Genomic DNA, 72,089 nt, shown 5'->3' with positions numbered 1-72,089 from the left:
TAATTACAGAGATTAGGGTGTTGCTTTACTTATTTGAAAAGAACTGGGGTAGTCAGATACCTCTGAATTCTACTTTGTAGTCAGATTGATCTTTTCCATAACTCAAGTCATCGGTCCACTGTTGTGGGATGTCCTGTGTATTGTGAATAAATAAAACTCTAATTGGCCAGTAGCCAGGCAGGAAGGATAGGGTAGGTGGGACAAGGAGGCGAAGAATTCTGGGAGGTGGAAGGCTGAGGCAGAGAGACTCTGCCAGCCATGAAAAACAAGATGTAAGGTACCGGTAAACCACAAGCCATGTGACAACCTATAGACTAATAGATATGGGTTAATTTAAGATAAAAGAACTAGATAACAAGAAGCCTGCCATGGCCATAGTCTATAAACAATATGTCTCTGTGTGTTTCCTTGGTTGGGTCTGAGCGGCTGTGGGACTGGCAGGTGAGAGAGATTTGTCCTGACCGTGGGGCAGGCAGGAAAACTCTAGCTACACTACAGTCCACTGTGATCTGTGGAACACACTTGCCCTTCCTAGTGTCAATGCAGTTCTGCACATAATTGTCCTCTGAGAGGCAGTGAGCCCTGTAGCAGGTACATGGAGACCATATGATGATGGGTGCAGATGAAATGAACAGCAGCTGACAGCAGCCCAGAAGCACACTTGTATAACAAGGGACATGTCACATTACCAGAGAGCCTCATTTACTACAGATGAGTAACTTGGTATAAAACTAACAGCCCCAAATAGCATTGTTTTCCCTGCTATCCAATGTAGCAATCCATTGGAAGCATTTGCTCTGCTCTGCCTAACATAATGGTGTCATGGTGAGTTTCCCAGGATTTTATTGGCACTGATGTGAAATAGCTGTTTGTTTTTTTCTTCCCCTCTGCAACATTATAATTTTCTGTGTTCTGATCCTGCAATCATAGCACCATTTGGGTTAACTCAATTTCTTTGTCGCTTTGGTAAAGACAGCCCACACATAATGGCAATTTAAAAAACTCATGCAATTTTAATAATTGAGTGACTAAGACCCAAAGTGTCTGATACAGGAAGCTCATAATATTTTGTAATACGATTTTGAAAAGATAATAGAGGAGAGAGAAATGAGTATGACATGGAAATGACAACACTTCCTTAAAGTGCTGCTATTAAGGAGCATGACAAGCCCAGCTGGTTACCTGTGACACTTAGCAGAAAATCAGGGCCCTTCTCAGCTGCTCCCAGGAGCAGTTTACAAGCAGGGGGATGGGAGGATGCAGCCGGGAATTGGAGTTCTTTTGGAATTCTCTCAGCTTTCTTCCTAAGGATCCTTTACACTGGGATCCTGCACTGCTCCTCTATTCCACTATAGCTTTAGGGCTGATGTAGATCCTGCTACCTTCTTACGCTCCTGGTAGAAGCAGTGGTTTTCAAATCATTTTATTCTCCTGCAAAACACTAGAACCCTTTCTTCAAGAGACATATTTTGTGGATATGTACAGTATAATGCATATAAAAGGAGAACACAGTGATAGAAGTATGAGAGATGCAGAATTCTTCTTCAAGAGAAATGGTCTGCTGGAAGAATCAGAGGCCTTGGCTTTGCCTTTTCTCCCAAACTAGGGACATAGAGGAGATGTTTGAAACTCATTGGCTCAGCATTTGCTGAAGAAGCTTGAAAATATGTTCTCAAGAACTGCTTCAAGCCAAGGTTGTGGAATTGTGTTTCTGCAGACTTTATGTTTTGAGTATGGCCCTGTGGGTATAGCTCAGAGGGCCTTGTTTGGATTAAGAGACATTCCATTGGCAGATTCTTTGCTTGTTCAGTAAATTACAGAGATGTTCTAGCATTGGAAAAGTTCCCTCCAATGATCTTTAATATTCCAATTTATTTAATACAATATCCTGAGGATTTAAGAAGTGGGTGTAAAAAATACAAGCACTTGCTTTTCTCTATTATTGGTTTCTTTTCCTAGGTGGTTTATATTAGATTGTTTCTATTTTTGTTTGATGATACAAGGATTTCAAGAGACTGATGTTTTTTAGCTGTCTTTCCTCAAGGCATGCATTGGGGAATCTTCTCTTAAGTAACTAAGAAAGGGAAAATGACACCGAGGTCATATAGCCTCAAGTCTTCATCTGTAATCTTCAGATGAGGCAACGGAAACTCCAAAAGACCAACTACTTTTCTAAAGGTCTATAATATCGTTTTTTTAATGTTGCAAAATTAAAGTATACTTAAGCCTCCAAAGGAACTTAAAAAGAAATGGTCTCAATTTTGACACAGAAGTCATGTCAGTTGAAATTGATCCCATGTTATCACTCATCAGGTAGACAACATGATTTATCTGATGTCAAAATCACCGTCAGTTTTCCCTTTATTTCTGTTGTACTCACAGGATAGTTTGGCATTGCATGGATAGCTTGCCTAAAGTCTCCTTGGAAATAGCAGCTCACTATAAAAATTAGAGAAAATTGCTGTAATTTATTCTCAATCCCAGGATTAAACTCAGACAGTAACTTTAAGGCAATCTCAACCCTTCAGGGGTTCAGTTGCTCTCCAAGGGGAAACTCACTTCAGATGTATAGCTTGCTTTAGAGAAAGAAGGGTGCTAATAAAAGAATTGCCTTTCTTACTTCAATGCTATAGACAGTGAGTGGCCAATTTATACAGACCTGAGGGCTCTGAGCTTAGACAGGTGGCTTTCAATGCCCAGCTCAGCTCAAAGTCCCGAGAGTAGATCAGAGACTAGATGGTGGTGGCTACTGTCACTATCTCAATTGTGTAGATACTATTGCCAGACATTTAGGCACACAGTAGGGGAGGAGGAATTTCCTATTCTTTTGCAAGCCTGAGTCAGTCTTTCTTTTCTCTAATCCTTTTATTCAACTACCTCTCACTTAAACAAACTGTCAGATCAGCCTCCACATGTTTCCAAAGTACGATTCTTTCCTGAATCCCTTAACATTCTGTGTAGACTTCAAATTATACTGTCCAAAAGTACACCAGTTACATTTAATGGAGACTGAAATCAAGTTATTTCCTGTATTCAGAGCATCCTCCAGTCCATATGTCTAAACCTTCTTATAACAGAATTCCCATGAAAGAATTCTGTCTCCCTAATCCACTGAAATAGCACTTGTTTTGACTGACAAAGTGTCCATGGGGTGAGTGAGCTTTGGTTGTTCTGAGCTCAGGTCTCCTATAGCTCAGGCTGAGCCTCAAATTTAACTCTGTAGCCTAGCTTAGTGTGGAATTCCAGATTCCCGTGCCTCTGCTGCTCAAGTGCTGGGATTACACGTGAATCAATGTTCTTGAAGCTGCTTCTGAGTAGCCTTAAGAGGCATTGAATAATTCTGTCACAATTCTTCATCATCTGCTACAAGATAGGTTCACATTGGACATAGTCTGTTGATCTAGTTCAGAATAAAAATGAGTGCAGTTGAACCAGGGTGGACAAAGAGGAAAATAAAATTTTATTAAGATTGTTTGTTACTCTGAAATAGCCTAACATGAACAGACTTACATACTTGTTCATATTTCAAGACCAGGTTCAACATAATCTCTTCCACATCTTATTCCTCTACTATGGCATACCTGGATTTGAATTCTAAACTTTGTCACAATATATGGTGTTGGAAAATTATTTCATTTTTGCTAAGTTACTTTAATCATAAAAATGGAAAAAAGATAAATATCTTGCAAGGGCTATGACAAATTTAACACAGCTTATATAACGTTCTTAGCACTATTGAGTAACAATATTTATTTTAGATTTACTTATATATATTTTATATGCATATAAATCTATAAATATATTTTTATTTTTATATTTATTTTTATAAGTTTTACAAGTGCATTTCTCATTCTTTTTAAGTGGTATACTTGCTTATACTTAGGAAACTCTTCAGGACTGTTAAACAAATAAATGCTTATTAACATTTTGCTTTCTTAATCTTTTTGCTTATTAATCTTTTGTTTTCTTTTTATGTTTTTGGTAAGGAGACCATCATTAATCTCCTAGAAAGCCTACCTTGCAATTTAACCTAAGACCAGACTGCTCTAGAAGAGTAAGCATAGTCTTAATTTTCAGGTCACTGGGATTTCTTGAGGAGTCAGAGAAGTCTAAAAAGGATTTTCTCATCTCCTTTCTGGAAATGAATATTTAACATTCTCGTCTGTGTTCAATGAGGCATAAACTTGTGTGGTTTTGCTCATGACTGCTATAGCTCTTCGACAGGAAATCCTACGTGAATGAATGAGGTAAATAATGGCTATAGATCACATTCTTGTTATGATCAAAGATGAAGGAGGATTGTAAAGTAATAAAATGTAAGCACAGATTTTTATTGCTCCCTAAATCCTTTTGTAGGATGTTCTGATTTCATATAAGGAACACTCATGCTGTTTTTTTTACACTTACCCTTTAGGGCAATTTCCTTTTTCTACTCGGAATTAATCCTGTGTTTTTATGGCTCCCCAAAGCCTTCTTTTTCTAATAGTTGCTCACCTGTCTGTGCATTTGTATGCCATCCTGTGATTCTTGTTTCTAAGCAGAGAAAAAATTTATTTCCAGTGATATCAACTGTAGAATAGACAATATAAGTCAAGTTCTTAGTGACTATCTTCTGAGCAGTAGTGTTGTGGATGACACAGTTCAGGAGATAAAAAGGAAATATGAAAGAGATTTGTAATTAAGAATTCAGTTACCAAAGACAAGAGCGGTGCTGTTTCCTCCACTGTGTTCTTGAAGACTTCCTTTGTATGCCTCAGAGAACTGAGCTAGAAGGAGGAAAATCATTCTGGCAATTATTTGTTGATTTGCTGAGAACAATTTTGCCCAAGTGACAAGGCTGAATCCTGTAATAATACTATCAAGAAGTAAGTGCAAGGCCAAGAGCTAAATTCCATGACCTGGAATAGGAGTTCAGCGGAAAGGGATGGACTTAAAAACAGCTAATTAATACAATAACTGTTGTCATGACAGATATTCAATGTTTCTTTTCATTTTATTTTATCTACATATATAGTTTTGAGACAGGTACTCATGTAGCACAGGCTGCTTCTGAGCACACAATGGAGCTGAAACTGGTCCTAATTGTCTTGCATCTACTTCTCAAGTGCTAAGACTATAGGCATGAACTATATTACATGGCTTAGGGATCATTTTTATGTTTCAAGATCTTGGGAATCCTTATAAAAATCACAGATGGCTCCACATAAGAGGTCTGTTTAACCTGAGACAGGAAGTAATACCCAGTGAGGAGCAGAACAATTCAGAAGAAGAAACCTTACAGATGGCATGAGATGTAAAACAATAAAATATGTGTTTGGAATATTTGCTCTCTTAGGATGTTGCATGTCAGAGAATTAAACCGAGAGAGGAAAGGACAAAGCTCCTGTGGCCTACTACATTTTGTTATTTCTATAGTTGCCATTTTGGTTGACTAAGATATATTGTTGGAGGATCAGGATGAATGGATGGGGCTACTCTTTCTGTAGCATGAGTGTAAAGACTCATCTTGGGGGGCTTGAGTGGTTCCCTGCAGATCAAACACAAGCCTATCTGTCCTAATTTAACCTCAGCCACCAATGAATGCATACATATTTGAAAGCTCCTTGAGGACAGCCCAGTCATTTACACAGACTGAGTTAATCTCCAGGCATTCTATGTGCTTAGGCTCATGTTCAGGGATGATAAAGTAAAGAAAGGGATTTGATATGTCTTTTACATTTGTTTAGTTTTATTAATTTGATGTTATCTATCAGATATTTTTGCCAAATTTCTCCCCTCATACTTTGATGTATGTTGAGAATAACCAACATTCATATTGTGCAAGTTACGGAGAAGGCTTTGTCCATGATGTTCTTCATGTAGCACCCCTATAAAGCAGCCCTATAAAGGAACTGGTGAGGGCTGTACATGAATACCCTCCTAATATCTCACGGGAGAGGTAGTAAAGATGTAAATCTGTAAGAACATTATATAACTTTCTCACCTGGAGGGACTGAGGCAGAATCCAGATAATCTTGGTTATATTCTCAGCCTCAGAACCCTATGACTTGCCCCTTTCTAAAGGCAGCAAATGTATTTGCTTATGAGACCAATCTTGAAAGTCTTAATGTGCAATTTGCTTCATAATAACTCTTCTATTTCTGTGGCTGGTGACAACATGTTGTATCATTTCAGAAGGGACATGACTAAATGGAAAGAAAACCTATTATGGCATCACCCATACTACTTGTGTAGCCTTTATTTAGATATGTAAGTCCTTAGCTACTTTTCCATGATTCTTGTAAATGGAAATGGAAATTTACACATTGCAGTGTGTGTCTGATGAGTAATCCAGGTAACACTTCCTGGCATATAGTGAGTTCTTGATAAACATTAGCCATTAGAATTAGTTGTTCTTGCAAATGTGACGGCCACCTGCTTCTCTTACATCCTCAGTTTGGGTACTGTTGAGAACAGATTAAGTGCTAAATAAAGGATGGCTGAATGGGTGACTGATATTTTTTGCCTTGCTTGGGGGAAGATATCCCAGAACAATATGTTACTATTAGTCATTTTCTCCTAATTTTTACACAGTCTCTTTAATAACAATTTGCACTTTCACAGCACTTTCTATTAACCAGTGTCAGTGTTGCCACTATTAACAAGGCTTGCAAATACCTGTGTCATGGCTGCATATTCTGTTACTGTATTGTTTGGGTTTAAAAATGTTAGTCCTTTAACAACAACAAACCCAAAGCAACAAGACTAGAATGCCCACAGTAACTGGCTGTCTTTGTGTAGGGCTCTCCAAATTGGAACTTACAGTCCTTCTCCCTTTTTATGATGGTTTCCAGCCTAAGCTCATGGCTAAAAGCAAAGCCATTGATTTTTGTGCAAATTATTTCTGTGTTCATTATATTGCCATTTTCTCAGACTAAGTTGATGCTCTGCATTAGCTTGTTATTTGCCTACTTAAAATAGTCCAGACCTAACAGGTAACAGAGGGCAAGAAATTAAGCCCCCAACAGTACAACTTTAAATAAACTGTTGCCCAAAGCATCTTGCACTGTTGACATTAACTAAAGGCCTACTCTATCATGATACAAAAACAACTACCAATATTTGTTAACATAATAGCTAGCTCTTTTGCATGCCAGTATTTTATTTTACAACCTAAACACACATAATTTTGGTTCCAAAGAGAAAAAGGGATCTATTTATATAACATGAGCATTTAAAAAAAAAAAAAAAACAAAAAAACAACAACAACTCAAGCAGCAGATAATGAGACAGTCACTAATCTCATGTGGAAATCCTACTCACAGTGTACTTTTTCTCCTCTTGCAGCCAATCTGGTATTTGTTATTGTATTTGTTATTTAGTATTCTTTTTAAAAACATAGGTAAAGACCTCCTAGCCTTTTGGTCTTTGAGGAAGAAAAATGTTATGTTTCACATTGCTCCTTGTGATCTCTATATGCACAACAGATTATGCAAAGCTGTCTTGCTTACTCTCCTCATTATCTCTCTCTCTATCACACAGCATAGGTGGTTCCCTGGAGGCTCTCCCACCAGCTATATAAGTGCATTTTCTTTTGCTAGTTACTTTCCATCTTTGACTTTCGGTTTTAATCATCTATGATATGAGAGAGAAGCTAGGAATAGCATCTTTAAATTTTTTTCCTAGCTGAAATGATATACATTCTGTCACAATGCACTAGGTTGTTAACAATTCAATTTTTCTCAGTGAGTATTTCTTGAGCAGAAGTCTTAAAGATGTTTTGAATTTCTACGGGGAAAGCCATGATCTAGTTGTGTTAGTTTCCTGGTGGTGCTCCAGCAAGTTTACTACAAACTTAGAGACTTAAACAATGCAGATTTGTTATCTTAGAACTCCTTAGATTGCTATAGCTTGTCTTATAGTTTTACAGTTTGCAGTGGAGTACAATAAAGCTCTTTGCTCCTGCTGGGGATTCTAGGTGAGAATCCATCTTTTTGGCTTTCTAGCTTCAAGAAGCTGTTTTCATCCCTGGTTCATATTCTTCTATCCTCAGAACCAGCAACATTGAATCTCTCTGTGACTTTTTCCTTAGTCATGTTTTCTTCTAATTGATTAATTTACCTCCTCCTACACTCCTCCTTCTTCTTTGAAAATCTTATGATTAAATAGAGCAAATAATCCAGAATAATCTTATTTCAAGATTAACTAATAACCAACCTTAATTTTATCTGCAAAATGTATGCCACATTGTCAGGTTTTACAATCTATTTACAGGTCTCAGGGATTAGGCCATAACTGTGGTGGGTATTGTGTTCCCTGAAATATTGTGTGTTCCCCGAAATAAACATATCTGGGGTCAGAGAACAGACAGCCACTAGAACAGAGCCAGAAATGGTGGCTAGAAAATGGGAAGAGTAAGCCATAACAGAAGTTGGGCAGTGGTGGTACACACCTTTAATCCCAGCACTTGGGAGACAGAGCTAGCCAGATCTCTGAGTTCAAGGCCACTTTAGAAACAGCTAAGCAGGTTGACCCACGCCTTTAATCCCAGGGAGTGGGGGCAGAAAGAAAAAGGTATATAAGGAAGGCATGAGGACCAGGAACTAAGGAGGAAAAAGCATGTAGTTAGTTTAAGGTTTGGAGCAACACAGTTCAGCTGAGATTCTTGTGGAGGAGGACTCAGAAGCTTCCAGCCTGAGGAAACAAGATCACCTGAGGAACTAGCAAGGTGAGAAAGCTGTGGCTTGTTCTGCTTCTCTGATCTTCCAGCATTCACCCCAATAACTGGCCTCAGGTTTGAGTTTTATTAATAAGACTCTTTAAGATTCATGTTACACATAACCATCTTGAAAATATAATGTATTTTTTTCTGACAATTAAATATACATTTATTTACTGGTTAATATTTGACAGTCATGATGTGTCAGATATACTGCTAGGCACTGAAGATATATTAGACAGCAAAAATGAATGCGGCTTGTCACATCTTGGAATTTTCAGAAAAGTGATATATATGCATATATATATATATAATATACATATATATACATGATGATATATATATGTATATATCATCAATTAGGTGATTATAGAAGTGATACTATAGAATCTCTAAAAAGAGTGTTTTAGGGATATTGCTTAGTTAGTGAAGTGCTCAGAACCCACATAAAAATACTGGACATGTTAACACTGCCTTGTAATACCAGCAATGGGGGAAGTGGAGACTGAAGGATTCCCTAAGGCTCCCAGACAAGCCAGCCTATCTTAGTTGGTAAGATTCAAGTCAATGAGATCCTGTCTCCAAGTACATGTACACTATTCTTGAGAGGGATACCTACAGTCATCCTCCCACTTCAACATGTGTGCCCACTACTACATATACCCCTTCATACACATATATACTGAAACGTAAGTGTGTGCATACATATTTGCATGCATACATATGCATAAAATGTTATTTGAGGTTAATCTAAGATGAGGCCGTTATGGCTTGAGGTCCAACAGGAAGTAGCCATGATGTTCAATAAGATGGAACCAACGATGTGGGAGAGGATGGATTATGCTGTGCTTAGGCACTAGTCACCGTTTACACTAACAACATCTGAAAACCATATGGTAATTTAAATACTGCAGTGACCTCATGAGCTACTCAAAAGCTGATTTTGAGGATAGAAAAATCAGACACTGTGTTTATAAGCATTTAGTCTGATCAACAGAAGTCATAATTATTATGTTAATATATAATTAATAATTCACAATGCATTAATTTTCACTGCTTTAATTATTATCGTGTATTTTCATGCACTTAGTGGCTTAAATATTTGCACTTTACCTTGTGGTGATCCTGGAGGTCATAAATCAGGAATACCAGATCTGTGTCCTCACTGTAGGGTCCCCAAGTCCATAATCTAAGTGAGAGTTTAAGAAGAAAAATCACCTGTCAGTTTCATTGAGGTTGTTGGGAATTCAATTTTTTGTGGTCATAGGTCTAACGTGTTTGTTTCTGACATACAGCTTGTGCATATGTAAGACACTAAGAGGATATCTCCTCCATACTCAGAGCCTCTCCACAGTCTTTTCCTACCTTTCTCTTGTGCTTTTGTGTTCTCTTGGATTGTGCTAGATCCACCCTTATAATGTTGAATTTTCAAGTGAAACATTTAACCTGAGTTACATTTGAAAATTTGCTTTGGCCTGTTAAAGAAACAGCATTTGCAACAAATAAGAAATAATGCAGGGAGTATTCTTGGAGGCTGTAGTTCTCCTTGTCACAGATATAGAACTAAGCATAATGGAGAATATTGGATCTGCTGTTGAAAAATCTTACATGGTAGCTGAAGAGGTAACCTTCAGAAAAATAATAACTATTGCTGTTTTCGTCTGTGTGTACATGTGTGCTTGGTATCATTTTCATAAATGCTCAATAGAACCAGGAATACAAAACTGTGCTGAACAAAACATAGAGGCAGTTTTTGATACACTGCAAAGAACATGGCGGGCAAAATATATTAATAATTCAGTATGTTTCTTTAAAGTGTGACAATCAAACAAAATATATTTGTAGATAAAATCTGTCCAACAAACTGCCATATACAATCATTAGAATACTTTCTTTATAAAGTGATAAAACTATTGTGAAATGTCAAATTTAACCACTCAGACCTAGAAATTATCTCTGGCAATCACTAGTATTTTCTAAAATTAATCCCTCCATCCTTTGACACATGTTCTTCAGGGAATCACTGTTGCTGGTTGCTTTTACTCATATTTACTCTTTATTCTTTGCTCTTTTGGGGGTGTCCTACCACCCAACTCTCAAGCAAATCATAGACAGAGAGACTTGTTCCTTCTTAAAAATGCCTGGCTTTATCTTGGGTTATTTATAGCCAGCTTTTCTTAACTTAAATTATCCAATCTTTTGCCTCTGGGCTTTTCTCTTTCTCTATTACTGTATATCTTTCTTTACTTCTTTCTCAGTGACTTGCTGTGTGGCTGGGTGGTTCAGTGGCTGGCCCCTGGAGTCCTTCCCCTTCTCTCCCTCCTAGATATTGTTGCTTCAACTCTCCTCCCAGATTTCTCCTCCTATTTATTCTCTCTGCCCACCAGCCCCACCTGTCCTTTCTCTTACTTTTCTATTGGCCATTCAGCTTGTTATTAGACCTATCAGGTGTTTTAGACAGGCAAAGTAACACAGCTTCACAGAGTTAAACAAATGCAACAAAAAAGAATGCAACGTATTTTTGCATCATTACAACCAATGTTGTACAATATAACCAAATGCATCACTTCTTAAATTAATAGCCGACAACAAACCACTCTGTTCTCATTCTCTGCCCATTTCGGTCTTCTTTGTTCTTACTCTTCCCTAACACTGTGGTTGCTAGGTTGCCCCAGGACCTGGTCCTCTGACACTCTTCACTCCCATTCATTCTAGATTTTCTTATTTAACTATTGCTATAAATACTACATCTAGGGTAATGGCTTCCAATGCTGTTTTCCATCCTGACTTCTACTCTGAACTCCTGTCAGTTCTATCTCACTGCCTGTTGGACATCCCCATATTCACCTCTAATATCCAACTCTTAAATGTGTCTGAAATGGAAATTTTTCTTCTGTCAAAGTCAACAGATCTCTGAATATTCTCTATCTCAGTAAGTGACTACCTCATCCTTTCGGGTTCTCAGGCCCCAAGCTTTGGAATATTCCATAATTTTCATCTTCTTTCAAGACTCACACCTATCAACATATTATTTCAAGACTAGGTCTTTGAAATGTATCCACGATCAGTTGATTTCTTACTAATAGCAGGTCCAACAAACCTACATCATCTTTCTACTTATCTACACCCCTAATTTGATACTACCTCTTGCCCCCACACTGCAGTCAAACCTATATCAGTTCACACCTGCCATTGACTTCCCATATAATCCCAAATGCTTCCCAATGGTCTGTCTTTTGTTCATTATTTAGCTCTGCCTCAATACCCAACATTGCCTCTAATTCTCTTCCTTTCTCTCACTCTTTTTCTTTGTTTTTATGCATATGTATGTGTGGATGGTGTTTATGCATGTGTGTATCCATGTTTGCATGTGTGTGGGTATGCATGTGCCCATGTGCACGTGGAGGCTCAAGATTATTGTTAGGAATTGTCCTCTCTTGGAATTGCTTTTTCACTTTATTTTTTTGAGGTAAGGTCTCACAATCAAGCCCAGAACTCACTAATGAGGCTAGTCTTGCTAGCTAGATTGCTGAAGGGTGAGAATTTTATAAATGGCTGTGGGACCTTGGTGCCAGGTGAGCACATGAAAACTTCCAACTACAGAAGGGATGCCCTGTTCTTGCCTGAGGCTGTGATTACAACTGGACTGCTATGCTTTCCTGGCATTTAGGTGGTTTTTGGTTATCTGAACTCTTTGTCCTTTTGATTGTGTGCCAACAGCTTTAACCTCTGATCTGTGTTCCCAGCCCTAAGCTTTCTTTTTCATACACTTCAATCACTTTACACAATTTACTGTTCCACGAACAAAGCACCCTTCATTATCTTGCTCTCCATCTCTTTCAACCCATTGCTTCTTTTAATTGTCTACTCAACATTGCATATAAGGACATTTAATTTGAATGCATTACACAAATTGAGTTCTCATGTAGGCACTCCTAACCTTGTTTAACTTTTAACTCACATGTACTCTGACACATTATCATTTTTATGTGTTTATTGGTCTAGTGACTCTCTTTTCTCACTATGATGTAAGATTGATGAAAGCAAGTACTTGTCATGTTTGTTATTGACATGCTAAAACTAGAGCAGGAAAAATATATGCATCAAAAGATGTAATAAATGAGAGTTTTGGCAGGGATTCTTTCCTAAATAATAATAAATTAGTGAGTCTTAAACTAGGCTTTGAAAGAGGAGAGGAGCTTCAATTGAGTATGGATTTTGAAAAATAAGACATTCTTGAAAGGGGCTATAATGACAACTGGAAGCATATACTTATCTAGTGCTTCTTGAGGATTCCACAGTCATGTTATGATTTATTGTTGTAATTGCACCAATGCTACTTAATAGATAATTTGTATCTGATATTTACCATTAATATGGTTTTGTCCGACTGCTTGTTTAAAGTAAAAACACTCTTTCATACACACTCCACACCCCCAGATGCAGTAATGTTACAGACAATTTGTCTTTCAAGCACAGATCAGAGTATTTAGTAAGAAATGACTGATATGATACTTATACAAAGTTCTGTGTAGCTATTATGGGTTATATATGGAATCAGTCACTGTTATATGAGCTTTGTAAGGAAAAAGGTTGTGCCAGACCATTCTTCGTTCACATAAAAGAAAAACCAGGCATGGGAAACACACTCTACTGCTGTTTCTCATACACACATATATACTTTTTCTTCTAAAGGAAATTTTTTTTGTCTGCTCAAGAATTTAGACAAGTAATTGGTTGAGTTCCCAGAGCTCTGAACCTTAAACCATAGCTCATTATTTTCATCTGTAAAGAAAAAAGAAAGAAAGAAATGAGAAAAAATTCTCAGGGCACAAGCTTTGGAGCCTTGTAGATATAGGTGCTAAACTTGGTTCGGCCATTTATATAAAACCTAGACTCATGGCAGTTCCCTCATAGAATCCTCAGCTTCCTCACCTCCAGGATCCCTGGCTAAGCCAATCACACTGTCAGAGAGGACATGAAAGATTATTGCTATTTTCCTATGAAATTAGATGCTTTCCGCTGCTTTGTCTGTCTTAGGCAAAGGCTGGTCCTGTCACCTTTCTTTTCCTCCTCCCACAATCATGCTAGAGCTACCAATTGCATACCTGACACAGCCCCTGAGCTCTGTCTCTCTTTTATGTCTTAGGCACACTGCTAGTGTGAGCCTCACCTCTTCCCTGGTTTCCATACTGGTCTATGAAGGAGAATTCATCCCACTTGCGTTTTTTCAATCTTCTTCCACACTGAAGTACTGGCAAAGTTCTCACAATGGAAATCTGACCAGGCACACCTATGCTCTCAACTTCAAACCTTTCATACATTTCTCTTTGATCATAGACACAGCATACACAAATCTGTACTGCATCCCACTGTATGAATGTGGCTCTCATCTCATCATGTGTTCTCTCCCAACCATTCTCCTTCAACTTTCCAACTCTGACTTTTTTCAGTTTTTATGGCCTGGGAGTGTGTGTGTGTGTGTGTGTGTGTGTGTGTGTGTGTGTGTGTGTGTGTTTCCTTTGATCAGCATGGCTTTACCTCTGACCACTACACTTATTTTATTTGATGATCTTCATGACTAAGCCTTTCTTTAACCAACAGCCACTGTCAGATCGTTTTTTTCTAAAAACTTGTTTTCAGAGTATCTTGTTATTATCTCTTCAGAGATAGAAATTTGCAGTTACACAGATGATCATTTCATTAATTCCTTCAGTGGCCTCTGTGCTCCTAGGCAAAATAATCCTGCTTGCCTCTGCTGATGACTCTATTGCTAGTGCTTAGCATTGTGTCTTTTATGGAATACCTCTCTGATTGACATTTGTAGAATTACTAATTAAATAAGACTTTTCACAATTAGTCACAATGAGTTCTTAGTAAAAGTATTTGCTATTAATTATTATTATGTTTCAGCTTCATCATAAATCAAAATATCTTGGTTTATTTTCTGAAATATGATTTTGAGTTTACCTTTGTCCTAATTAACTTCACCATACTGCAATATAAGTTTGCCAGTGTCATCCAGAGAGATGAAATGGTGTTCTGTATGTATGAGAGGTTATAAATAAAGAAATGAATTACATCGCTGATCTAGAAGATCCTAGAATTTAAATTAAAAGCATATGTTTATGACCTCACACTATGTCTATATAGTCTACATATAAAAATTAAAAAGTTTAAAAAAACTAAATAAATTGTGAGAATGTTCTTATCTTACTTTATTCTAATAATTTTGTGAGTCAGGAACCTATTTAAAACTCAGGTTACTTTTTTTTAGTGTGACTTTTACTTACTCCTCACATGACATGCTGGAGAGAAAATATGCTTCTGCAGGTTGTTGAGTAAATACACATTAGTGTTGAAGAGATAAGTAGAATTGGATACAATAAGCCCATTCATGGATTTCATTCATAGTAACTTTCCATTGATTCCCATCCCTGAAAATGAAATGAGGATTAAAGTTGGCAAGTGACAGGTACATAAACCTGTATGCATTTCAGATTTCAGTATACTCTGGATAGAATAGACTCACTTACCAAATACGACACCTTTTACCACTTACAGGTATGCTCTAAGAACATTTCCCAATTCAATATTCTAGACTGCCTAGCTATTGGCTAGAGTTGGGAGTTGAAATATAATCTACTGTTATACTTAAAAATCTAGGTAATCGTAAATAGTAGAGGAGTTTTAATAAAGCCTTTGTTTTGTTTTAGCTTTAGGTTGCTGTAACAAATTTCTAATTATGAGGAACTTCAAGAACCCAGGTAAAGGCTTGAGCAGATCAACGTGCAGTAGGTAAACAAAACAATTTCTCAAGTGACCATGAGATAGCTGTCATTCTGTGTTGCCTTTTCCAAAGACCAGGCTGTGGGCAACAATATCTTTAAAATTATGTTCATGATTGGTGGTGGTGATAGCTACAGGAGCCTCCATAGAAATTAAATATAAATTTTTAGTGATAATATGACAAGTTGTTTGAAGAAAGTTTGAATTTTAGAAAGGTGTAGACGTGCTTCCTATTAGTTCTATAGGGAGGCTACATCATAATATTTTTTAGGAAATCAGAAATGTTTTAGAGTTCATTTCTGAGTTTGGATGGCCTAGGTCAGTCTCAGGGAGTTTTCACTGACTGTAGTTACATATTGTCTTGCTCTAGATCAGTGATTCTCAGCTAGGGCAATTTGGCCCCCTAAACCTTACCAGAGTAAATTTAACAATGTCTAGAGAAATTTTTGTTTGTCGAAACAATAAAAGCTTTAGAAGATACAGTGCAGAGACACTTTGATTTTTTTTTAAATTTTTTGTTTGTTTGTTTGTTTTTTGAGACAGGATTCCTCTGTGTAGCTTTGGAGCCTGTCTTGGAAATCGCTCTATAGACCAGGCTGACCTTGAACTCATAGAGATTTTCCTGCCTCTGTTTCCCAAATATTGGGATTAAAGGCATGTGCCATCACTACACAGCCTGAGATACTTTGAACTTTTCTTCAGGATACAGAAAAGACCTTATAACAAAGAATTATATCCAAGTATAAATAGTACTATTTTTCAGAAATCCAGATTTTGATGGAGTTTCTTGGGAATATTAGCTCTCCATTGCCATGGATCTGATTTTCTTATAATGCTTTGTAAAATTCTTAGAACATAACAATTGGGTGTTTACTATCTCTTCCTTGGCTGAAGGAGACAATGAATGAAAAGTTCTATATATTTAGGAACTACTGATGTCACTCAAGAAAATGGAGAGATTCTTAGTTCAGTTTCAATTGTTATTTTTATAGCTTCTAATTGTGGCCAATAAGCAAGACAACAGTTAAAAACAATGGTGATAGAGATCTTACTATATTTATGAAGTTATTTAAGAAGTAAACATGTACTTTGACTTTGATCCCAATGCCCAACTGTATTGGAGACTAAACAATGAAGACCTGGTAGTTGAAAGATTCACAGCAAGATCTCTATTATTAGAGATGCAATATTTCTTCTTAGATCATGATGGGTTCTCATCAATTTCATTTTATTTTAAAGGCACATATTCCTCTTATATTGTCCAGTGTACCTTGGCAAAGTTAATAATTACAATAATGTAATAGGAGGATTGCCTTTCTAGACTATATAGTAAAGGGTTGCATTAAAAAAAAAAAACTATTTCCAATTATTTACTTATAAAAATATATGAAACTAGCTCAACATCTTTTGTACATGATGTGCAAGATACTGCCATAGTTTTCTAGGAATTAGGAGATACAACATCAATCTCTATATTCCCATTGCTCTGCCCTCTTGGGAGTAAGTCTTGGCTTGGAGCTCTCTATGTCAAAGCTAAATATGGCCAGTCAGGGTTTTTTCTAAGAGACCTTTCTTGATTGTAAACTTAGGACCTCTAGCAATTGCTTGCTCTTAAGGCAAGCACCTGAACACACATGCACATACATGCACACACACACACACACACACACACACACACACATAAATATTAAGGAGAGATGGACAGTGTTCAAGGAACACTAAATTTCCAGGCCTTAACAATATATATTTCTTCAATTGGACTTCATTTCACCATGGATGAGTTTTAAGTTTTCTGCTTGTTTTATAGATGATGCTCAAAGAGGCTAATAAATAAAGTGTAGCAAGACTATTCGGATATAAGGCTCAGCATCTACCCAGAATCGAGGTCACTCATATTCCAAAGATTCAAATCCTTTTTGACATCTTTAATCTAATGTGTTTAGATAGATTCCACCTAGCTATGGATTTATTCCTTTAGCCTGATGCTTTCTCTTTTCTATTTAAAAGAATAGACACAAAATATGTAGGAAATATGGTAAATGGTAAAAATAGAAGAAAGGCTGGTTTTTTTTCAAGCATTGAAGCAGTAAGAAGAAAATTCTTCTTCTGAGATAATGTACTCAAAATCCATTTTAAAAATGCTCTAGACAACTACTGCAATAAATCTTAGTTCTCTTCAAGAAAAACATTTGCAAAGGGTTGGGTTGTGGGCCAAAATGTCTCCTGAATGTATTGTGAACAGGCTCACATTATCCATTTACAACACATACATTCATACCCTCCTACACACTCTTCAAAGTAGGTTAGAAATCCTTACTGTAAATTTGTGACTTGTGAACTACATATAAATTCTAGGCTCCCAAATAGCATGAGAATAAAAAAAAAATCTTATTTCACAGGTTGCTGTGAGGGCTAAGATGAAGCAGAGAAGAGTGTAGAGTGGTATATGCATTTGTAAGTGTTCAGTAGGGATTTCCCTATTCCATCTTCACAGAGGATGAACACTCTAGAGTTTTAATAGCAGGCTTGATGTTACATGTCAAGATAAGTTTGTTGATACTGCATTTCTTCCATCATCCAAGTGAATTCTCAATGTCTTAAGACCGGCTCACTGTCCACCAATAACCTGTATCAAATTGTCTTCTCACTTTCCCTTCAATCACTTAGGCGTTATTCTCCAGTTGACTCTAAAACAAAATTGATTTGTTAAACAGGATTCATCATTGGCTGGACAAAGAAAATGGAACTTAACTCTTGTTTACCTTCTGTAGCAGTCACAGACAACCCTAGAGTAATTGAGATACATAATTTCAATGTTATGTACATAATTTTCATGTTTGTATTTCTTAAACAAATTCAATAATGAAACCATGAGTGACATATAATCAATAAAAGTGCTTTGTGTTCCCTCAATATTCCAGATCCCTTAGTATCTTGAAACAGACTGATCACTTTCCCATGGTCATAAGCAAAGTTGATCATACCATACATCTTTGCAAAATTTCTTTACAAATAATAAAATGTGTTTCGTCAAAAGAATAGCCTTTTGATTTTTTCCAAATGACATATATGAAAGTCAATATTCTGTGGGCTATAGCTAAGGCAAACATATTTACATTATAGGTGATTCTTATCTTACTAGGAAATAAGGAAGATGCTGCCTATTCTGTTCCATGCTCATTCTTAAACTACATGCGCTCAATGTTAGGAACTGCACCCTCATCCTGAGTAATAAAGTTCCAAAAATATGGGAAAAATCCTCTTCTTTTCCTATCATTTTGGTGACTACTTTTCATTACAATGTGATATTATCTTCAGAAACAAATACTGAGCTATATGTGTTTTGCTATGAATGCTAAAAACAAAACTAAATTTTCATGTACCCCTAGCCCATTTCTCTTATACAATGAAAGGCTTTATTTTCTGCCAATAAGGAAAATTATCTTCTAGGATAAAACCTGTGATTAACCTTGAGGGAGTTAAGCCTGTCATAATTATTGGATTTTTGAGGAGGGAAAGAAATGAAACAAAGATCAAGCAGATCATGGCTTATTCAGGAATAAAGAACTCTGTGGTTGTTACTTGTTCCCTAAATTACCCATCTTTTTCTTATTTTTTTTTCAAGTTCAGTTTGCACTTCCAAATTATTTCCAAAGAGCTAAATATAGTGCTCTTTCGACTTACCAAGATGTGACTTCTGGAAAGTTGATTTGGAAATGTCTGTCACAGGAACTGTCAGGGTGACCAGAGCAGACGTGTGACTTTATTTCATACAGAAGTGCCTGTTGGGAAAACCAAGTGATGTTTTGTTTCAAAGGATTTCATCAGGTCAGTGAAAGCTGTGATGTCTGAGAATATTACATTGCTTTTCCCCTTGTCTCTTAGGTACTCTCATTATTGCAAGAACAAACTAATGAAATTACAATCAATTCAGCTAAGCAGTTACACGAAGAATCTAAAGGAAGGAAATTTTGTATTTAGTAATTCTGGAGCAAGAGTAAAGTTCTTGTTGTCAAAAGTGCAGTGAGAGGAATGGAGGAGAGGAGGGCAGAAAGCCTATCTGTCTGTCCTCTCCCTTTCTTGAGGTTGTGGTAAAAAGCTCTGGGGCCTCTTGTCTTTGTGACCTTACTTCTTTGGAGAGGGCTAGGGGCGTGTAGGCCTGGCTCAAGCTTGCCTTTAGTCAGTGATCTGTGAATAGCTCTAGGTCCCCGAATGACGTGAGCGCAGGCTCCAAAGGGAACCGGTGACTCAGAGCGCAGGAGGCAGAGAGATTGCCTGAGCAACCATTAGCACGTCATTGGTAATCCCAGCGACACCTTTCACATCCGCGGTATTTGTCTCCATGCTCTCGGTGGAAGGCTGTGAGAATGTTTTATTTAAAGGCTCTGGGCTGCCTTCTGCCTGACGGATTGCTTGTCTGCGGGGCTTACTAACACTTGCACATCTTTCAATAGGAGAGAGGAGGGGGATGCAGAATTCCTAACATAGTTATAGGCCATTTCTGTGGACAAGATGCTTCTAGCACATTGGGATTGCATGGTGAATTAAAACTGTATTCTTGGCCCTTTCATCTCAAGACAAACGGAAGGAAAGGCTCGGTCATTACAGTGCAAAGCAAAATCTGTTTAATTCCATATACGTCTGTTAAACATCTAGTGAAGTTGTGCAATAAAACAGAGGTTTGGAACACATTTTGTGGTGTCTGAAGGGGCTTGATGTAAATACCAGTTCAACTGTCTTCTGCTTGTGTGACTTTTCCAACGTTATTTACAGTTGCTGAGCTGCTGTTACTTTATCAACAAAAAGGAAATCATAATCTTTTCAAAGGCGTGTGGCAGAGATTAAAGGGCCAAAGTAATACATTAGCACCTGGCAAGTAATAAACACGAAATACCAAGTAAGTTCTATTTACTGGGAACTGGATTAGGTGCTTGACTACCAATCACATGAGATACCATTCTCCCTTGGAAAAGCTCAGGGCAGGAGAGAAACAGGTGAGGAGGAGACTCTGAGTGGTGGTGTCTGCTGTCAGTGTTATAGAAAGGTGGCTTTAGAATTGGCATGTAAAAGGTCATTTGGGCATCTTCTAAAAATCAAAGAACCTAGGACAATGTGTAGGTACAGGTCAAGGAAATAATGGGCAGTAGAACTTGATAGTTCAGTACAAATTTCTATGTATGGGGTTTGGGTACTCTATGCCTATCATATAGTTTTTCCTGCTAGCTGCCTAGAACTTGCCCTAGAATCCAAAACCAAATGCAAATGTAGAAAGGAAAGCTGCCACAAGAAGCATCAGATGAAACCTGATCAGGTGCAATATTTAGAAAAGGTAAAGTCTGGCAAGCCTTCACATACTGTGGTGGATGTGAGTGGTCACACAGGAAGGGCAACAGAAAATAACAGAAAAGTGTGCTGCTCCTGTGGAGTGAGTGAAATTGTTGGTTAATGTATTTCTAGAGCTAGGGAATGTGCAACAGGAGTTAAATATAGTTCTTGAACATTTGCCACATTTATGAACTTCAGAAATGTTAAGAGAACATTTATATTTTTTTTCCTTCTCACACGGGAGGCTTTGGAAATGTGTACAATTAGCATGAATTATCAACCCCAGTGGGTGGGGAGTTCCATGTGCACCTCCCACGATTTCTTACTAGTGTAACTCCTGCAAGCATCAAGCAAACACAGCCCTGGCTGCCTTCCTCTTGACAACTGAAGTTTCTCTCCAGAGCAAATGGAGAGGCAACGGTGGAGGTTCTCGTCATAGATATTTCAGAGTTGGAGTGCTTTGGGTTCACCTAACCCATCTGCAAATTTGTATTTGGGGACCTGGCACTTTGCAGTGTGGCTCTTGCAGGCCACCTAGATCTCTTGTATTTATCCATATTTCCAGGACTTGGTTCACACTGATTTCCTTACCCTGTTCCTCTTAAGCAAGTAAATTTTAAAACAGAGTTTATGATTCATTGTTCTTGTCTCAGCAATCTTCATCCCACACTATGTTCTTTTCTTCTCAACCAGATTGTCCAGCTACCATTGTGGGGCTGCATGGTTTTAGAGGCCTGAGATTTGTGCATTCTCTTCATATTACAAGGGTCTCAAGTAACCTTCATTGTGGGGAACAAGCACTCATGAACTCACAGTTTAGTGAACCTTGCTTTGCAGTTGAACATTCTTGGTTTTAAATCCTGTCTCTGCTACTCAGCAGCTGTCTAACTTTGAGCAAATGTCAATAGCAACAGCACATCTACTCTAATAATACTAGCACCAAACAATTACTCAGTTCTTAATATATTGCAGGACATTGTGTATATTTTACATATACTCTGTATTCAACCATGAGTGCAATCTTTTGAAGTTGGTGCCATATTAATTGTTCAAAATCTTAACTTCTTCGTCTAAAAGCTAAAAAGAACAAACATTTCTGTAGTAGACTTTTCTCCTATAGTCACACTAATAACTTGTTCATTTGGACAGTTCAAACATCTCAAATTAACTTGAAAGAATGGATAGTGCTCTTTCTTTCCCTATTTTAGACATTTGCTTGACCACCACCCACTCACCAAAGGCACACCTAAGATGAATCCTCGGTGCATATTCTTCTAGTAACATCCATCTCACACTGAACTAGATACTTTTCTGGAACAACCATGTGCATTATTATACCCTAATAACTTAGAATTTTGTCTTAATACAACTTTATATACTCATATAATCCTGAGAGGTACTTTTAAATTTTCTGATAAGTAAACTGAGGTACGTGACTACTAATTATCTGACACAGCATCTTCTTGGCTATAATACTACTCAAGGCTTTGTTTCTAACTGAATACTCTCTCTTATATTCTCTGTCGTTCAATGGCTTCTTTGTTCCCTTCTTTAAGCTTTCATTTCTGTCTTTTGGAATTATTGATATAATCACTTCATTGTTTTTTTTCCTTCCTACTACCTCTTTTAAATTGTTTCCTAGATTGCCATCTACAACAATGGGCTGTGCATTTCATCATGAATCCTTAGTTTATAATCTTCTGATGGTCATGGTTGGTCATGGACCAAAGTCCAAGTTTCACAGCCATCATGTCATGTGGCCTCTGGTCTTCTTATTTTCTACTTTCCTCTTTTGTACTTTGTGAGGGAATTGGACAGTTTGCATTTATCAGAATTTGCACTATAGAAAGTTTGAATAATGGGGGCTAGTGGGAAGGGAAAGATGGGTACAAATAAAGGAAATTTTAGATATAAAAATATTGAAAGTTGGGCAGGGATACAGGTCAAAGGATAAAGGTACTTTCTGTCTGATGGCCTGAGTTTGAGCTCCAAGACCTACATAGTGGAAGAAGAGAGCCAACTTACAGAAGTTTCTCTCTGACGTACACATACACACGCACATAATCTAATAAAAAATGAGAACAATAGTAATAATAATCAAGATAGATAGTGTTTTAGTTGTTAGCTCTGTACTTTAGTTATTAAAATATTTAATCTTTCAATCCTTCCGTGGTACTGGAGTCACCATTTACACACAAGACACAAAGTGGCTTACAACCTGAGATACAAAAAGAAGAAGAAACTTGCCTATATTCACTCTGGTTTGATATAAATCTGAGTAGTCATAGCTGGCACCAGCATCTATGCTATATGCCAACATGCTTGCAAAAGCAAGTAGGATTGGCTAATACAGTGAAGATGTATTTAGAGTGAAAACATTTCTCAGCCCAGTTGGGTGCTGTAAAATGACATAATATGAGATCTTTGTGTATCTGCATTTATTGCAGTGTTGTTAACAATACTCAAGATATGGAATTCGCAAAGGTGTCCACTAATTAAAAAATGGATAAAATGTGACACACATGCATGAGCTTGTGCAGGCATGCATGTATGTGTGCATACACACACACACACACACACACACACACACACACACACACACACCCCACAAAGGCAATTGAACTTTATCCACGAACAAAAATGGATGGGAATGGATATCATCATTCTATGTGAAATAAGCCAGTCTCAGTAAAACAAATACCAAAAAGTCCCTTGTTTTCTTTAACATGCAGAATCTAGGTGTGTCTGTGCGTGTGTGTGTGTGTGTGTGTGTGTGTGTGTGTGTGTGTGTGTGTAAGAGAGGCGGAGAAAGACAGACAGACAGAAAGACAGAGACCGAGACACAGAGCAAGAGAGAGCTGTGAAGTTATTCTCTCTCAATTCTCTATCTTCCTGAATAGGGGAAATCTGTGTAGTTGTGTGTATATTTATATCCTTTATTTCTAGATTCCAAAAACCTCCTGAAAGTTTCTGTTTCTTTTTGAGAATGTGGCCTCTACTTCTGCCCTCCACAGCCTTGTTAAGAGTGAATGAAGCAGCAGACAGTAGTAGTTAATCTAGGAGTAGGCAGTTTCTGTCAACAAAGTTTGGGGACAGATTTGAGTATGTTAGCTGGAAGGCAGTCTATATTCATAGATAAACCTCTATAGGTTGGTGGGAGGTAGTGATCTTCTAGAAAACACTGTAGGACTTTGATTCAAAATAAAACTCTTGTTTCAGTGGCTTGGGCTCTGTGTGGACATAAAGACAATAGAAGAGAAGGAAGAGAAGAGAGAAGAAAAAGGAAGAGGAGAAGTACCTTCATATCATTTAAACAAAAGGATTCACTTTGTAGTACTACAAAAATCGCCAAATAAATGAAATGTTGGAATTTCATACAGATTTTAAATCGTCAGCCACATCTCTCTGGCCTTGTTCTATTTTGGTAGACACATGGTCTCTCATGTATCTTTCTCTTGGGAGATTTTTGTTTTAGTCCTCTGGCTCAGATTGATCTTTTTCTATGTGTGCCTTTCCTGCAAAGCTATTTGGCAGTCTTTGTATGACCTTTCTGCTTGGATTTCTACAAAGTGTCACAACCTTTTAGCATCCTGATTCCAAATGCATGGAAGAAGGCATGCTCACTTTAGGCAAGCATTTGCCACTGATCTAATCTACCTTAACTAGTAAGTAAAATTGAGAGCAATAGGGACGCTCTGCAGTTCTCAAGGAAGGAAGCTTATGCATATGGAGAAAATGAATATAAACCAGGGTCCTTCTGAGACCCCATGCAACCAAAGCTAAGAGGAACAAAAGCAGGAGACAGCTGTAAGGCACTGGGTGGAGGACTAAAGCTTGGTCATTAGCAGAATGCCTTGGAATCGGACTTTAAGCTTCTTATCCATAGATTCCCTAAGACTGCTCTAAGCAAGGATGGAATTGCTCCCATGGTCTGCAGCACAATGAAACTAATTATGGAGGGAGTAAATGGATTTGGTCCTGAAGAGTGAAGTGCCATGGGACAGAGGGTCAATTAGATCATCAGGCTTTGAAGCGGGTAGACTCAATACATTAGCTGGGTTAAGGCTCCACTCATATACTAAGATTAGAGTGCTACCTTTCTGGTTAGGTCAAACAGGTATTTTCATTGTCTTGAATACCAGGCAACATCTAGAAATGTAATTATTATTGAAGAAAGCAGAAAAACAACATTTGATAAGCCATTCCCAGGGCCAGTTCATTTTCTATATTAATTATACTGAAGAAGTCATTTGAAGTTGTCATTTATACCATTTATTTTGCGTGGGAGGAAATGGATTAAGTATTAAGCAGTTTTCTGTCCCTCAAGATACAAGCTCCCACCTCACCTGCTTTTCCCAACTTTTCCTTTCCCTTCTGCCCCTCCCCCACACCTCCTTTTTTTTTTTGTTCCTTTTTAATTTTTCTTTTTGAAGAATCAGGATCTGACTTTGTGTTTCATTGTCCTTTTGGAATCTGTATTTATGATGTTCACATGGTTAGTCGGACCTATAAAGATTTTATTCCCTGACTTTATCTATCCCACTGATAAGCTGATAATAATGCATCTTCAGCCCCACTCCCCAAAGATTGTTCCTGTTCCTGCTCATCCTTCCATAGCTTTCCTTCTTGGGATACTTGGCAACATTTTAGGTTTATGCACCATTATTGTGAATGTTGCCTATTGCGAAAAGCATCAGGGTCACCATTTACCAGGGTTGTGGTGCCCCATGTCACTTTTGGAGCTGGTAAGTGTTACCATTTTTTGTAGTGGAAATGCCCAAAGCATTCCTCAGTTTAGGGAAAGGCCTTCAATACCCACACTTTCATTTAAGTCAGATTTGGGTCTAAATGTGATTATAGGGGAAACAATTGTGATGATAAATCTGAGCAACTCTTCTGTAACTCAATCAGAGGGATACTAACACTGGGAATTGTAAGGGCTTCAGGGAAGAGCCATGACAGCAATTAAGGAGCTGGCCTTTAAAGGAGATATTGGAAATACTTAAGTCTTTACTTTTAGGCCTGTGGCGGAGCAAATGTTATGACCACCCAAACATGCTAGAGAATAATTTCTTGTGTGTCACTGGACATTTTGTGACATAGGAAGAGGAGGCCATTTTGACCTCCTGTATAAAATGCATTATGCATCTTTCTCTTTTTCTTATTTTTTTTCCATTATAAAACATAAAGCTATTATTACTTTTAAGAAAAGGAGACAAAAGGAAAACAAAATGCCCAAACAGAGTTCTTTCCTTATTCCACGGACTCACTCTGACTCCCAGGCCCTCTATTCCAACATCTCTGTGATCTAATGATTTATAAATGCCCCAACCTTTACTGTATATAGATTTTCAACAGTTTTGGACACTCATATCTGCTGCCTTTTTATTTTACTATTTTGATCTCTTTTCTTTCTCAAACTTCTTTGGCCATTATTTTCTAGGGACCTTTGACAGACTCTCACACTTGGCCTTCATGCAGCCAAAACTCACATCACTTTTAGTGTAAGCTAGCCATTCTTCTGAGTACATCTTTATGGCAGTCTAGGAGAAGTTGTACTAGCTTTACAGATGAGGAAATGAAATATAGTGGTCATGTGATTTTCAGAGTTGGGAATCTGATCCTAGGATATAAGGGTCCCATCTGATCCTGACTGTATTGAACAGCTTCAGCTGGTAGAGAGCTGTCACTTTCTTATTTTTGATCTGTATCTTCTCATGTTGTGCTTCTTAAGACATCTCTGGCAACTGATATTGCTTTTCACCACACTAAAGTGAATAACTGCTGTAATTATGTTAACATTCCTGACATCTCCTAGCACCTCTAGACACTTATATTCAGTTGTTTCTAAGCATTTCCCCCTAACTATCCAACAGAGACCTCTAATGAAATATGTCCATTTCTTTAAGAGACCTTGTGCATCTTTTTCATGCCACTTGTTAGAAATGAAAATAAATAATTAGCTTTGTAACGATTTGCTTCCACCAATTTTCTCTATTAGAATACAAAACATACTAAATGCATGAGCCTAACTGAACGGTTCATTATGGAGATCTGAACTCCAAGCATTGTCTGGCACATTCTAGATGCTCAAAAATATTTTTTGAAGAAAATTAATACTGAGTGAATAATATTTTTAAAGGATAAAAGCCAATGTAAAATCCTACCATATTTTTTATTTCAATACAAAGCTAATATTGCATACATTTTAAATGAATTACATTCTTAAGTGATTTAAAATTTATTACTTCATGCTTTGAATTTTATAAAAAATTTTTAAATAGTTTCAATATTTCATCATGTTAATATTCCACGTGTTAAATAACAACTGTCTATATTAGTATGCAAATGTTTCTTCCTAGTATTAGCTATTACTGACATGCTGGTAATGAACAATTTTTATGAACATAGCTATATTTTTCTTGCATAATATTTCTTTAAAATATTTGCTCTATCCAAACTTCAATGACAGGAGAAAGTTATGGTTACTGATATAATTTTTAACTACTATGAAAATTATATTGATAGTAGTAGTGATTAAAGATTTTGTCATCATTATACCAATTAGTATCTCAATTTCTGCATATAAACAAGGAAAACTGCAGAATTACAGACAGAATGTTTCTAAGAACAAAGAATCTTGTTCCTGGCAGCTAATCCTGGTCAAACTATATTGTCTTTGCATTCATAATTTAAACAAAACATATCACTCATATTACCATTACAAATATATTACAAAATATAAATTTGCATACATATGTTAGTATAAAATATATAATATGATGGCAAATGTGGAGAAATACACATAAGTTTACCATTTACTATTTATGATTTTAGAACATAACCTTAATAGCATTGGGTTCATTTATCATGGTGAGCAACCAATATCACAATCCAGTTCTGGGACTTATTCATCATTTCAAATAGAAATTTGGATCTATTGCATTCTCAGTACCTTCCCCTGTCTCAAGAAACTGTTAATTAGCTTTATGTTTCTATGGATTTCCCTAGTCTGGATATTTTATATGAAAGGAATCTGTTATGATAAAACATCATAGCATCTGTATTCATGTAACCGAAAGACAGAAATAATCCATTGACAGACAAATGGATGAAAAAGTGACATGTCTACCCAATGGGTTATTATTGAGCAGTAATGAAGCGTAGAATATTGATACATGATACTATATGGATGAACTTAGAAACCATCATACTAAGAAAATAAAGTCAGAACCCCAACTGTTTCAACATTCCCTTAAACCATTTAAGTTTTGTTCATTGAGGCAAACATCTTAGGAATATTAAATACACTGGAAAAGAACAACAGATGTAGGTAAAATACAACATCTACATTTGCTGGGACTCTTCTTTTTGCTAACTGAATCTCATAAGGCTTTGCTGAGGAGTCAGCTGCTACTCTGTGTGTATGAAATGAATTAAAAATACCCCTAACTAATTTAAAGAGAGTCGTGTCATAATTGAGAGAGAGAGAGAGAGAGAGAGAGAGAGAGAGAGAGAGAGAGAGAGAGGGAAGTAGAACATTAAGTGTGCAGAAGTAGTATTCTATATTGGGAGAATCCATATGAAGGCAAATAATCCCATTCACAAGGGCAAAGAAAAAAAATACAAATGGGTTCTAAGAAAGGGAAGCTAGGCATACCCTGGGAAGTTAGGCACACATTTATTGGGTGGAGGAGAGTAGAAAAGGAGAATGTATTTAACTCTCCCCTTTCTTTATGCAGACTCAGATTTTCTCTTCTCTACTAGTCTGTAACTTCATCATCAGATCTTTGACATCACCTGTACATAATTTCAGTTTTGTTGTAACAAAAAGCTGCCTGGAGCTTTGTGTACACTCATTGGTATTAATAATTTGTCAGTATCGACAATTTCAATGATAATTGACAATAATGTGTACAAGTATTCTTCCAATTCATTTTTATTAGTTTAGAAGATGCAGCCAGAGCATAAAAATATGCAGCCCTTAGGCCACCATCATATTACCCTACTTCAGGGCAACGCCTCTAATCTACAGTTATAATCTTTACTGATGAGCCCCAGTGATCTTCAGAATGGCGTTCAAATTGGCTGCCAAGCCTTGATTATTCATGACAACTGACACAACTGTGTTCTTTATGTGTGGAAGGGGGAGACTAAACTCAGGCTGGTAGTCAGCATTTGTGGGTTTGAGAATGAATTCTTCAGCACACTGGGCAACTCAGCTTAATCTCAATTTCTTCTGCAAGACAATGCTTTAAATGTCAACTTCAAGACTTCTTGGAAGGATAAATGTGTGAAAAGGCATCACTCCATGCACATAGGAGGTGCTCAGTAGGTAAGTGTAGTGAAACCAAGACCACTTTGACTTGTGTAAGTCTTTTCTACTCTCCCTTACATTCATCTTTTCTGTCCTTATGAGCAATAACAGTGGTTCCTTTGGTTAACAGTGTTGCTGCTATTCCTTTATTTATAGGAAAAAACTAGCATCTATTTCCTAGTCTTTTAGCCTTCATCATTAAGTGCTGACCTAGCCTTGACTCTGAACTCACCTAATACTACCACAAGACCCAGGATGGCTCATGACTGTATGCTCACATCATTATGTTAGCTTGCTATCTTTTTAAGCTATATTCCAATGAGTTTTAATGTACACCATGTCTTTAAAGTCGCATGATACTTTGCTAGGAGGAACATCCCTATGTATATAAGAATGTCTAGTAACTTTCCTGACTTCCTCTTACTGTCATCCTGGAGCACTTTCCCAGTTGTGATGAGCCAAGCCCCCAAAGACATTGCAGAATATTTCCAAGTAGATGGAGGTAGACATAGATAATTCATCATTGAGAAACTGCTCTAGTTTACTACTTTGAAGTCATCTTACCTAGCTAAGAGATTACTGATGAATAATATCCATGCTCTGATAACTCCTCAATTCAGAAACTATCAATGGATATCCATTAAGTAGATAGGTTTCTACTTTTGCCCATCTGTCAGGTTCATCAATAATTGTTTATAATTACCCTTTTTTGGAGCAGGAATTTTCTAAGTTTAATGTGCTGATGAATCACCAGAATATCTGTTTTGAGTAGAAATTTTTATTTAATGGATCTGTGTGGGGCCTGTGACTTTGGTTCTCTAACCAGGTCCACACAATGTTTATGCTACTGGCCTACAGAGCATTCTGAACTGTAATGCTTTGATATAATTTGACTTAGTGCTTCAGAATCTGCTAAGGGCTTGTCAAGAGCTAGACTTTGCTAAAGTGAAGCTCACAGACTAGGAGGAGAAAATAATAGCAACATAGTTATAAAAAAAAAGGTCGATGCTTGATACTTTGGGGACAGGGAAACAACTCTAGGGAGATGCAAGTGGGGGAGAACTTCATTTTTTCTGGAGCTGGTGGGTGAGAGGTAAACAAGTGACAAGTGATGATGAAAGAGAGCATTAATGAAGAAGTGGTCCTTGGTTTGGACATGGAGAATAGATGGGCAATCTACTAAAGAGAGAGGCAAGGGAAACATCTCTCCAGTGAAGATAAGTATATACAAAACAGAGAAATAAAAGCTTACAAGGCATTGAAAGAACTGGGTTCAGCACAGTTGGACCCTTCACAAGGCCTCAAGCGGGTTCTAGGGAGTCACCTTTGATTTCCAAATGCCTACTCTTGTCACACCAAGCTTTTGAGGTTTCCTGGGTTAGTCTGAGAGGATAGCAGGTGGGTTGAAAAGTAGGGAATCAAAATGACTTGAATGATCATGCTGTTTTCAGCATATCTGACATAGCTGGGCAGAGGCAGGATCAAGAAAGAAGAGGAGAATGTAGGCTGAGGTGAACTGGAGCTGATGGTGGGCACCTCTTTCCAATACATGTCACTAGAGCTATGTGGAATGTACATAATGAACACTGTGTATATGACTCAAGTGCTTCTCAAGATCCAGATGTTAAACACTAGGACATCACTTGGTGGAACACAGGTGTTACCATCACCTGGAAGTGACTTACCAAATGCATCAGAATGAAGAATGAGAAGTTACCACAAATAATAATAGTAACATTCCTTTATTACCTGTAGTACAATTGAACAAAAATACTTACTCGTATGGTATGTATTATCACAGGCCTACTGGGTGTCTGTCACTGTTCCAAACACCTGTCCATATTGAGCCTGCCTTCCAGTAATGTAATCCTTTAGCCTTTGCAGGAAAGTTGTGGGTAATGGAACTTGCTTAATTTAGTGTGGGATATGAATGTGATCAAGATTGAGTGTCTCTTTACAAATGTACAGCCATATTTTATGCTATACCTTCTAAAACATTTCATATACAATTCTAATTAAATATTTATAGTAGGTTTATGAGACAGATGGGAAAGTTAGCTATTTCCAAGATGGGAAAAACTAGGTCAGATGTCTAAATATATTTGTTCAAGGTCCCTGAACACTTGATATCAGAAACATGATTTGAACCATGGATCTCTAATAGCCTCTAGCCACAGTGCCTGCCCACTTTCTGCTCAGTCACTGTTTTATAGAAGATCATCAGAAATGATGTGATGAAACAGGAATGGAAACTTTCCCTTGCATGCTAATGCCATTTTCGCCCTCACAGTGCTTCCCCAACTGTGATCTCAGTTACTGTTCACAGCCCTAGGTGCTACTCCAGGGTGCTCATTTAGGCTTGTTGCTAGGTGCAGATGAGCTGAGGAGTCCTAGGCTCTCTGCTCCTAGATGCACTACAAGCTGTGGTTGCTCTGATCATTCTGTCTGCTGCTGCTCTCAGATTCAAGAAGCTCTCATTCTTGCTTCTTTGCCCCTGTGCCTGCTCATGAATGCTGCCTTTCTTATGCCTGTCTGTGTTTAAAGGACAAAGCAATACTTTAGGGAGTTACTAAATAATAACAATGAAAAGTAAAAACAAGTAGAATAAAATAGATAGTTGAATGCTACATACAGTGTCATTTAAAATATCCTTGAAATATAAAGTGTTCCAAATTGGTACAAAACAATATTATATTATTATAAACACCCAGTTTATAATATTTACTATAGTATTGAAAAGAGGGCAATCTAATCTTTGATGGAGTAGATTTAGAATAGAAAGGTCCAATTGCTTTAAGCTCAAAGGTTATCAAAATCAAATATGTCCCCTGTCTGATTTTATTAAAGGTCTCTGTCTAGATAATGTGGTGAACATCCACACAGGAAAGGAACTTTTTCCCAAGTAAGTTATGGCACTAACTTTCCAGAATACAGCTACTTTCATATAAGAAGCTTGCTTTCGTTTTCTTTTGTAAAAGCTTTTTTTTGCATGCACATGAGTATATGTCTGAATATATATTTATATATGAGACTATATATATAGATATGAGTGTGTCTAAAGCAGCTTACAGTAGTGTTGCTTGGCTGAGTAGGAGGTGATACAGGACTGTGCTATTAGTGAGCTGGAGGTAGGAGGTGGCTATGGCTGATGGGCAGGAGTGTGAGGTAATCGCAGGGTAATACTGTCTGCAGGTATTTTTAGTTGACACCAGAATGAAAAGATGTTGGGTAGTGGTGATGGTCTTTCTTCTTCTAGAACACAGTGATGAAACATGCAGAATAGAAAATAAGGGCTGTGAATTTGGAGCAGACCTTTTTGCCTATTTAGACTAGAGCAATGGATGTCAGAGGCATCACTAACTGTATTAGGGGGAAGTAGGATTTTAATCTTTTTTGGCATTCACTGTAAAAGTTTGGGGCTACGTCCTCAGAATTTTGTGTTTCCCTTGATAATTCGTTGTGAATGAACTCATATTTTTGTTTTGATTTTCCTCCAGTTTTAAAAATAAATACTGACTTGGATTACTTCTTGGGACAGTGTTTCTTGTTTGACAAAGCTAGCTATCTATTGCCTTGAGCGTCATGTCTTTCATTTATCCTCAACCTAATGCTTTTCCTGGGGCTTTAAAGTAGCACATACTTCACAGCATTCTGGAATTTGATACACTTTTTGGGATTTTTACTTAATACCGTGTTTTCTTTTTGAGAAATATAGCAACTCTAATTAAATTAGAATAGGAAGGTGAAAATGTTCTAGAAGCTATGAAATTTTTATAAAGTTACTGTCATTTTTGTAATTCTGAATGTCACATTATTTAAGATCAAAACCTAATTTTCTCCATTTCATATCCAAATATTTTCCATGCCTTAGTCATTATATCAAACATCTTCCAGTCATATGACACTTCCTTAAAATAGAAATCTACATTTAATGGAGGATGTTTTCAAGAACCTATATCCCTGAGATGAATAAGATATTTATTGATATAATCTAATTATTCTAGCCTATATTTACCAATCTGTTCAGAGATGAGTAAGACCAAGTTTCTTGAATTTCTTTGGAAAGTTGATATAAAATAAAGAATTTGAAAGCACTTTCTTACTCTCTTTCAATATGAGATTATTTTAATGTATTCTTAGAAAGTTGACAAAATCATAGCAGAATGGTACTTTATTTGAGACAGGGTTTCTCTGTGTAACTTTTCACCTTTCCTGAAACTCATTTTGTAAACCAGGCTGGCTTCGAACTCACAGAGTTTCACCTGCCTCTGCCTCCCAACTCCTGGGATTAAAGGTGTGCTCCACCACTGCCTGGCTTAGAATGGCACTTCATAGCGTAAGTTACTCAGTTTGGTGTGGTGGTACATACCTGTCTTCCCAGCATTTGGGAGGAAGAGACATGAAGAATGAGGATAACAAGTTCAAATCCAGACTGGTTTAAGTAGTTATTTCCACACCGTCAGGAACTATATAGTGAGACCCAGTCAAACAATACAAAACAACCCACTAATACCCCTTTTCAAATCTAGAAATGATGACATTCTTCAAGGAAAGAGGAAATTTGCTTCTCCCTCTGGCAATTTTAGAGAAACATTTTGATATGTATTTTACAGTGTCAGACTGTGGCTTCTCAATCATTTTCGTAAACGTTTGAGAAGATGTTTGCTACCTATCTTGTACTAGTCAAACAGGCTGGAAGGATAGAGTCTATACTCTGAAAAAAATGTACTTTGAGGCCATTTTCCCTTTTCCCATCTTTTCTCACCTTGTTGATTAAAGTTGCTAATAGAAAATTTTCATATGACTCCAAACCAAATGTTCTTTATTTTTTGAGAGAATCATATTTGGGGTTGGTGTTTAATTAGATATGGCAAGGGAACACAAGATGTAAGACTTCAGTCAGCTAAACTAGATCTGAGTTCTGACTACTTTTTATTGCATAGTCCATCTTTGTTACTTCAAAATTCTCAGCCCTTTTTCTTTGTTCTTAAAAGAAATTGGATGCTAGAAACTCACAGAGTTATGATAAAAATGGATCTGCCATATGAAGTAGCTATTTCACCACTTGGGTATACATCCAAAGGAATGAAACCACCAGAGTGAGCAAAATGCATGGCTGTATTTAAATGCAGAACTTGACATAACTGTTGAGATGTGGATCCAACCTAGGTGGCCATAAACTGATGAACTGATAAAAAAGATGTTGTATCTATATATAACAGAATATCACTCAGTCATTAAAAATAATGAAATGCTGTCACAATTACATTAAAATATATCTAAAGGATATTATGTTAAGTGAAATAAGCCAGACACAGAAAGACAAGGTCTTCACGCTTTCACTCATATCTGAAAGCAGCAAACATCAGATTTCACTGTTGAATAGCCATTACAAGGAAGTTATGTGGGGTGGATAAAAGGAGGTTGAGTTTGATCAGTGCACACTTTATGTATATTTTGAGATATTATAGTGACTGCCACTAGTATGATCAACTAAAACACTTTAAATAAAAATACAATAATATACAATAAGACTGAGATATCTCAGTCAGCAAAGTCTGTACCTTGCAAGCATGGCAATCTGAGCATGACCCTAAGAACACAGGTTAAAACAAAAGGGCCCAGCAGAATGATACATTCTCACAATCCCAGCATTCAAGAGGCAATGACAGTCAGATCTTCAGGGCTCATTGGCCAGCAATCTTAGCTTTCTTGGTGAGTTTCAGGTAAGTGAAACTATCTCAAGAAACAAAACAAAACAAAAATCCAAAACCCCCAAACAACAACCACAAACAGCATGGGTGGTGCTTGAGTGATGACATCTGGGATTGTCCTCTGATTTCCATATGCACATGCACACAAGGGTGTATCTGCACACACTTGAACATGTATGTACCCCCCACATACTTGCACAAAATAAAAGTGCAATATTGAAACTTTTAATATGATAATATAAAAAACAGCTTGGTAAACTGACAACTTGGTGTGCATGTTGGTTAGCATTGTCATTATTTGGTGATGTAGACTGTTTACACAACTGAGAATTACTAGTGCATCTGATTATAAATTTAGCATCAGTCAAATGCTTTTCTAAGACAGTTGACATTTAGGAAACAACAATACTTCATCTGTGGAACTAGAGACTACTCTGTCATTGTGTTAAGGCAAGCAAAGTGTTAGGATGATATTTATTTAGATTATTCCACAGGAATGTCCTGTGTGACTTTTAGTTTATGATATTCACTGCTTTTGTATAGATTTAATGTACTTTTTTTGCTGTTAGGCCACCATTTATACTTTAAAAATTATTATTATTATTATTATTATTATTATTATTATTATTATTATGTGTTTTAATTTTACACATCAGCCATGGGTTCCCCTGTCCTCCCCCGTCCCGCCCCCATCCCGACCTTCCCCCCCAGCCTCTCCCCTCCATTCCCATCTCCTACAGGGCCAAGACTCCCCTGGGGATTCATTTAAACCTGGTGGATTCAGTACAGGCGGGTCCAGTCCCCTCCTTCCAGGTTAAGCATGTGTCCCTGTGTAAGCCCAAGGTTCCAAACAGCCAGCTCATGCACTAAGTTCAGGACCTGGTTCCACAGCCTGGATGCCTCCCAAACAGTTCAAGCTATTCAGTTGTCTCACTTATCCAGAGGGCATGATCCAGCTGGGGGCTCCACAGCCTTTGGTTCATAATTCATGTGCTTCCATTCGATTGGCTATTTGTCCCTGTGCTTTTCGCATAGATTTAATGTACTTTTAAAAACAGACTTCCCTTCTCCCTCCCTGCCTCCCTCCTTCCCTCCCTCTCTCCCTCCCTTCCTCCCTCCCTCCCCCTCCCTCCCTCTCTCCCTCTCCCCTCCTTTCTTTCTTTTCTTTTTCAGGAACTGGTTTAAAGACAGCTCCTGTACTGTTTGTTGTTTGTCTACTTTACTAGTTTTACAACTATTTCTTCCTTGATTATAATTCCAAGGAATATTTTGGCTCTGCGCAGATTTAAATCTTTTCTTCAGGTAGGAATTTTAATTTACTAAGACACCAGTCACATGTATCGTGCATGTACGGGTGTACGTATGTGTTTGTAGACCAGAGGCTTACATGTAGCACCTTTCTATTACACTCCAGCATATTTATTTAAGACAAGTTACTTACTGAACCTGGAGTTTCCTGTATTTTACTAGACAGGCTAGCCAGAGAGGGAGCCCTTGGTATCTTCCTGTCCCCATCTCTACTCACATTGCTAAAGTTGGAGATGCATTCTGCAATACCTAGTTTTCACACAAACTATCAGTTGAACTGAGGTCCTCATGCTTATGAAACTATCATTTTACCCACTGAACCATCTCCCCAGACCTACCTTATTTTTAAGGTCAAATTTTTTGAAGTTATCAGAATTTTTGCACAATCTAATCATTTAGGTTCATAGCACTACCTTTGCCTTGAAAGAGCCCTTAATTAAAAGGACCTCTGATTTGCTTTATAGTGCATTCTGTACTAGCTAGTATGTTCCATTTTGGATGCAATAGGGGTATAAATGCTAAATATATAAACAACTGTACTCAGGGTAAGGATGTTGCATGATTCAGGTTTCCTATGTCTTAGTGAGTGATCACACACTGTGAATTCAATTCACCATCCCTTCAGGACTCAACCTGATGCAGAGAAAACTGAACACATTGTGCTGTGAGTAGTTTTACAATAAAGTTTTACTACCTAAAACTATTTCCTGCATTCCATGGAAATTGTGCAGTGGAGTCCTTTTATTTCTTTTTAGCTGTTCTTCCCTATCCTTGTGACTTTTAATTACCACAGACATTTGCCTTTGCTTTAGACTCCAACAGAAAATTCACAATGAATGTCTTCTGCCACTATTCATACAACTATAGACTTGTGGCTCCACCTTGGCTCTTCTAGGAGGTTCTTGAAATCTAGCAACCCTATGGGGGAGTCTGTATAGGAGGGAGTTAAATCAGAGCTGGGTTTATCTACTGTCCTCTGCAGGGTCAGCTTCTTCAGCTGGACTTTCATGTCTGACTAATAATCTCCCAAGGCCACACTCTTTTAAGTACTTGTGTTTTAAGTGTGATGAAAGAGAAGCGGATCCATGTGACTATGCCTTAGGTTTATATCTTACTGAGACCAATTTGTCAACTTTTAAATTTACTTTTCTTGTGTTAAGTGATTCAAGGTCCAATTAAGCCCTCCTTTTAAAATAAGCTATAGTCCACCTGAAGTTTAAAAGCAGTAAGACTACAGCTTTGTGTTTTACAAATCTGAGAAAAAGATCTTAAAGAGTAGATGCTGGAAATAACACAGACCTTTTTCGATTCCACGCAAAGCTTAGTGGAAGTCAGTAATGGAAATGATCAGTTAAGATGCTTTGGGTGAGTGGTATATGTTTGTTGAATTAAGTGAACCTAAAGGGCTGAGAATTTTGTTTTAGTCAGACCAGCAGTTTCTGCATCAGTTTCATCGAGACAGCATCCTCTATGGGGTAGCTTCTTGATTGTTTTTGCTCCATCTGGGTACCATCATCATTACTATGAGTCAAGCAGTATTTTATCCATTTCATATGTCAACATGATAATTGTTTGAATGGTAGCAAATCCAGGACTTATAGGGACATCGTAATAGACTACAAATGAATACTTACACAGTACAATTAACTAAAAGTTATGTGCAACAATTATGGAAACCATGCAGAACTTTTCTTCTGTGAGCTGCAGACATGTTTGTGCCTTCTCATACTGGATCTCTAACCTTTACTTATAGAAATAGTCCATTATTTATTTGCAATTATTCAAAGCTTACTTTTGTTTAGTTAAATCTTGTTATTCTGTGCTGAACACTGCTTGTCTTGTCCATTTCTTAGTCATATGAAGCACTTTTAATATCTGAGCTTCTCTTTATGTGAAAACTGGGAGTTCTTTCAACACTTAAATCATTTGAGTTTTTTGAGAATGAGTGAATGAATTCTTATACAGGTTTAGAACATATTATAAATTTAATAAGTTAAATTATTAAATTGTGCTCAGCTCCAAGTGTCCTTTTCCAAATTCCTGCCACTTATTATTGGCCACAAAAATGATTTGAGCAATCTAGTGGCATCATCTTTTATGATTTCATCAGACCATAGATGTTGCTCTATGAGATGTTATATGGACCCCCATTGTAGTCGAAGGCCATCTTCAGGTTACTTAAATCTCTGCATAGTTTGTCATAAACTTGTGAGTTCTTTTGAATTAATAAAGTTCTATGTTCTGTGACAAGTTAGTATTTTCTAAGGAAGGTAGGTGTTTTAATCATTCAGAAAAATTCTAATTGAACTCCATAGTCTGAAAGGACAGCCCCACATAAGCATATAGACCTGTAAGTTGATATTTTATTCAAGTTGTAGGCATTGACACTTGGCGCACAGTACTACTCAACAGAGGTATTGAATGCTCCTTTGTGTGTAGTAGTTTTGTATCTGAGATACACCTTCTGCAATAGTTAATTTAGATGACAAAATGCCTGCCTACTACTCTTGCTCTACATTCTTGAGAATGTGTTCTAACTCAAACTATCTTGGGCTACTTCATCTCTCCTAGCATAAAGTTGAGTTAATCCTTTCAAGTGTTCTTGATGTGTTTGTGGTAGGTACAGAAAGTGATGGCAGAGGCAGGTTACGTTAAAATATTTAAGAACTCCAAATCTCTGTCTCCTCTTCTGGGAACATTGATTAACTTTGTATATGTGTAGAAGTAAAATATTCTTTCTGGTGGCAATGAATTCACTTCTCCCCATACCAATGCTAATTGGATTTTTTTCCCCTTATTGAATGTAAGACCATTCAAGGAAAATGGTAAGTATTTGGGTTGAAGTCCATCTTTGAGTAAATTGAGACTATCAAATCAAATTAAAAATTTAGAAAGCAAATCTGAGAAGCAAATTCGTCTGTAAGAGATAGCAAATTCTCCTGGGCGTGATGTCCACTGGTGTCATTTGGAGCATACAATGTTCAGAGGTTTTAAAGTGGAAGTATCTATAAATATTGGAGTAATTCCAGTTAGAGTTGATGTTAGCCCTGTACAGAGCCAAGAGATACAACACAGTCCATTGTTGGTGTGCTCTTTCTCATAGATAGACAGAATCCTCATTCACAAATTTCACTAGGACAGGTTTTTGTTTGCTGTGGTATTGCTATGATTCCTACAGGCTGACATACTGTTCAGAGTGTTCAGATACTCCCATACTTTATTGAATGGTCCTTGGAGGTAATGGCTTGAATCTTTCTGAGCTCACACCTGTGTCTTCATCCTTAAATTAAGCTTTCTCACATTTGAACTTTGCCTAAAACTTTTCTCTTATAAGTTTTCTGGAGAGGCTGAGCATTTTCAAACTCATCAAATCCTGGTTCACTTTAAATTAATTAATTCATTGCTTTTGTGTATATATGCACGTGAGTTCTGAAGAAGACATCCCACAGTGTGTATGATGTTAAGAGGACAACAGTCAGAATCAGGTCTCACTTTTCTACCTTGTTGAGAAGGAGCTTATGGCAGGTTCACTGGCCTGAAGAACTGCTGGCTCACTCTTTTGTCTCTGTCTCCCATCTTGGGGCAGGAGTACTTAGATTACAGGCGGGTTTTTACATTGGTTCTAGGGACCCAATTCATGTCATCAGGTTTGATAGTTGGTACTTTTACACTTCTGCTCCCCCTAGTCCTACTAAAATACAGTTTTTCTCTTGCTTGAATATTCTATGAACACTAGAGATGATGGGACAGCATCTTCAGCTCTCTTTCTGGAAGCCTACTTTGTTAGACCACCCAAACCAAGAGGCACATTTCCTACTTTCTAAGACACTAAATCACAACAACCATCACATCCCCCTTTGTTTTACAGGTTTGAGTAGCATTTGTTTTACTTTTTCTGGAGCTGTACATGTAAGTAGCCTCTTCAAAGGGTCTTCAGGTTCTCAAGTATTCCCTGACACAGCTCTCAAACTGCATCTAGCTTCTCATGACTGTCTATCTCAGTCAACCTCACAATTTTAGCTTTTGTTATGGAACCATCACATTTATATACCATATAAATGTTTTTTGTTCTTACATGATAAATAAATTACTTGAATAATAAGGATTATATTGTATCTCATAGAGTATTTATGGTTAAGGAATCCTTAAGTGGTTATCTTGTTTGGATGCAGTATCTTGTGAACTGAACTCAAGATGCTGGAATGCTCTGTGATTATTTGAAAGCTTCGCATAGCTGAGGAACTTGTTTTTAAGTGGGCCTAATCATATGACTTGTGTGGTGATATATTGTGTCCCCCCAATATATTGTACCCTAATAAAACTTACCTAGGGTCAGAGAACAGAGCTAATAGATTAGACATAGAGGTAAAACAGTGGTGGCGCACACTTTTAATCCTAGCATTCCAGAGGTAGAGATCTGTCTGGATCTCTGTGAGTTCAAGGCCATACTAGGAGCAGAGCCAGGTATGGTGGTGGCACACACCTTTAACCACAGGACTCAAGATCTCATGTCTTGCTTGGGAAAGACACACACATTTAATCTCAGGAAGTGATGGCAGGAAGCAGAAAGGTATATAAGGTGTGAGGATCAGGAACTAGAGGTTTTTAAACTTTTAGGCTTTTAGCAGTAGTTCAACTGAGATCCATTCAGGTGAGGACTCAGAAGCTTGCAGTCTGAGGATTTGTGGAAATAGGATGGGATAAGGAGTTGTTGAGGTGAGGTTGGTTGTGGCTTGTTCTGCTTCTCTGATCTTTCAGAATTCACTCCCATGTCTGCCTCTGCATTTTTTCATTAATAAGACCTTTACAGACTTGATAGGAGCCTTGGTCTCTTACTACATAGATCCATCCTTGAGACTGCTTATGTCTGCTCATGACATAGAAGCTTATGTACTTCAGGAGAGGTGGGTTAAGTAATAGTGAAAGAGAAGTCATAAGACTCTGTCTTTATAGTCAAGTACTATCCTTACTGCAATAAGCATTGAGTACAAAGGTCACTTCTGTTCATTGTGAGTGGTGAAGACTACTATAGAAGGCATGAATACAAGAAGATTATGTAGGAAATATCCTGGATATTAAATAAAACAGGAAAAATTCCAGATATTAGAAATAACAAAAAGATATGGAATAGTGTGCCCAAAATATAAATAAAAAGTAAACCAAACAATGAAGTCTTACCAACATGGCTGCCTGAATATGACCTGAAGAAGGACCATACCAAGACATGCTAACATGGCTGTAGAAAAAGCTATGAAAAGACCTCAACCATAGACAAAGAATGACAGACAACTAAGGAATGCTGATAAGGGGAGAAATAGTCTTCCTCAGGGAAGAGTACATGTGATTATCTAAAATTAATGGTCATCCCTGGAAACATACATATAAATAACATACATACCAAGCAGTCTGTATTTTCTTACTTAGAAAAAACATGCACACACATACACACATATATTTAACAATAATTTTCTTTAAAAAGAGGCCTTCAGTTTGAAAGAAAGCAGAGGTCTACATGGGAGGGTTTGGAGGGAGGAAAAGGAGAGAGAGAACTATGTAGTTATTCTATATTTTCAAAACAAATTTAATTCAAAAAAGTAAACCAAAACTATTCTTGAGCTACAGTAAATTTTAAGGTACCAGTGATATAAAAACATGTCTTAAAACTTTTAATTTACTTAACATTGGACTCTTATAAGTTAGCAAGCATCAACTCCAACAAACCACAATTTCAGGGCCAGAGAGACAAAAGGGAGAAGTCAGATATTAAAGCAAATTGGGAAAGGTGAATTCACAGGAAGCTTGTCAAGTATGAGATGGAGACTAACAGAAATATCTTAATGCTTCTGGAAAAGCTGCAGAGGTGGAAGCTTAGAGAATACAACATGCAGGAGTTAGCCCCTCCTGACTTAGAGCAGAATGGAAAGTCTACTTGGAGCTGGGTCATTAACAATGGAAGAGCTGGAACCAATGTCTAGAGACATAAAGCCATTAGCATCTCCCTAAGACTGGAAGAAAGAATGAGAGTTGACAGCAAATGGTGATGAAGAATCTTTTGGATGTGATTGATACTTTATAGAACAGGACTTAGATGATGGCTACACATCTCTATAATTTTTTTGAGCTGAGGATCGAACCCAGGACCTTACGCTTGCTGAGCAAGCACTCTACCACTGAGCTAAATCCCCAACTGCATCTCTATAAATTTACTGAGAATCTTTTTATCTTTTTTTTTAAATTTTGAGATCTATTTTTATTATGTACATGGATATATTCACCTGCATGTATGCTATGCACCACATGCATGCCAGATGATGAAATTTGATCCTCTGGAACTGTAATTACAGTTGTGCATACTGGGAATCCAAACTGTGTGCTCTGTAGGAGCAATCATCTCTCTTAACCATTGACCCATATTTCATAAAAAGAGCTAGGATTAAACACAGATTTTTTCTAATCTATATATGACTGTAGAATATTGGCAAAAAAAGACCCTGTTCCCTATGCTCCAGTTGATATTGTAACATTAAGGAGGAGCTAGTGATTACCACTTCCTGCATTTACACCCTTATGTAATCACCTCCTTTTGAATGTGAGGAGGATATATGAGTTGCTTCTAAATAAAAAAGATGGCATGACTGATGGATGCTACACTCTCATGATTACCTTCATGATTACCTTCTGTTAAAGAAGTCTTTGTTGTCTTATTCTCTCTTCCTGACTTGAAAGAAGAAAGCTCTGAGTCCTATAGTTATGAGGATATAATTTTGTCAGGAATATAAGGAATACCCCAGGCCAGTTCCCTAGGTAAGTGAGCAGCATGTGGAACTTGAACAGAGGCTACTTCTTTTTTTAGCTTTGCTTGTATTTCTGACTAGCAGAAAGGGGAAGGAATCAACATGTTTTAAGAAATCAAGCTACAGATGCACAGCAAAATATTAGATGGAGCCCAGAACCCCACAGAAGAGGGATAGGAAGGATTGTAGGAGCCAGAGGGTTTGAGGACACTACAAGCACATATGCCAAAGAATCAACTAAGCAGGACTCATAGGCAATTACAGATAATGGAACATGTATAGGACTGAGGTAGGTCCTCTGCATGTATGCTATGGTTATATGGCTTGTTGTTCTTGTGGGTCTTCCAATAGTGGGAATGGGGGTGTCTCTGACTCTTTTGCCTGCACTTGGGACCCTTTTCTTCCTACTGGGTTTCTGCCTCCAGCCTTGATATGAGAATTTGTGCTTAGTCTTTGTAACTTGTTATGCTTTCTGTGGTTGATATGCCTGGGAGGTCAGCTCTTTTGTGAAAGGTAATGAAGGATCCCTCAATAGATCTGGGGGATAGGGGACATGTGAGGGGGACTGAGAGGGCTGAAGGGAGGGAAAATTGTGGTTGGGATTTAATATATGACAAAAGAATAAAAAAATCAAGCTATATTTGTGATAATGTTTTATATTACAGTAGGTAAAATAATAAGTCTTTCTTTCATTATAAAATATTAAAGTTTATTTTTTATGTTTGGTGCTTGTGACATTATAATTTATGAACATATTGTGAGATTGAATGGTGTGGTGGTGTGTAACTATATTTTCTTTAAATTTTTTTTTCATACTCCTGGACAAATATAGTGGGTTTTTACTGATTTGTTTTCTATATGCTAATTACTGCTTCATATTCTGATTTGGTGTAAGTGCATTATCTATTATCAATGTGGTTAAATACATCAAACAGACTATTAACTCAATTGTTGCTCTTGAGAAGTTTGATTTCCTTCTAATTATCTCACTTCATGTCTTCCACATAAACTCTTCAATTAAGATCTTTTAAATTCTGACATTTAAAGACAACTTGTCATGGTCATAGCTCTCATTTATTAATTATGTGGGATATATAATTGAAATGTATATATATGGAAATTAAATGGAGTCACCATAAAATGGGAAAAAAAATATCTCAAGCAGACACCATATGCTAGCAAATATAATCCCCAGGAATGAGTTACATATTTGTTAATCATTGACCAAAGGGGTCTATAGACCTTCCCCAAAGATTTTAGACTATTGCCAATTATATTTGTTACCCTCCATAACTTGACAGTAAGATTCTATTGCTGAAGATACCAAATACTTATAGTATAGAGCATGGTAAAATCTAGTTGATAATCAACTGGAAGTTTCATCCCTATTGGCTACCATTCATACTTCTAGAGGGTGCTTTGCACACTACTGAGGGAGAAAAGTAAATACTGATCTCACGGAGCTATGAATCCTTTCCTACAAGATATGCTCACTGTTGCAATGGTGGCAAAAATGCTAGAGAAGCAACCAATGACATTTTGATTGGATTTAAGACTCACTTCATAAGATGGAACCCATACACAATATTGCTAATTAAGCCAAAAATCTAAAACTAGGTAAGTCATGGTCCCAGGGAAAACATATTCCTATTATTCTACTAAATGAACTTAATATTAAAATGAATTACAAAGAAGTATTACAATACCTATAGATAAGTGCATTGCTTGTCTCTCATCAGAGATGATGCTTCTTACAGTAGATTCAAAACTGAACAATGTGCAGAGAGTGAGAGAATTTGGAGCTATCAGCCCTGAATTTGAAATCCTTTGTACCCGTCCCCCTGAAGTCTCATGGATCTATTCAAAAGAGAAGGCAGAAAGATTCTAAGAACCAAAGGTGGTAGATTATTTTAAGCAAACAGCATTTTCCAGACAGAACAGGAGAGATATACATATGAACTCCAAGAGTCTATAATAACATGCAAAAGACCTGCACAAACTCAAGCCAGGCAAATCCTAGCTTGAAGGAGGGGAAGTAAGCTATTTGCAAAGGATAGCTACTGGGAGAGGGAAAATCAGTTTTCTTTAATGAAGTGTGTCTTGGTTAAGGTTTCTATTACTGTGATTAAATGTCACCACAAAAAGCAACTTGGGAAGTAAAGGGTTTATGTCATTTTATGGCTTGTAGTTAGTCCATTATCTACAGAAGTCAAGATAGGAGCTTAAGGCAGCAACCAAGAGGCAGGAACTGATGCAAAGGCTTTGGAGGAGTGTTGGTCACTAGCTTTCTCCCCATGGCTTTGTCAGTTTGATTTCCTATAGCACCCAAGTCCACCAGCCCAAGCATGTCACAATCCACAGTGAGTTGGGTCCTCCCACATCAGTTATCAATCAAGAAAGGCTTTCCCACAGGCCGGTCTGGTGAGATCATTTTCTCAGTTGAGGTTTTCCTTTCCTGAAAGGCTCTAATGTTTGTCAGGTTGCCATAAATCTAGCCATCAATGAGTATATCAACCACACTCCTGGCCAGGCTCCATGCTCAGGAGTTTATGGCCAACGGAAGTTGGACTCTATGCTTTTGCATGACATTTAATTTTTTCTTTTGGTTTAGGTGTTTTGTTTTGTTTGTTTGTTTTGAGGGAGAGAAAGAACATGACATTCAGTGACTAGGAGTGGGAGAATCTGAGAATAGTTATGGGATGGGAAGAATATGATACAATATACTTTATGAGATTCTCAAAGGATGGAAAAGAAATGTTTAATGAAGGAACATTCAATACTGGGCCATCTACATTTCCCCTCTCATTCCTCTTTTTCTCTACTCCTTTCCTCTTTTCTTCCCTTTCCCTTCCATTCCCTTCCTTTCTCTCCTTTCTCCTTCCTCCTTCTCATCTTCTGCCTTGCTACCTTCTCCTTTACTAGGGAGACCCCCAAGTTCTACTTTTGTTTTTAAGGTTTTTTTCCTACCTTCACATTGACTTCATTCTTATTACAATATTCTGAACTTGAAGAATGCAAATTAAGATTATTTCTATTTTACTTTTCTTGTTTATGTATTTCAGAACCTGTTGACTCTGTTATCTTTACAGATTCCAAAGTGTTGCTTTTTCTTCCTCTTTTGCGTTTTCTTTCTTTTTGTGAGGTTAGCATCTTTTAAAAAATAATTTTACCATGATTTCAATGTATTTTCAGGCAAAGAGGAGCATAAACTCTGCTCATCCAAATACTTTAACCAGTATCTGACCTCTCTACATTGCATATTTTGTTCTTTTCTAATAATAGTGCTGTGGGGTAAGTAGGGCAGATATCATTCTTTCCCTTACTGACAAAATAGCTTAAGTGATTTTTTTTTTTTAGTATTATGAATCAGGTCAGAGAATATTTAACTTATAGCAATCATATTTTTTCATATGTATCTCATTTTGTTTACTCTTACCAATAAGCTTAAAGGTGAGTAAATGTGGGAGTGATCTACTGAAATGTTTCCTAAAATGCCAGCCACAGAACTCTAGTCTCAAGAGCTCTGCACAAACAGAATTTCATAATCAACCATGTTTGAGAAACACTCCATACTAATGGATTTATTTTAATTCTGTGACACCATGAGTGACTGGAAATGACCCTTAAAATTTAATGACAAGGTAGGTTTTGTGGCATCATTGGTAGAGCAAGGCTGTTAAGCATTACATTATAAGACACATATAGAATCTGGCAAAGGTAAAATTCTTTTTAGAAGCATGTCTGTGTATTGGGCAAATACAAGTAGCTATCTTCTCCATGGTCTTTTATGAACTAAGAATCTGAACAGTGATAAAGATTATTAAGAATAATTATCTCTCATAAGATTATTAATATAGTTTAATGATATTCCAAGTAGTTTGTTTATTTATCTAATAGCCACTCACTGAACATCTGCTATTTATACAATACAATGCTGTGTGCTAGAGATGAACATGATGATAAATGATTCCAGCCTCTCATGGAATCTGAGGTAGATAAGTGTTTAAAAGAAGCCTGACCCTAATCTGATAAATTAGTCAAGTTTACTCTATGGAGCTGACATTCAAATTAAAACCAGATGGAGAAATATGAGTTACTTAGCTCTCAGGGAGTTGTGGGGTTGGAGCAGAGAGAAAGCACAGAACATTCCACAAATTGGTATTATTTCAGAGTCCACACTGAATTATGCCAACCTAGTCCAACCTCCCTGATGAGGAACAGAGTCTAGAGCAGTCAGAAACAAAAAATACCAATTTTAAATGTAGTCTTAGTCATCAAGTCTATTTCTATAAACAGCATAAAAATGACCACATCCTAAAGAAATGGCCTCTGAATTGTAAATCTTGTAAGTGGTAAGGAACTATTTCTTACAGATTAAGAGCGATCTACACAATCTCTCCTTTTGAGGCACATAAAAAACTTTAAAAGACAAATGCCAAATGTAGGTTATTTTTGGCTTGTAACCTTTATATAATTTTTCATTTTTTTGTGTTTGTAGGTATGGGTATAAGTGGGTGTATTATATGTGGTTGTGAACATATGCATGTATGCACAAGCGTGTAGAGACCATAGATAAATGTTAAGTTTCTTTACTGCTTTTCACTGTTGTTTTTAAGACAGAGCCTCTAAGTGAAGCTACAACTCAGGAATGTGACTAGGATGGCTAGCCAATGAGCTCCAGGGATCTGTCTGTCTTGGCCACACTCTTGAGTAGACCACCTTCAGCACACCACCACCTTCAGCTTATAGTAAATGTATTTGATGCATTCATAGTATGTTATGAATATAAACAATGGTTATGGTATCATCTAGAAAAGTCTAGTTTTGACTCCTGTGAATGTGAGAAGCAGACCAAACTCTTCTTTTGGGCCCCATCCCCTTTGTCTCCACACTTTGAACTTCTGAGGAACACACAAGTTGACTTTCCACAATTTGACTTGTAGCATCATGTTCAGACTGTCTTCTGGAAACATGAAGCAAGTTCTTTCCAGTCTTTTAAATACTTTCCACACTTTTATGGGTCACTAGAAGCTGGTAAATTTTCAGTGGCTTCTGGATTTCTCAGATATCATAGTTTCATGGACTATTTTCCTAATTTACTCAATCCTCAAAGTGTTGCTTGAAAAAAATGAAAAAATTGTGCACATCTGACTCTAGGAAGCACACTATCAATGAAAGGGCATGGTAACTCACTTAAATGCCAAGTCTTCACTGATCCATTCCAGATACCTGTGACTCACTTCATATTGACAGAGAATTTTCCCCACTAAGGCTCTATCCTGTCATCACCTTACACTAATATGTCCTTGCCCTGGTTGGAGTGGATTATTTCAACAAAACAAAATTAGTTCCGTGTATTACTCAAAGCATGTGTCCCTAAATCTGCATTTCAGCTGGTATGACACACCCACAAACCATATACATGCTATTCTTTAAGTCTTGCAATGCATTTTTGTTTGTTTGTTGGTTGGTTGGTTTCTTAAAATTTTTTTCTGGCTCCAAGTGCTTTGGTTTGAGTCTTATTCATTGGATTGCTTTATTAGTGACACCACAAAATAAATATTCTGCTTTGTTTTGACTTCTTAGAACATCTTTTTATGCTAGACTGTCCTTTGTAAGTACATGATGCAGGTAAGGTCTGTTTTGACAACCAATGAAAATAAAATGAAGAACATAAGTACTTAGGAATGTTAATTTCTATTTATTTTAGAGTTTTCCATCATACTACTTTCTGAGATATTTTCAACCTAGGATATATAATTTTTAAGTAATATAAATAAAGATTCCATTAAGGGAAAACTTTCTATGAAAACTTCTACAAGGAAGTCCAGGTCAAAATCTTGGCTTCTAAGGATCCTAGAAAGGATCAGGGGCCCAGATTCAGTAAATGGGTGTCTGGTGATAAACTTGGTAAACTATTGGATAATTGCTCTCAAATCTTCCTTTTTTCATGCATCTTCCACTGAAGTACGCAGAGTATGGTTCCTTGCTTGGTTGGGTCTTAGGATGAGTCAAAATACTTTTTTGACCAATGGGACAGTCACAGATGTGATGAGAGCCATGATTTCACACTTCCTTTGCTGAATAGCTTAGGTTATGCACTTTGATTATCTACTGGGAGGAGAACATTTTTTTTTCCCCAGAGAGACCTATGCCCTATAACAACTGATAATGGAGCCTCATGGCTTTGTGTAGTCTAGAGACCTGTTAGTGAGGAAATAACCTTTGTTAAATGTATATTATATCCACAGTCACTATGATTTAAAGTTTTTTATTATTATTAAGCAGCTTTATCATAGCAAGAGCTCCACTGATAAGATTACATTATGCTGTTTGAATACTGGTTGTCCTCATGATATCATCTTTATTACTATAACTAGACAGTGGTCTGTTATGGTTTAAATTGTGTATCCCCCCAAAAAGGTAAATGGAACTTCTAAAACCTGGTACTTTGAATGTAATTTTATTTGAAAGTAAAATACTGATGTAACGAAGCTAACATGAAGCCATACAATTAGAAAGGGCCCTAATCCAATGTGATTAATGTCCTCATAAGAAAAACAGGAACATGGGAACATGGAGAAAATACGACACTTAACGACAAAGGCAGAGAACACTGGGATGAAACTGCAAAGGGATGTCATTAGCACTGCTGAACATCAGTAGAAGCTGGAAAGAGGCGAAGAGGGATCCTACCTAGGCTACAGAGGGAAGATAGCCAGAAGTATGAGATAATCCACTTCCATTGTTTTATTAGGCCTGATTTTCATATTTTTGTCCTAGTAGCCTTGGGAAATGAATATAATTTCTTTGATGACTCTGAATGAAAAATTCCTTCTCTCATCATTAAATACTTTATTGTATTATGGTACCTGGGCCTGTTATCATAGTTACTTTGTGTCTCCGACTCTTCTATACATCCACAAGGTTTTGCAGAACTGTATTAGAAGTCACAGCATATTGGGAGTGCCTGGGTGTGAATAGGTTCTTATGTGAGTCTCCTTGACAGAGCAGAAAATTTCAAATGAGAGGATATGAAATAAAGATTTTAATTTATTGTTATATGATTCCATATAATTTATTCAACCTTTGAGAAGTTCAGTATCATTATATATATAACAAATGCACAAATCTATCTGATACAATTTTGTGAAGATTAAGTTAGTTAATGGATCTTAACAAATTTCATGAATAACCACATGGCAATGCAACGTTGAGTTGTTTTATAACTGTCAACATGAACTTGTTTGCACTTTGACATCCCATTAGAAAGTGAGCTTTGAATTCAGGTGTTACATAACAGATGTGGTGCAAACTGGTCCAGTTGTGGCTCTATGTCATCTTAGAGGATTAACCAGGCTGTGGAGTGGAGAATAACTCCATGTGGAAGGTCTTGCAGCCAAGGCAATGGTAGCACTCTCTTATGAGATGATTTCAAGTACAATTTCACATACAATGAAACATTACTATGTGAAGATCCAGGAGAAACCAGGCTTTGTTTCAGTCCTGGGGTCTGACAGGAAGTCAGAAGACTAAACTAAGTGACGTGAGCTCAGATCATTGTATTATGTGGCACTTGAGAGTCAGGTAGGGACCAATCTTCAGGCTTTGCTGGTTATGGCCCAGGATTTGAACTTTTATTTAAATACTCAGAAACAATTGGAGGATTTTATTTAAAGGGGCAACTTGAAAGTTCAATACAAATGCCTTTAGCTTCTATTCTGGACTAATTAGTCACGGGGTGAAAGGACAAGCAGGAAGAAGCTGTTAGACAGGAGATCATGGCAGGTGTATGGGTAAGAAGCAGGTGACCAGCAGAGAAGAGGGTGCCAATGATGACAATTTCAGTATAGCTGTTTTTAAAATAGAACCAACAACTCTTTCTGTTTCTTAAATGGGGTTATGTACATTATAAATATGCATATGCTGGTTCTTTTTATATTAGCATTTTTAATTTTTAAATGAAAATATAATTTTATCAATTCCCTTCTCCCATTCCCCCCTCCAAGCCCTCCCATGTACCCTACTTGTTCTTTCTACAATGCATGACTAATTATTAAGGCCACTCCATGTAGTTAAAAGGGAGGTTTATTTTGTGGGGTAACTTACAAATGAAGGGATAGGTTTTAAGGTCTGGCAAAGGTATGGCGCAGTCTGGCGTTGTTTTCTGGAGAACTCTGCTCTGTCTACCTCCAGCGTCCAGGGTCCCAGAACCAAGAGAGACTTCTCTTGATCCTGGGTCTTCAGCTTCCTCCCTCAGCCCCGCCTTGTGGGCATGACCATTACGGAAGCCTCAATGGGGGTTGGAACTTCCAGGCAAAGGCTGGGATGGCTACCCACTACACATGACCTCCAGTAGATCAACTCTTCTCTGAGGCACTTTGGTTGCTGGGCCTCATTTATCTTCCCGTTTGTCAGCTAGAGCGGTCAGTGTCCCCAAACCTCTAATAGTAGTTAGGTTCATTGAACAGCTAGCCAGGACTCTTGGCCATACCTTTCCCACCAAAGTGTAAGCTAGGAGAAAGCTGTCCTTCTCAAAACTGTTTCTTGTCAGGTATTTTGTTGAAGAAATAAGGAAAACAACTCATATAATTGTTACTTGTTTTCTTGGTGATAGCTATTCTGATTGGCATAAGATGGAATTTTATTTAGAGCAGATTTAATTTGCTTGATTAGCGATTTGGCTTTGCAAATAGTTTGAGGACACACATTATGCCCATTTGTTCACCTTCCTACTATCATTGGGAGTCCAGAAGTCATCATAGACACCATAAGTAAGAAAGATTCATTAGTTGGGTTCAGAGATTAGCTTGTCAGACTAGACCTAGAGTGAAGGGTAGTCCAGAAGAAGGACACTCCTTTCTAAACACTTTTTTTAACCGAGGGGGCAAACATTTCCATTGTCTTCTCCCATTTTGAAACTTATACCAGTAGAATGTTTCACAGTCTCCTTCATGTTGTTCTGGTTGTGTTACCTCAGTCAGAGAAGTCTATCTCCACTTCTTCATGTCCAAAAGCATTCTATAACAAAATCCCAAAGCTAAAGTATTCTAGAACCTTGTGAAAAAGGTTAGCCTCACAGACAGTGGTGTTGTTAACAACAGAAGACAAGACTGAGCTCTTCTTTGCTATTGCAAATTTTCTCATTTTTCTTCTTCAAAACAGCCGCTTGGGTGACTTTGGCTAACTTTGCATGCCGTTCTCCATCACAGTGCTCAGGTATTTCCTCCTTTCTCTTTTTGTTTTCCTGCCCCAATTATCCATCCTCCCAGGATTTAAGTTTCCTCATCTCACTGAGTGGTTGAGTGGTTGAGCTGGCTTTTGTCCTTGTATTTTTGTCAATTGCCAATTTTACGATAGGTTTCATCTTCTGTTCCCTAATAAATGACTAGATTTTTCAACTTCAACTAAAACTACTTCCTTCTTAAGAAAAGAAATATCACTTTACAATTAGTTTTTATCTTATCACTGAAATGGATGGGGAATCATCTTCTGCACAGATTCCTATACGCTTCATCTTGTCAAAGTTACATCATTTTTCTAATGCATGACACTGTTGATGCTCTGGTAAACATCACACAGTATGTTAGATATATGATGCACAGTGCAATGCCTCATTTCATTCTGAATTCTGTTGTCTAATGCCTTGCATCCCTATTTTTCCAAAGTCACATTGTTAAATATCATCCAACTCTATTTCTCTGCTGCTAATTTTTCAAGCTATTTTACTGCATCACAAGTTTTTTTTTTTTTAATTAAATTTTTTGAAACTGGCCCATCTTTCACAGAACACAAGATACAAACAGAAAATATATCATTTTCTAGGGAGCAAGAAAATAACAGTGTATTAGTTGATATTTTTAGTCACTTTCAACTGTTGGACCAGATTGTGGCGAATAGGAAAATGACAGATATCATATTTCTGTTCCAAAAAGGACAATAAACCATGTCAATAGTTCTCCTTCAGCTAGTGTACAAAGCAGGTGTAGGGGTGGGGAATAAGAAACAACCTTGTGGGCTTCAGTGAGGAAACACTTCAAAAAATATCATTTGATTAAGAGACAGCCGCATGATTCAATGAGGAGGCGGAGGTATTGCCTTGGAAAAGCGTCAGCTCAAGAAACACTAAATGCCTGTAGAAGTGTCGTGGGTATGGGGGCTAAAAACAGCTTGTGGAATGGCAAACTTTCTGAAAAACATGGCAACAGCAAGTGTCCATAAATGGCAACTTCACTCTCTGTAGATGAGTGGGAAACAGCAGTGGGTAATTTTAGATGGCTTGTTTTTTATGTCAGTGGAGTGAAGTGATGCCTTTGGAGATATTAAGGAGGATGAAAAGGTGTTAGTGACGAAAGAACATTTATGAAAATAGACCAGCACCAGGACATGGTAACCTGATGAGGATCATTCAATGACTAAATAAAGAGTTCTGCTAATACCTGGAAAACAGTTCTGTTAGGCAATTAGCTAGAACAGCCCTCTTTCCTGTGTGGCTCTCTAGTAAGAAACAGTGCTCTTCTTATCAGCAGGACTTTTGAAGCATCATTCACTATCCCAGGGTGACAAAAAAAAAAATCTATGTTAATTTGATATCTAAAGATGAGAGGATTTGGGGCAATTACATTTTATTATTATTTTTAAGTTTTTTAAATATTATTCCATGATTATGCAAACTTCTTTTTCTGTCTAGAAGATATAAATATGTGGCAGGCTGCTTTGGGTTAATAGATTCCATTATTAATTCAGTTGATTTTCACTCAGGTGAGGATGGCATAGATGATCAAAATAGGGACCCTCCTCCAAGTCCTTGGAACATTCAAGAAATAATAAAGGTGGCTACCAGAGTTGAAAGCAGTTGAGAAGTCTTTGGTTTGAAGCAAAGAATAAAAAATGTACTGGAAGTTGATATAAGAACCAGAAGCCAGTATCTTTTCTGATCATCAGACTCTATCTGGTTAAAGTATGGAAAGCAAAATCACCAGAGTTTAATCTTCAACTAGCTAGATTAAAGAATCCATTTAATGGCCGAAGTTAGTGTATATTAAAATACAGAGCTAGTGAGATGGCTCAGCAGGTAATGGTGATTGTTGCTCTACAATGCAAATCTGGTGACCCAAGTTTGGTCTCTGGAATTTATGTAAAAGTGGAAGGACAGAACCATTTCCACAGGGTTGACTTCTGAATTCCACATGTGCACTGTGGCATTCACCCTTATACAGATATCATATGCACATTAATAATAATAATAATAATAATAATAATAATAATAATAATACATAAAAGAAAAACACTTGAAGAATAGTAAAAATACTATTAAGTTAAAATCCATTGGTATCATTTCTTAAATTTTTTTTGTAGACTAGTTTGGTTCCAGTGGTAATAACATTATTGAAATGAAATAAAATATTTCAAATATTTTTCAAAATGAGAAAAAAACCAAGTAATTCTGTAATCAGAAATAGGGCCACAAAAACCTTAAGGACAATATATATTTTATAGGGGTAAAATGGTATGTAAGTTTACAATAAACATCTAGTTGAAAAATATGCAAAAGTTGTACTTTTATCATTGAATTATAAAATAAGTCTTGGTTGGTATTGTGAGATGGTGTTTGTAATGCACAAATTATTTTCTTGTATAAGACAACCTATAGTTGGTTTTGTTGAGCATTGTTCTATCAAAGGAAACACATTGGATAAGGACCGTTTAGTAGTTCTTCAAAGTGTTTAACTTTTCCTTCTTTTACATTCTTTAATGAAGCAAGATAACAACTATAGCTATCATGTAAAGGCAGGTGTGTCCATGTGAATGTATCTTCACATGAGTGCAGTTACCTGCAGTGGCCAGTAAAGGATACTAGATTCCTCTGAGCTGGAGTGAGGTTATAAGATGCCAGAAGTGGGTTCTGGGAACTAAACTCAGGTCTTCTACAAGTTTGTTTCATTCTTTTAACTGCTAAGCCAACTTTCAGCCCTAAGATAACAAATATACACTTTGTGTTTTCTTCTCTCCTTTGTATCACTTATGCAGCTGAAAGTTTTCCTGTGTCCTGCCCAGTTCAGCAGCCACTCAGACCCAAATAAACACACAGAGGCTTCTATTACTTACAAACTGTATGGTCTATAGCAGGCCTCTTGCTAGCTAGCTCTTACATCTTAAATAACCCATTCCTATTAATCTATATTTTGTCATATGTTCCATGGCTTTATCAGTCTGTTGGCACGTTGCTTCTCCTTCAGTGGTGGATGGCGTCTCTCCCCACCTTCCTCCTGTCTCTCTGTTTGGATTTCCTGCCTGTCTCTAAGCTGCCTTGCTGTAGGCCAAATGACTTTATTTATCAACCAATCATAACAACACATATTCACAGCATACAGAAAGATATCACCCATCAACTGTATGTACTTGATTTACCAAGAGTCTTGAATTCTTGTCCACTCAGGAAATTCTTATGATTTGGATCTCTGTACTCTATATTACAAAAATCTACATTCATATCATTGTCTTATTGATATAATTAAAAATTATATATCTAGGTCATAATAAAATAATATACAGAAGCTTACTATACACAAGACACTAAAAGATATTCACACCTATGCAGAACACTTAAGCACAATGAATAGAGAACGCTTTGTAAAATTTTGCCACCAGTGGGCTCATTGGATATCAACTGCTATGTGACACATCATCTATAAAACATTGAGTGGGAATTGGGTCCCCAGATAAATAAAACATTAGTCCCCAAATACAAGGCAAGATTGATTCTAGACCATTTCATAGGATGCTAGAATATAGAATATAACATTGAGTAAGGCAGATACTCTAAGGGGAAACCTCAAAGTTAAATGCAATTCAAAATCAAAAGACCTTCATCTGGTACAAGACATCTGAGTCATGGCTTTATGGAATTGATCATGTTCAAGTTGAGTTTCATTTTTGGATAATATTTGGCTAGGTGAAAAGTAGACAGTGTGTACAGATTAAATAAAATTGTGTGTGCAAACATGGTATCAACAACACTTCAGGGTATGTTTGGCAATAACTGATGTTTAGTTATACCAATGTGGTGGGTTTTCAAATACTGCTAGTAAAAAATCCTCTTTTAAATTCTTCAAATGATAGATTATGCTGAGCTCAAAAGTATAATGTAACAGCCAAGTTTCTCTACTTAAAACATATATATTACCATAGTAAAGACATCGCATTCTTCAGACACAGGTCATAAAAAAATTAAGCTGGAACTGATCTGGAAGCTTCCTCACTGAAGACTGGGCCTCAATGTATCTGAAGGCACTATATAAACTGCCAAAAGCTGCCAAGATAGAGGTGCAATTGGTAATCCTACCAGCTGTGAAAACCGTGAACCACAGCAATGAATGACTGCAGTAGAGGCATTTTAAATCTTGAAGTAACCAAAAGCTATCTAACTAGGTATAAGTCCTGCTCAATGCAAGAAAAGTCATGCTTGAATCTATAATATTAACCAACTGTCCATGGCTGGATAGGTCATAGGCCCTAGAGAACAACGTACCACAATCATTTTCCTAAACTAATACAATTTTTAAGGGTTTTCCAAATGGTTATAACCACAGATAAGTCTAGCTTATATCACCCCTTGTCAGATAGGCTTCCTTTTGCAACACAACAATTATAGAGCTCCACAACTCATCAAAATGCAGAGAATAAGTGTCCCCGGGTTGTTCCTAACTCTATTTGATACATATGCTATATAACCCATATACCTGAGGCTTAAGATACATCATGTAAGAGGGGACAGAAATATTGTATGAGCCAGAGGACCAGGATGCCTGCTGCTAGATAGTGTCACCCTAGACATAACAAGAAATATGCCCATAAACTCTTACCAATGGGTTGCCTGAATGAGACTCATATGAGAATACCACCAGTAGAGACACTTATGTGGATAGGAAAAATTGCATAAGGTTCTAACTCTTAGATACTCGGTGGGTAATGGTAGTCAATGTCTGCAGAGAGAGGGATAATTTTCTTTTTCCAAAAACAAACTCCTGCATAGGTTGCTCAATAGTAAGTGACCAATCAGCCCTGTGTATATGTATATATGAGTAACACTAAAGTTACTTAGTAAGCACATACAATAATACAGAGGAAGAGGTCATGGATTTGAGAGGAAGGACCATACTTCAAAAGCTCCTTCCTATTTCTTCTAATTTTTGGTGACTGTCGGCAATTCTTGGTATAGCTTGACTTATGGAAGCATGACTCCAATCTCTGTCTAGACCTTTACACGACTTTCTTGTGCCCCTCTTTACTTAAACATGAAGATTTCCATTTCCTCCACTGGAAGACCATTCACATAGAATTTAAGTCAAACCCTAATTCACATTTTAACAGATAATACCCAATCTCTAAATAAGGTCCTAGTAATAGGGTACAGGATTTAGGACTCTACATACCTTTTGGGGAGTTAACAATTTCAACCCACACTTGAAAGGTTTGGTTCCTGAGAGTCTGCACTACCCTTGGCAACAACTCCTTCCTCCCTTAAAGCGATCACTGAGCCTTACAACTGTTTACCCAGATCACTGAAAAGCATGGTGTTATAATTCCCAGCCACATGACCCGTGCATTCCCTGTCCAGCAGTCAGGCAAAATGCTTAGTCACTCCAAAGCCTTATGTCCTATGTAACCCGTGCACAGCATGGCCACATAATCTATGCGCATGCATGGCATAGCTACCTAAGCCCATTTACATGTTCGAGGTAACCTATAAAAGCAGGCTCCACTCACTCCCCAACGCTCTCTTGCGCCTGAAAAATAACACCAACAAATAAATAACACGTGGGACTGGTGCTGTGTTCCCAAACAGCCTGATCAGTGAAATCAACTAAGATACTTCCTCAACACAGCCCTTGAGCCTCACCCGATCTACTGATTCAGATTTCTGAATTCTGTTTCTCTCAAGTCTAATGATTGATTAGCTAGGTTCATCATATACACTGAGCCCGAATTAAGGGTTGCTTTGGAAACTAGACTGAACGCGACAGCAAGGCCAGGACGAACAGTGACTGCTAGAAACGTTTAAAGCTATCTTTTTCCTGGGCCCCTATCACATGTATTCAGGTTTCCCACAGTGCAGGCTCCTGGGACACATCCTAAAAGCAAGTTTCTAGGCTTTCTTCTTTAACCAGGAAACAGATACCTCAACCTCTGTTTTTCAAGAGCCTAGCCTAGAGCTCATAGAGTCTCATCCTGTGGGAAGGCTTCAGGGCACAGGGGTTAGGGAAGCCTTGATCTGAAGGGTAAGCTTCGAGGTGATGGGGCCAAGTGTGCCCTGCAGGTGATGTTGCTGCAAGCCTCATTCTGACAGCTGAGGACGAAATGCCTGCTGCAGCAGCTGCCTTGAGATTCCTCATTAGGGTTGCCTCCACCTTGAGCACACGTGTGGGAGCAAGTGAAGGAAGTTAGCATAGGAGAGTTGCTGGCCTAATGGGCGGATGGGCCGCAGGGGAGGGAAGGCATGCTGTTGGTGACTCAGAGTCAGCAAGAGTCAGCAGGAAGTTGGATTTAAGAGGTACTGCCGGGTACTTTTCCATCCTCCCTCCTCCTTTCCCCTCTCCCCACCAAGATCCCATGGTCCCGGATGCCAAAATGCACATGCCAAACTCAGCTTGCTTTCTAGAGCTGCATAAACCGTTCAGGCTGATTTGAGCTGGCCAAAATAAAACCACCAAAGAATCTGTCAAAGCTCAGTGAATAATGTACAGGGCTGCTCATGCGGGTGGTTGTTTTAACTGATGGATTGGGCCAGGTGTTTTTTGACCAGCGACCACCTACCATTTTACACCTCTGATAGCTCTGTGCTCCAGTCACGGAAAACAAAAAACAACAAATGTATGATAAATGCTTTTTTTATGACATAGATGACATAGGCCATTGAAATCTTGTAACATATTTTGGAAGCCGGCACCCCATTTTATAGATGAGGAAACAAAGGCTCTTTGCCTATACTGTTTGTAAACTATAGAACTGGAACTTCCATGCTATTGTGTCCAGCTGCTAAGCCATGAAGTGAGAGCTAGGCCAGGCTCCTTTCTGCTTAAGCTTTTGCAGTGCCAAATGTTGCTGTGCATTGCTGTGCACTCACGTCAGCTCAGATGAGTCTCTTTTGGGTTGATTTGCTGTTTTACCCTCATTGACAATGGCTTCTGCTTCCTCCTCCATCTCTTCCCATTTTGGCGGTTCTTTGGAACCCTATGGAATAAATGAGGAGACTTGAATCTGGAGTCAGACAGTTAGAATTCCCTTGCTATCCCGCTGGTGCCAATCAGAGATAGTGTTTCATTTTCCTCCTTGTTTTCTTATTTGTGTGGGGTGATAATAACTACTGCAAGGATAGCTGTGAGTGGCCTGTTAACTCTGAGAAGTGTTTCTCACATAGGTAGCATATGTGCAGTATAACTCAAATCTAACTCTTTCTTCAAGGTTTTTTCTTAGTTAATTTCTGGTCTGTTTGACACATAGTGATACTTTCTGTACTCACAAACCTTTTTTTTTTTTTATTGTTTCATTACTGTCAACTTTGTATACAAATAGAGAATTTAAAGTGGGCATTTGTCCTTGCTTTTTTTTCTTTCTTTTAAAAAAATTTTTTTTTCTACACCTAATGCTGGCACATCCCTGAAAGCTCAGTCACTGTAGACTGAAGTTTACTTATGAAAAAGTCAAAGCGATCAAAGTGACTGAATATAGATCCAACCTCTGACTAGTAAACCAGTGTAACATGAATCTTAAAGAGTCTTATTAATAAAACTCAACCCGAGGCCAGTTATTGGGGTGACTGCTGGAAGATCAGAGAAGCAGAACAAGCCACAGCTATCTCACCTTGCTAATTCCTCAGGTGATCTTGTTTCCTCAGGCTGGAAGCTTCTGAGTCCTCCTCCACATGAATCTCAGCTGAACTGTGTTGCTCCAAAGCTTAAACTAACTACACGCTTTTTCCTCTTTAGTTCCTGGTCCTCACGCCTTATATACCTTTTTCTTTCTGCCCCCACTCCCTGGGATTAAAGGCATGGGTCACCATGCTTAGCTGTTTCTAAAGTGGCCTTGAACTCAGAGATCTGGCTAGCTCTGTCTCCCAAGTGCTGGGATTAAAGGTGTGTACCACCACCGCCCAACTTCTGTTATGGCTTACTCTTCCCATTTTCTAGCCACCATTTCTGGCTCTGTTCTAGTGGCTGTCTGTTCTCTGACCCCAGATATGTTTATTTCGGGGAACACACAATATTTCAGGGAACACAATACCCACCACAAACTGGTGTGAATTTCACAGCCTCTGGGATGCAGAAAAGTTGATAGGTTCTTTCATAGCTTCCCTTCTGTTGCATTCTCTCTTTTCTTCTTTTCAGGAGTACTTCCTGGGGATACTTATTCCTTGTTGTTACTGGGAAAACTACTAAATTAGATACTGTCAGTCATATCCTCATGGGATTGATAGGAGAAATGATAGGCCTTGGTTCTGGATACCTAATCAATATATGCTGGTAAGCACTCTCTCTCTGTTTTGTCAACTGAACACAAGTTGGAACCTCAGCTGAATAAATATCTACATCAGACTGGCTTGTAGGTACATTTTCTTGATTAGTGTTTTATGTGGAAGAGCCCAAATCATTGTGTGCAGTGCCACCCCTGGCATGGTGGGTTAGTCTTAGGGTTAGGACATATAAGAAAGGTTGTCTAAGAAGATAGGCTGAACAAGCCATGAGGAGCAAGCCAAGGTAGCATTGCTTCATGGATTCTACTTCAGTTCCTGCCTCTAGTTCTCTGTCCTGTTTAAGGGTGGGGTCCTCTTTATCTTTGCAGTCTGTGTGGCCACTAGTATATGAGAACAATGGCATAGAAGTGACAAGAGAGATCCTTGGATGGCCTGTGAATACAGTGGAGACAGCCCTCTGGGAGATGACTTCAGTGAATCAGCTCAACTTTATTTCAGAGTATAGGAAATATATAGGATTGGGAAACCCTAATTTACAGTAAGTGGTACACTCCTATCATAAGGCTTCTTATGTGGCAGCAGGGTCCTATAACAAAACTCCTAGTACATGTCTTAGTTACCATATGTGCAACAGGGGAAGGCTTCTACCAGGAAACTGTGCCAAGGCTCATGCTAGAGATAAGTCAGGCATCCAGGCTTAGAGACAGTTTTCAGATAAGGTCAGTCCTCAGGGCCTAGAGGCATTCTCCAAATAAGGGCTGGTAGAGAGCAGGAAGTCTTGCTAAAGAGGGAGTCAGTCCCTCATGTTGTCAAGCTTTGGAGAACGCTGCCAGGCCATGATAGACTACAGCCTCTGACCACCAAGGACTCCCAACATTTGAGGTCCTATCTTGCTTCACCTAGATAATGGACTAGAAACTATAAGCTAAAATAAATCCTTTCTTCCCCAAGTTACTCTCTCTTTCTTGCTTGTGTGTGTGTATGTGTGTGTACATGTGTGTGTGTGTGTGTGTGTGTGTGTGTGTCTATGTATGTGTATATGTCTGTCTATGTGTGTGTAATGTGTGTATATGTCTATGTGTGTGTATCTGTGTGTATATCTATGTGAATATGTGTGTATTGCTATGTGTCTGTGTTTATGTGTGTGTGTGTGTGTGTGTGTGTGTGTGTGTGTGTGTGTGTATTTTCCTTAAATTGCCACGTTGTACTTATGTTACAATGCTTGTGCTTGCAAAAAATGTTTTGGACGACACCACATTCCTAGGCATTGCCCATAGATCATCTCCATAAAAGTCACGTCTGGAAGATACTGCAGATTGGGATAGCCACATCAGCTCCAAGTGAACATTGTGAGGGAGATGACAGATGCCATCAAAAGGCCAACATTCATAGGAGAGAAATCCTGCCTTCAACAGATATCATTTAAAAATAGATGCTCTTTTGTAGCTTTCCTTACACATTTTAATCAAAGTAATGGTATACACACACACACACACACACACACACACACACACACACACACATATATATATATATATATATACACATATATATGGTTGTACATACAGAGATGTGCATATATACATATATTTATATACATATTTATGAAGCCAAACATAAGAGTTTGATGTTAAAATACAGCTGTTGTTTATGGTACTATACATGAAGGAAGTAGTGTTTTCCTGTTCATAGGCACCCATAGGCACCTGCTGAGACATTTTCCATGAGTCTCTAACTTATAGACCCCCAGGTGTTAGGATCACTCAGTTGGAAAAGTAATTTGGCATCAATAGGGTATTGGTGATAACACAGAGTTCTCTGCCTCCTGCCTGGGAAGAAAAAGCCTGGATACACCTGCATCTTCAGAAAAGTATAAGAGGAGACTCCCACTTCGACCAAGTAGGCTCTGGTTCCTCTTTTCAGGGCGGTCTATTTCTGATTCTGGGACCAGAACTCTTCTCAGAGTTGCTGCTATGCTGGTGTCTGTTTGTCCATGGTGTTAATAACCCTTACAATCAACTCTTTACTTCCAGACAATGTTTCATTGTCCCTGTTGACTATATACCCCATATGGGAGATTTCATTCAAATATATATAAAATGTATATATACCCATGTATGTATAAACACATTCGAGGGGATTAGTGAGCTACAGTTGGGTGACTGAGTGAGGAATGAGGCTTTTGAGAAGAAGATTTATCAAACATCATTAATCTTCTGAGAGTTGTTACAGTTTCCAGAAGAAAAAATAATAATGTAGTGTTGTTGTTAGATATTAGATCTTATAGAAGCTTATAGACCATAGCAAGGAACCTGTAGTTACTGTAATGTAAGCTTGAGCATTAACATCCTCAGACAGGTTTTATGTAGACAAGGAGTAGCACTGTGTTAAAAAGGGATCATTTTAAGTATGGTTTCCAGGAACAGTGAGAAATGAATTGTATCAGGAGTAATCCCCAGGAGGTCAGATGCCATATCCCTCAGCACTTAGTTTATAGCCAAATATACCAGGGGAATTTATTTGTTCTTTGTGAAGAGACCATAGACATAGTAGCAGCAGCATTAGTAGTAGTAGTAGTGGTGGTGGTGGTGGTGGTGGTGGTGGTGGTGGTGGTGGTAATAATAATAATAATAATAGTAACAATAAACATAAAACCAAAAAACAGTAAAACCACTCCTTTACCCAATGCCTATAACTGAGTCCAGTGGATTAGGAGTGATTGGCCACCATTAGGACACTTAAATTTTATCCAGACGTGACAAAATAATTTGTGGAATTATTTTAAATATATGATTTTGGAGTAGTCCACAAAACCCACAAAAAGTTCTGCTTACTTCTGAACTGGAAAGTCCAATCAAAAAGGTCAAGCATATTAGTTTCAGCTGAAAACATATGAAATAAGTTTTTCTGTTTATTCATTCATTCATTCATTCATTCAACAAATGTCTTTTATAGAAATACAGTCTGGCCGGGCAATGATGGCATATGCCTTTAATCCCAGCACTCGGGGGGCAGAGCCAGGCAGATCTCTGTGAGTTCGAGGCCAGCCTGGGCTACCAAGTGAGTCCCAGGAAAGGCACAAAGCTACACAAAGAAACCCTGTCTCAAAAAAAAAAAAACAAACAAAAATCAAAAAAGAAATACAGTCTGTTTATCACAGTAGGTAAAATTTATTCCTAGAAGTTTTATAGTTTAATTAAAAACAAAATAAATTCATTATTTCCAAACATTGATAATTCATAACTAACTAGTTTATCCAGATAAATGTTTTAAAATACTTTTCTCATGAAGAAAAAAAAAAATAAGGCTAAAAATAGTTATTGAGAAGGGGCCAGGGATAATGGTTAGGAAGACTGAGTGAGTTCAAAGCCTGATGCCACTTACTAGCAGAGTGCCCTTGGGGAAATGACTTAATATCCCCGAGTCGTAGTTGACACCTCTACAGAATAAGAACAATAATAACAGAACCTACTTCATGGGATTGCAGTGAGTACTTGGGTGAAGTTATTATTATTACTTTGAGGAGAAAATACTTGGAAAGTCATTGCTTTAGATAATACGGCTTGAGAATGTGTCTGGAGGGAGAAACCAAATCAGCACATCGATGACAATGCTAGAGTAAAAGAAGTCTACATTAAGGTGACCCTTCTGCTGGTGCTGAGAAAGCAGAAGGAAAATATGTTCAATTGGAGGTTCATCATGGGAAAATCCTGTGAGGATTGAGTCATGGATTTGGTCTTCAAAGTACAGAACTTCAGAGTAGAAGTGAATGAAGAAATTCAGTCCATCCCCTTCATACAGCTTCTCACATTCCCCTTGGGAAAATCATGTATGTAGTGAAAGGCACACAATGCAGTGTTGGTTATGGAGATTATTGCTTTGGTCACTTGGTGCTTTATGTTGGAGATGCCCCTGGAAAATCAGATGGTATTGCTTTGTATTTGTATTATGTGAAGGACAGGGAAGCTGTGATGTTGGCCCATGTTTCTTCAGGGTGCTTCTGTTTGTTAGCGTTCATTCTCCATCAGTTCTATTCTGCCTCTTCTGTCTATCACTATGCAATAGGAGAAAGCCCCCGGGGCCAAACTCATAGCTGCTTGCAATAGGAAGCTGTTGGCATAACCTATGTGGACTGGGAAACTAAGAGTGTTTGCTACAGACCATGCTTTTTATCTTTGAGACCCATCTGTGGCCACAGTAGCCTTTATTCCATTACTTTCTGATGCTTTGGTGTGGCAAATGGCACAAGAGTCTTAAAAAAAATAAAGAGATTTGAGGAGCATAGACTATAGTACACACTGCTGTAGAAGGCCCTGAGGCTAATATGAATACTTAACAGATCCTTTTCTTGGGGGTTCATTTAGATGCTCTCATTGTAAGCTTGTGCTTCTAAATTTCTGGGTTGCTTAAATCATGTCAGTCATCTCTTTCATCCCTAAATTGTCCATGTTGAATGTCTCTGTATATTGTCAGTTTGAAGATGCTAGAATTAATGATTTATACTTCTGAAGAGTATAGAAGGGTCAGGAGGTGCACCAGTAGCCTACTTAGTTCCATGAGACTCTTACTACTCTTGGAAAATGTCTGGTATTATTGTAGCTCAGGTTAATTTTTGCTGTCAGTATAGAAACTTCTCATTGTGTATTCTAATAGAAAGTCATACAAAGTCAGAAAATGGGTTAAACCTAGTGTTTATATATATTAACTATATATTGTATGGTTATGGTTTATATATATCATAGGAGTTTCTCCCATTGTTCCTTTTTTATTTTATTTTATTAAATTTTCTATTCACTTTACATACCAACCATAGATCCTCCTCTCCTCCTTCCTCTTGCCCCCCCAGCTTTCCCCCTAACCCACCTCCCCTTCCCATCTCCTCCAAGGCAAGTTCTCCCATGGGGAGTCAGCAGAACCTGGTGTGTTCAGTTGAAGCAGGTCTAAGCCCCTCCTCCCTGCACCAAGGCTGCTAAAGGTGTCCCACTATAGGAAATGGGCTCCAAAAAGCCCACTCATGAACCTGGGATGGACCCCAATTCCACTGCCTGCCCTCCACCCCCAGACAGTTCAAGCTAAATGACTGTCTCACCTATCCAGAGGGCCTAGTCCAGTAGCATGGGGGATCCACAGCTATTGGCCCACAGTTCATTCATTTTCACTAGTTTGGCTGGCCATCTCTGTACATTTTTCCCATCATGATCTTGATGTCCCTTGCTCATAGAATCCTTCCTCTCTCTCATGGATTGGACTCCTTGGAGCTTGGCCTGGCACCTGGTCATGGATCTCTGCATCTGCTTCCATCAGTCACCGGATGAGAGCTCTATGATGATAGTTAGGGTATTCAGCCATCTGATCACCAGAATAGGCCAATTCCAGCACTCTCTTGACTATTGCCAGTAGTTTAAGGTCGGGTCATCCTTGTGGATTCCTGAGAACTTCTCTAGTACTCTGTTTCTTCCTATTCTCATGATGTTTTTATTTATCATGGTGTCTCTTTCCTTGCTTTCATACTCTGTCACTGTTTCAACTCAAAACACCCATTCTCCTATGTTCTCATCCCCATCTCTCACCCTTCATTACCCTCTCACACTCAGTTTGCTCATGTAGATCTCATCTATTTCTCCTTCACTGGGTGATCCATGCATCCTTCCTAGGGTCTTCCCTGCTAGCTAGCCTCCCTGGAGCTGTGGGTTGCAGTCTGGTTATCCTTGGCTTTATATCTAGTATCCACTTATGTGTGAGTCCATACCATATTTGTCCTTCTGAGCCTGGGATACCTCAGGATGATATTTTCTAGTTCCATCCATTTGCCTGCAAATTTCATGATGGTCAATAAGACAAAATGACAGCCTACAGAATGGGAAAAGGTACTCACCAATCCCACATCTGACAGAGGTCTGATCTCCAGAATATATAAAGAACTCAAGAAACCTGACATCAAAATTTCTAACAATCCAATTAAAGAATGGGCTACAGAGCTAAATAGAGAATTCTCAAAAAAAGAATCTCAAATGACTGAAAGACATTTAAGGAATTGCTCAACATTCTTAGTCATCAGGAAAATGCAAATCAAAATGACTCTGAGATACCATCTAACATCTGTTAGAATGGCTAAGATCAAAACACGGAAGACAGCTTATGTTGGAGAGGATGTGGAGCAAGGGGAACACTCCTTCACTGTTGGTGGGAATGCAAACTTGTACAGCCACTTTGCAAAACAGTATGGCAGTTTCTCAGAAAACTGGGAATCAATCTTCCTCAAGACCCAGCTATACCACTCTTGGGCATATACCCAAGGAATTTTCAATCATACCATAAGGACACATGCTCAACTATGTTCATAGCAGCATTATTCATAATAGCCAGAACCTGGAAGCAACCTAGATGCTCCTCAACCAAAGAATGGATTAAGAAAATGTGCTACACATACACAATGGAGTACTACTCAATGACATCATTGTTTATTTTCTTATTAATGGTTCTAGTTTGAACAAAGCTGCTTTCAAAATGCATGTACACGCCTTTGCATAAAATGCAAGTATATGACCTATGATCTCATTTCTCTTGGTCAAACACTCAGGAGTATCTAGTTTAATGACTGACAGGTGTGTACCAGGTATTAAAAAAAAATAAAATTATACTTGGCAGACTTTTAATTCTTATTTTTTTAAAAATAAATGCATAATGGCACCCTTAAATTCATTTCCTAATGACTAATGATGTCGACTGCCTTTTCATGTGCTTCCTTGCTTCTGTTTATTAATAGCCCAGATACTTTACCTTCAATGCAGTCATGGTCCATTCATATTCACATTAGAACCCATGGCTCACAGCCCTTGGTTGTCATTTTGATCTTGCTTTGGGTTTAGACCCTGTTTAGGCCATGCTTAGGTTTTGTCTGGTACCTAGTGTATGTCCTGAATCTATGTTGTCCAAAAGAATTTTATATAATGATTGAAAGTTCAATTTGACATTAGTGAACTATTCTAGGTTTTAAAAGTAAATTCATTGTAGAGGGTGTGAAGCTAATGACAAATCAAGAGGAAACCAGCAAGTAAAAGTGAGAGAAAAGGAGGGCAGGAGGAACAATTCTCAGCAAGTCTGTGCTTATCTTTGTCCATTTTTTCACCTTGATTTAAAAGTAAAATGCAGGAGCATAAATCTTCATAATGAAACATACTTTAAATTTCAATGAGTTAGTATAAAATATTTGAAAGATGTAAGGGTTTCTTTAAGTGGGCAAGGTTAGAGGCACAACTGTACTAAAATTATTCTAATAATAAATCCTCTCATTAAGGTGAATGCAAGTGTGGCTCTTCTTAGGATGAGGAAAAGCAGTAGGGGCTGATTCCTAGGAAAAAGGGACAGCTTTAAATGAGTGTATATGCTTAGTAGGTTGTCTGATTCTTAGGCTATGGTTCTTAATCCCTCTCTTCTATGCCTGGGAAAGCATGCAGGTGTGTTTCAAATGCAGATATTTTAAATTTTCAAGCAGATTTCCCAAGAACCCTATTTTCAGGATTCTACTCCATTGGAGCCCTGATTCCCATTTGAGACACAGTCCAGAGCTGTGAACCAACCTCTTTTGCAAGTTTGTTCTTTCAGCAGGTTCTTGGGCCTTTTTTTCAGTATCTCAACATTTCTGTTGCACTGCTGGGAATGAAGTCTCTTCTCCTATTACCATAAAGACCCTCTTCCCTTTCATACTATGTCAGAACTGGTAGTAGCTGATTTCTTATTTGTGCCTTCACATTCTCTATTGTCATTTAAACACCAAAACCAACTTCACAACCTTTATTCTCAGTGTTCTGTCCATCTCTTTAATGTACTGGAGTTTATTGTGTAAACCTTTAGCCTTCATTTTGCTCCAACCCTCAGGAGGTATAAACATCTCAGTTATTGAACTGCTAGATGTACAACAGACACTACCAAATAAACTTCAGAGGAAACCCAATGTAAGAAAAGATGCCACTGCAAACAGTATATGTATTTTGGAAATAACCCCAGGAGGCACTAGGCAGTAGGGAAGTGAGACAGAAAAGTGAATGTGTGTGTTTGGAACCACACTGAGACTCATAGAGCACTTTGTGGAGACTGTTTCAGAAAGTGAGTTTGTTGTGTCTTTAACGACTACAATGTGTCATTGCCTTGGTGGCTTTGATATCTCAGCATTTCAGTTGATTCTGTGAATGGGAGAAACTTGCTCCTGACAGCAGAGAAACTCAGGCTAAGAGTTGGCAGATAATAGTCATCATAGATAGAAACACTGAAGCTGAGATTTGGGAAGCCTGGGAGCATAGGATAGACAACCTCTCCTCTGCCTTCGGTCTTCTTTGCTTTGTGAGACTCGTCAAATTCTTAATTTGCATCCCTCCAAACGTTTGTCTTCTTACTCAGCACCAATTGCTCATGCAGTGCTCTGTGCATGAGATAGCCTCCATTCTCTAGGGTCAATTCCACTGCCCTATTGAACTCTGTCCAGTTCATCCAAATCTTGGTAGAGCTGCCACTACCTCTTGGATATATTCCCAGCCTTTGGTGGGCAGAATTATGTCATATTCTGAACCCACTCAGTATGCTGTACATATTTGTGATGTGAAGCTTATTATGCTTCTGTTGTTAACTTGCTTTTTTTGTTGGTCTCCCCACAGGGACTTGGAGCAATTTGAGGAGCAAGATATCTTTTATGTACCTTTATATTTTTATGAATGTACCATGGAGCCTTACAATGTATAAACAACCAAAAGCTTTGGAATGATTAAACAATTAATACTCATGTATGACACTTAGATCTTTTCAAAAAGATCTTTTCCATTGCTTGTTAATGGAAATGTTGAAAGGAGAATTATTGACTTTTAACACCCATTCTTCAAGAAAGTGCTATGTTTCTTAAGAAACTAGAGATAAGATGGTGAAGATGGAGAATGGTGAAGATGTTGTGAGGAAATGTTATTATTCTTCTTTGTTTGTGGAGGGAGCCATGTGATGGCTTTGCTTAGTTTTAGGGCCATACCTAAGGAGCTTTGCAGTAGCTAATTACATGTCCAAGTAGAAGAAACCTGGTTGAATGGAACTGCACCAAGACAGCAACTGTTTCATCTTCAGATTCTTATTGGTGCTTCATTGCTAGGAACCTGGTTGAATGGAACTGCACCAAGACAGCAACTGTTTCATCTTCAGATTCTTATTGGTGCTTCATTGCTAGGAACCCCATTTCTACCCTTTCATGATATGGTTGACTCAGTGATTACAGCCCATATTGTCAGCATACAAATCCTTTCCAAGTGAGTGACACAGAACCTCAGAATAACTGACAAGTGCTCTGTCACCTTTGTTATTAACCAAGCTAATAATCATCTCAGATAGATTGCTTGTGCTCAAAGATAGCTGCCAGCTAATCTGCACATACATATATGCATGAGTGTGCATACATGTGCACATACTAGTGTGGATGTCAGAGGTTGACATCTAGTATCTTCTATTGCTCTTTGCTGTTGTGTGATATTTTGTTTGTGTTGTGCCTTGGAGATCAGGGAAGCAGAGCAGCATCCTCTAGAAACTTCTTACCTCTAGGAATCCTCAGACCAATTGGGGGCTGAGATCCTGTTTTCACCTACCTTATATTCCTGTCTCCACCTTCCTAGTACTGGGATTAAAGACATGCACCACCATCATCCAGCTGTGTTTCTCTTTTAGACTGGTTCAATTGCATGTATCCCAGGGTGGCCTTGAACTCCTGATCTTCCTGCTTCCTCCTCCCAAGTGCTGGGATTAAAGGTGTGTGCCACCACTGTCTGGCCTCTATGGTTAATTAGTACCCAGGTTTCCCCTCTTATTCCCAAGAAAGCCTTATTTGTCAGGACACAAAATATCATACACCACTCTAAACATTTTTTGGTTGTTGTTTGTTTTGTTTTTAAACAGGTTCTTTTCGTTAAACCTGAAGCTTGACAGTAGAGCTAAAGTAGCCTCTGAGTCCTGAGGATCTTCTTATTTTAGCCTCTCTAATGCTGAGGTTAAAAACATAAGCCACCTTGATTGGCCTTTACATGGGTATTGAAGATCAACACTCTGATCCTCATGTTTTCTCGGTAAGTACTTACTGATAGCCCTAGCTCTATGACATTGAGTTTTATACTGGCTCACTTTCATCTGAGTCCTAAAGGCATGGTTTAGAATGAAACCATGGATTTCAGCTGAAAGATTTGAATAGGGGACAGGCCTCAGTGCTGAGGATTCATCAGGGCAGGGTCACAGGTGACATGCCAATGTATATCAAGGTGGACATTTCACTTGGCCCAGTGGTTGAGGTCCAGCAATTGGCTCTTGGTTTTGCTGCTCTGGAAACTTCCTTGCCAAGAGAAAGATCTGTCTCTGAAGAGGGTCTCTGAGAATGTGAGTTCAAAGAGACTGACAGGAACATGAACTATGCATTTGCCTCTTGGTATTGACTTACATATCTCTCATGCATTAGAAAGGACATGCCATAACCTCCCTTTGTCATGTTCTGGAAACCCAGATTCCAGTCAGAAAAGACTTTGGTGAGTGTGCAATCAGAGAAGAGCAGTTTGATGAGTGATGTGAATGCTGTAAGGCATCTTGCTGTTAACTGGATCCACTCTCCAGTAAGTGACTATGATGATATTTTAAAATGCAAATCTGAGCATGACATCTCTTAGATTAAAAACTTCAGTGGCTTTGAATTACTCTGGAAATATACAGACAAAAAGAACAAGTCCCATAAAGACCACCAGTGGTTTCCTCCCTCGTCTAGCCCCACATCCACCTTGCTTTGCCACCATCCCCAGGTCTCCCTACCTGCTCATCTCTTCCTTCTCTCTCAGCTCCTTAGACAAGTTAACTGTTATTGTAAAAATGTCCACTACATTATTCATATCATCTGTAGTTCAAGATTTTAATAAACATGTATCAATTCCTACTATGTGTACTAGAGGTTTATCAGAACAATGAGAAAAACATAGGCCATTGCCTCACAGTGTTTAATTCTCTAGCCTCTCACAAAGAGAGATGTAAAATAGGGAAGAACAAACACAAAGTATTTCTGTTACATAAGTATATATGTGGGTATTGGAAAGTAATCATTGTAAAGGAGAAAATATCAGTGATAAAAGGGAAGTGAGGTAGAAAAAAGCTGGTCTTTTATACCAAGGGTTGTTCGGAGAGATGATGCTGATAGAAGAACCTGCACAGAGAACTGGAGATGGTAAGAACAGCCTCAAGGATGGGGAAACAATTCCTGATAGGAGGAACATCAAATACAAGGCCCCATGGTAGGGTTGTGATTTGTCTGTTGTATTAGCTCAGAGTAATACTACATGTATGCTGTGGGATGTTCTGTATGTCAAATGTGTTGCTCTGATTCGTTGATAAATAAAACACTGATTGGCCAGTAGCCAGGCAGGAAGTATAAGCAGGACAAGTAGAGAAGAGAATTGGGGAAAGTGGAAGGCTGAGGCAGAGAGATACTGCCAGTCTCTGCCATGACAAGCGAGATATAAGGTACCCGTAAGCCACAAGTAATGTGGCAACTTACAGACTAATAGAAATGGGTTAATTTAAGATATAAGAACTAGATAACAAGAAGCCTGAGCCATTAGGCCAAACAGATTAAATAATATAAGCGTCTGAGTGATTATTTTATAAGTGGGCT

The sequence above is a fragment of the Onychomys torridus genome, chromosome 4 (genome assembly GCF_903995425.1).
Source record: "Onychomys torridus chromosome 4, mOncTor1.1, whole genome shotgun sequence".
Taxonomy (NCBI): domain Eukaryota; kingdom Metazoa; phylum Chordata; class Mammalia; order Rodentia; family Cricetidae; genus Onychomys; species Onychomys torridus.
This window is presented reverse-complemented; position numbering follows the sequence as displayed.